Source organism: Ursus maritimus, unplaced genomic scaffold, assembly GCF_017311325.1.
Source record: "Ursus maritimus isolate PB19 unplaced genomic scaffold, ASM1731132v1 scaffold_5, whole genome shotgun sequence".
Classification (NCBI taxonomy): Eukaryota; Metazoa; Chordata; class Mammalia; order Carnivora; family Ursidae; genus Ursus; species Ursus maritimus.
In genome coordinates this window covers 75,265,919-75,338,007 of record NW_024426663.1, presented here as the reverse complement: position 1 = coordinate 75,338,007, position 72,089 = coordinate 75,265,919, and positions in this window count along the sequence as shown.

The following is a 72,089-nucleotide window of genomic DNA, read 5'->3' as shown; positions in this document are numbered from 1 at the left end:
AAATTGTTATTAATTTCCTATTTTCTACAAATTCTGAGTAACCTGCCAAAATCTGTAGGCTTGTGAGGCTGGTCTCAGATGGCACAAAACATATCCTGTACTTTGTCGTTCAAACTGAGTCCCTACAAGAGTGGGATTTCTAGGGGCGCCTGGGTGGCACAGCGGTTAAGCGTCTGCCTTCAGCTCAGGGCGTGATCCCGGCGTTCTGGGATCGAGCCCCACATCAGGCTCCTCTGCTGGGAGCCTGCTTCTTCCTCTCCCACTCCCCCTGCTTGTGTTCCCTCTCTCGCTGGCTGTCTCTATCTCTGTCGAATAAATAAATAAAATCTTTAAAAAAAAAAAAAGAGTGGGATTTCTATAGTCAGGACTAGGAAGATGCATATGGTATATTTCTAGGATGACAGAGTTGGCTGTAAAGGGGAAGGAAAAGTAGGAGTATGATATTTTGCAAGTAATATCATATGTGAACTTTGTTTTTATGGATAAGGAAACAGAGACCTGAGTGGGAAGCCACACCTGAGCAAAGGACTTCCGGTAAGAATAGAAACTCCTTTGTGTTACACGGACATCATATTAGCTGGCCACTAACTCTGGGAAAATAAGTGATTAGAACTTTTATCCCAAAAGGAATATGCGTTTTACATTTAGGTCTAAGATCCATTTTGAGTTAATTTTTGTGAAAGGCATAAGGTCTATGCCTAGATTCATTGTTTTGCATGTGAATGTCCAGTCGTACCAGCATCATGTGTTGAAAAGACTATCTTTGCTCCATTGTCTTGCCCTTGCTCCACCATCAAAGATCAGTCGACTCTATTTACGTGTGTCTATTTCTGGGCTCTCTAAAACCTAGAGGACTTGGGGATGGTGATAACTTTCAGATACCATACCAAAGCCATGATCCATTAAAAAAATTGATGAGCTGGACTTAATTAAAACTAAAAACGGTTCATTGAAAGGTAAGTTCAGAAGAATGAGAAAACAAGCCACAGAATGGGAGCGATTTTTTTTTTTTTTTTGCAAAAAATCTATCTGATATCGGGTGGTTAACAAAACATACAAAGAACTCTGAAAATTCAACAATAAGAAAACAAAGAATTTGCTTTAAAAAAAAAAAAAAAGGGCCAACGTCCTCACGAGATGCTTCACCAATGAAAATATACGGATGGCAAATACGTATATGAAAACATGCTCCACATCTGAAGTCATCAGGGATATGCAAATTAGCACAACAATAAGATACAACTCTATACCTATTAGCATGACCGCATCCTAGAACACTGACAACACCAAATGCTGGCAAAGACGTGCGGCAGTAGGAACTCTCATTCATTGCTGGTGGAAATGCAAAATGGTACAGCCACTGTGGAAGCTGGTTTGATGGTTTCTTATCTTAGAATTCAGTAATCATGCTCCTGGGTATTTAGCAAATGGAACTGAAAACTTACGCCGACACAAAAACTTGCATGTGGATGTTTATGGAAGTTTTATTCCTAACTGCCAAAACTTGGAAGCAACCTGGATGTCCTTCAGTAGATGAATGGATGAATTAACTGTGGTACATCCAGACAACAGAATAATATTCAGTGCTAAAAAGAAATGAGCTATAAAGCCATAAAAAGACATGGACGAAGCTTAAATGCATATTACTAAATGAAATAGACCAACTGAAAATGCTATCTGCCCTATGAATCCAACGATGTAACATTCTGGGAAAGGAAAACTATGGAGAAAGCAACAAGATCAGGTGCTGCCAGAAGCTGGTGTGGGGGGCAAGCCAGAATGTCTTAGGTGGAGCACAGAGGATTTTTAGGGCAGTTAAAATACCGTGTGATACTATAACGATGGGCACATGCCATTATCCTTTTGTCCTAACCCATAAAACATACAACACTAAGAACAAACAGTAAGGTAAACCAGGACTGTGGATATTATGATGCATCAATATAGATTCATCTTTTTTAACAAATGTGGCACTCATACTATTCATTGTAGGGGAGACTATACGGGAGCAAAGGGTACATGGGCATTCTCTGTACTTCCCGCCCATTTTGCTATGAACCCAAAACTACTCAAAATATCAACTCTTTACAAAACAAACCAAAAACACAATAATAAAAGAAAAATAAATCCATTTTGAAAAAGAGAAATATGCATATTGGGCAATTCGGTTCAACTGATGGCACCGTCCACCACTATGTCTATCCAGCAAAATCTTCTGCTCCGATCTCAGAAAAAAGGTCCCTGACTCTACCATAGTACTTCTTCAGTAACAGACACATTTTATGTGTATTTTATCTGGAATGTACATAGCAGATTAAACGAATACCAACAATAATAACGAAAGAAGGAAGGAGAGAAAGAAAGAAAGAGAGAGAGAGAGAGAAAGAAAGAAAGAAAGAAAGAGAAAGAAAATACAAGAGAAAAAAAAAGAAAAAGAAAAAAAAGGAGTATCTCCCTGAACTTTTACCCTTTCGATGGCAATAGAAAAATACCACAGACACTTTCAAGCCCCAAAGAGGCACTGGCATATATTGACCCATATAATTCACAGCAATATTGTGAGGTAGAAACTATCATATTTTTATAGACATGGAAACTGAGGATCCAAGAAGTTAAAGAATATACCCAAGATCACACAGCCAGGAGACAATGGAGCTGGGATTTGAACCCAGGTCTGTAGGACCCCAAATTCTACTCAATTCTTGTGTTGGCAGGCTGTCAGCATTCAGAGCTCCATATCTGGTCTGCAGGATAGTCTAGTTCAATGAGAAGATAGTGAGGACCTCAAAGAATGGATGGGGAACAACCCAGAGTCCAAAAAGATTAAAGACTGAGTGTCAGGAAGAAGAGGTAGTTCTAGCAGCCGAAACGCCAGTAGGAGGAAGTTTCGGTCTTAAAATATATATGACAATATATTTCAAAAGTCCTAAAAAGTTTATATCCTTTTGTTATATATAAACCTAATGGTGACCATACACCAAAAACCTGTAATACGTACACAAAAAATGAAGAGAAAGAGAGCCAAGCATAACACTAAAGAAAGTCACCAATCACAAGGAAAGGGAGCAAAAGAAGAAAGGAACAGAGAAGAACTACAAAAACAACCAGAAAAAAACCACGATGTTAGTAAGTACGTACCTGTCAATAATAACTTTATTTTTTTAAAGATTTATTTATTTGAGAGAGAGAGAGACAGATAGCATGAGCACGGGGGTGGGAGGGGCAATGGGAGGGGAAGAGAAGCTCCAGCAGACTCCTGCTGAGTGAAGAGCCTGATGTGGGGCTCAATCTCAGGACCCTGAGATCAGGACCTGAGCTGAAATAGGGTCGGACACTTAACCAACTGACTGAGCCTCCCAGGTGGCCCTCAATAATTACTTCAAATGTAAATGGTTGAAATGTGCCCATCAAAAAACACAGGGTGATGGACTATATTAAAAAGCAAAACAAAACAAGACTCATCTATATTCTGTTCACAGGAGACTCACTTCAGACCTAGAGACACGAAGACTGGACGTGAATGGATAGAAAAAGATACTATTGCATGCAAATGGGATAAAAAGGAAAACTGAAGTAGCAATACTTCTATCAGACAACACAGGCTTTAAAACAAAGACTGTAACATGAGACAAAGAAGGATATTACATAGTGATAAAGGGATCAATCCAACAAGAGGATATAAGAATTCTAATATTTATGCACCCGGCACTAGAGCACCAGAATACATGGAGCGAATATTAACAGACATAAAGGGAGGCAATGACAGTAAAACGGTAACACTCGGAGACTTAAACACCCCACTTATAACAATGGATAGATGATCCAGACAGAAAATCAATAAAGAAACAGTGTTTTTTGTACAACACAGTAGACCAAATGTACTTAACGGATACATAGAACATTTCACCTAAAAACAAGAAAATACACATTCTTTTCAAGTCTACATGGAACATTCTCCAGGAGAGATCACATGTTAGCCCACAAAACAAGACTCAATAAATTTAATAAGCTTGAAATCCTATCAAGTATCTTTTCTGACAACAGGGTTATGAAACCAGAAATTACAAAAAAAAAAAAACTCAAAAAACAAACAACAAACAAACAAACAAAACCCTAGAAAGCAAACAACAAACCTAGGGGCTAAACAACACATTATTAAACAACCAATAGGGGATTTCCCTGGGTGGCTCAGTCGATTAAGCGTCGGACTCTTGATTTCAGCTCAGGTCATGATCTCAGTGGGATAAGCCCCTGAGAATTCTCTCTCTCCCTCTGCCCCTCTCCCTTCTTGTTCTCTCTCTCTCTCTCAAATAAATAAATCTTTAAAAAACCAATGGGTCAATGAGGAAATAAAAAAATACATGGAGATAAATAAATGAAACACAATGATCCAAACTCTTTGAGATGCAGTGAAAGCAGTTCTAAGAGGGAAATAAGAGGGAAATTTATAGAGATACAAGCCTACCTCAAGAAAAAATAAAAATCTCAAACAATCTAACCTTACATCTAAAGTAACTAGAAAAGGAATAAAGCCCAGAGTTAGAAGAAGGATTTGAGAAAATAAAGATCAGAGCCAAAATGAATAAAAGAGACTAAGACAATAAAAAAATAACAATAAAATAAGGAACAGGTTCCTTGAAAAGGTAAACAGAACTGATAAACCTTTAGCAAGACCCATTAAGAAAAAGAGAAAACTCAAATAATCAAAGGCAGAAGAGAAAGAGAAGTAACAACCAACACCACAGGAACACAAAGGATTACAAGAGACAACTACAAAAATTTATATGCCAACAAACAGGACAACAAAGAAGAAATGGGTAAATTTCTAGAAACATACAATCTCCCAAAACTGATTCAGGAAGAAAGAAAATCTGAGCAGACCAATTACTAGCAATGAAACTAAAAACTCCCAAAAAACCAAAGTCCAGGACCAGATGGCTTCACAGCCAAACAATTCAAGAGTTAATAGCTATTGTCCCAAAGCTATTTCAAAAAAATAGAAGATGAAGGAAAGCTTCCAAATAAGGCCAGTATTACCCTGATACCAAAACCATACAAACACACTACGGAAAAAGAAAACTATAGGTCAATATCCCTGATGAACACAGATGCAAAAATCCTCAACAAAATGTTAGCAAATCAATTTAAAAAATACATTAAAAGGATCATTTACCACGATCAAGTTAGATTATTACAGGAATGCAGGAATGGTTCAATATTCATAAATCGATCAATGTAATACACCAGACTAACAAAAATGAAGGATAAAAATCATATAAACATCTCAATAGATACAGAAAAAAACATTTGACAAAATTCAACATCTGTTCATGATAAAAAACTGTCAACAAAGTAGATTTAGTGGTCATTTATGAAAAACCTGCAGCTAACATCAGACTCAATGGTGAAAAACTAAGAGCTTTTCCTCTAAGATCAAAAACAAGATAGGGATGTCCACTCTTGGCCACTTTTGTTAACATAGTACTGGAAGTCCTAGTGTTAGAAGGTGGGGGAGGGACAATAAAGGATCTCTACACTGAGAAGTCACTTTGAGTCCAGAAAATGAAGCAGAAAACTCCCAACAGTTTAAACAGAGCTGTATTCATGGTAACTAACAAGGAGGATGGTGTGGATGAAAATTCTGGCAGCTGGGCAGCTATTCTCTGCAAAGTCTGGCCTTAGTTCACAGATTATTAGAGGGAGGGGATGTGCAGGAGCACACTGTATGGAGATCAAAGAGTTCCCAGGCACTTCAAAGGGTTCACATGAATTTAACTGACAGCTAACATTTAACAGACCTTGAGGTGGCCTCTGTTGTGTCAGGAGGAGGAAAAACTATTACCTCTAACAGATTCATGGGAGGCCAAAGCAAACCTCCCTATGTTCCAGCCTTGGCAGGCATTTCTAAGGTGCGTATATTCATCTCCAAGGGACCCAGAATATGTAGACCCAAGAGAAGTCATCATGGAGACATAAACAAAATGAAGGGCCAAAAATGGAGTCAGTATTGTCAGCACTCCTACATCTAGCCATAGCAACCAGACAAAAAAAAAAAAAAAAGAAAGAAAAAAAGGAAATAAAAGCCATCCAAATTGGTAAGAAGTAAAACTCCCAATTTGCAGATGACATGATACTATGCACAGAAAACCCTAAATACTACACCAAAAAAACTATTAGAATAAATGAATTCAGGAAAGTTGCAGGATACATTAATACACAGAAATATGTTACATTTCTATACCCTAAAAACAAAGTAACAGCAAGAGAAATTAAGAAAACAATTCCATTAACAATTACACCAATAAGAATAACCAAGGAGGTAAAAAACCTGTACTCTGAAAACTATAAAACATTGTTGAAAGAAATTGAAGATGACACAAACAAATGGAAATACGTACTATGTTCATGGATTGGAAGAATTAATATGTTAAAGGGTCCATACTACCCAGAGCAATCTACAGATTCAATGCAATCCCTATCAATATTTCAGTGGTGTTTTTCACAGAACTAGAACAAATAATCCTAAAATGTGTATAGAATCGCAAGAGACTCCCAATAGCCAAAACAATCTTGAGAAAGAAAAACAAAGCTAGAGGTATCATGCTCCCTGATTTTGAGATATATTAGAAAGCTATAGTAATCAAAATAGTATGTCACTGGTATAAAAATAGACATATAGACCAACAAAACAAAATAGAGGGTCCATATGCGGTTGATTAATCTATGAAAAAGAAGACAAGAATATACGATGAGGAAAAGGACAGTCTCTTCAACAAATGGTGCTGGAAAAACTGGACAGCTACATACACAAGAATGAAACTAGACTACTTTCTCACACCATACACAAAAAACAAATTCAAAATGGGTTAAAGAATGTGAGACCTGAAACCATAAAACTTCTAGAAGAAAACACAGGCAGTAATCTTTGACGTCAGCCTTAGCAATCATTTTCTAGATGTGTCTTCTCAGGCAAGGGAAACAAAAGCTAAAGTAAACTATTGAGACTCCATCAACATAAAAAGCTTTTGTGCTCAAAGGAAAACATCAACAAAATGAAAAGGCAACAATGCGATTTGTGGTAAATACCTGTTTTCCTTCTGGGGGCCTAGAGTTCCAATAACTGTAATTGGTTGTGAAGACACTGCATGCCTATGTGAGTGGCCACCGACAAAAACCCCGGGCACTTGGGCTCAAACTAGTTCCCTGGTACACAACATTTGTCATGTGCTGTCACTATTAGTTGCTGAAGGAATTAAGTATACCCCGTGCAACTTCCCTGAGATAGGAATTATTGATATCTGTGCCTGGTTCCTTACAAACTGCATCCCATGTGCCTTTTCCCTTTGCTGATTTTTCTTTGTATCATTTTGCTGTAAAAACTAACCAGAAGTCGTGTAAGGACTTCTGAGTCTTGTGAGTCTTTCAAATGAATCACCAGACCTTGGGTGGTCTTTGGGACTTCTGATGCAGACCCAAACAATGAGAATAAACTATCTAGCTTATAAAAAACAGTCTTGAAAAAATTCATAAGGAAGTTAGGATCACAAAGAAAGCTAAGGACTTAAAATCCCAGAAACAGGAAGTCTTATTTAGGAAAGACTAGAATGATCACTACTTTTATCGTTGGCACAACCACAGAAGGAGAAGAAAGCTACTACAGGTATGGTGAAAAGAAAACAGCCAATGTTTTAACATGTTTTCAAAGACAAGTATGGATTGGTATGATGGTTTAGTTTGCACTCAACTGTCAACTCTTAACCACGGTTCATTAGCTACTCATGAGAACGATGCTCAGAGCATGAGCACTGAGACAGATTCTCCCTGAGTCCAGGGCATAAAGGGCTTACTGATTGAAGTCAGGACAAGTGAAAGACACCCCGTACACTGAATACCAAACAACTGCCCATGACTAGAGGAAACGCAGGAGAGATCACTGATGCCTTCCCGACAATCGGATCCCAAGTTCCAATGAAAGAAGGTTCTAATACCATACTCAATTAACTTGAAAACTGTGATGAACTGAATCTAGCCAAACCAAACCAAACCCCAAAACAAAAACCTAGCAACAACGAGATCTAGTTTAACTATAGGCTAAAGTAGCTTAATGTCATAGGAGAGACTCAAAGAAGAGGAGGCATGCTCTTTTCTGGGTGTGTATTAGTTTCCTAGGGCTGCTGTAACAATTAATCACAAACTGGGTGACATAAACCACAGAAATTTATTCTGTCCCAGTTCTGCTGGCTAGACGTAGGAAATCAAGGTGTTGGCAAGGCCATACTCCTTCTGAAGACCCCAGGGAACAATCTTTTCTTGCCGTGTTTAACTTCTGGTGATTGTTGGCAATCCTTGGCATTCTTTATTTTGTGGTAGCATAACTCCAGTCTCTGACTCTGTCTTCACATGGACTTCTCTCCTGTGAGTGTCTCTCTTTCTGAGTCTCTCTCCTTATAGGGACACCAGTCATTAGAATTACGGCCCATCCTGATGTCATATGACTTCACCTTAACTTGATGATACCTGCAAAGACCTATTTCCAAATGAGCTTACATTCACAGGTACCAGAAATTTGAACTTCAAAATATCTTTTGGGGGGACGCAATTCAATGAACGACAGGGTATAGATATTACTCACTCATAGTTTCTGTTCTTTTACTGACAGTGTTTTCTATTCACTCAAAATGATTAGACAAAAAGAAAAAAAGAAAATGTGACCAGTCATCGAGAGAGAAAATCGTCAAAAGAACCAGATCCAGAATGACCCACATGCTGGAATTATCAGAGACTTTAAAGTAACTATGAACATGTTATAGAATCTAGTGGAAAATGTGGATAATGTGCATGAGAAGATAGGAAATTTCAACAAATACATAAAAAACTACAAAAAAGAGCCAAAAGGGAATTCTGAGGTAAGAATCATTTTTATGGGCTTATATGTAGAGTGGATACAGAACAAGGAGGAAAAAAAATCAATAAACTTGGAGATAATTCAGTAAAATTATTCAATCCAAAACACAAATGGGGAAAAGGGTGTCAAAAAAATAAAAGAGGGGCGCCTGGGTGGCACAGCGGTTAAGCATCTGCCTTCAGCTCAGAGCGTGATCCTGGCGTTCTGGGATCGAGCCCCACATCAGGCTCCTCCGCTAGGAGCCTGCTTCTTCCTCTCCCACTCCCCCTGCTTGTGTTCCCTCTCTCGATGCCTGTCTCCCTCTCTGTCAAATAAATAAATAAAATCTTTATAAATAAATAAATAAATAAACAAACAAACAAACAAACAAACATCAGAGCTACATAGAACAGCACCTAATATATGTTTTACTGGAGCCACAGAAGAAGAAAGAAAATAGAGCAGAAGATATTTTGAAGAGATAATGTCTAGCAATTTTCCAAAATTGACGAAAGAAGTCAAACACAAAGGTCAAAGAAGTCCAGAAGAGCAAAAAAAGAATAAATATCTTTAAGACCACAATTAGGCATAGCATATTCAATCTTCTGAAAATCAATGCAATCAAATCAATTTTTAAAAGCATTCAGACAAAAAGACACACACACAACGATAAAAATGAAGACTGACTTCTCATCAGCTGTCTAGAAACGTCCCCAAATATTTATAAATTAAACAAAACACTCATAAACCCTTAAAAATTAAACAGAACATTTATAAAGGAGTTAAAGATACCACTTCCCACATCTATCCAGTACTTCCACAGTAATGCTGTCATGGTGTCGAGGAATTGTGACTATAATTTTTCTGCTCAGTAATGTTTCAGTACAAAAAGTGAATTTAAAAAACCAAATAAAATATTTGAAAAAAATTTTAAAAGATGACACCACAATGAAAACATTAAAATGTATTTTGAACTGAATAATAAAAAACAGGTCAAAATTTGTGGCATGCAAATAAAACAGTACTTGAAAGGAAATTTATAAATTGAAGGCCTATGTTAGTAAAGAAGAAAACGTACAATCAATGAGCTATGCTTTTACTTTGAAGAGCTATACAAAGAAGAATAAATTGAACCCAAAACATAAGAACTAGGAAGATCGGTAGGGGAAGAAAGGGATAAAGAAAGGGGGGGGTAATCAGAAGGGGGAAAGAAGCATGAGAGAGTATGGACTATGAGAAACAAACTGAGGGCTTCAGAGGGGAGGGGAGTGGGGGAATGGGATAGACCGGTGATGGGTAGTAAGGAGGGCACGTATTGCATGGTGCACTGGGTGTTATACACAACTAATGAATCATCGAGCCTTACATCGGAAACCGGGGATGTACTGTATGGTAACTAACATAATATAATAAAAAATCATTAAAAAAAAAAAAAGAATCATGCAAAACTTTTAAAGTAAAAATACATTTGTTGGTTAAAAGGATTGCAAAGTGTGAGAAAATGTATGCATATACACAAGATTTGTATAGACATGGAAAAAAGAAAATCAGATTTTCAGGATATTAGGATGATAGAGTTCATTTATAAATTATTCTTTGATGTTATTATAGTTTAGTCACAAATGTGTGTGTGTGTCTATGACTTTCCGAAAGAGAGACTATGAAACTGATATTTATGTCATATTACTTTTAAAATGAAAAATAAATAAATAAACAAACAAAATAAATAAATAAATAAATTGAACCCAAAAAAAGGAGAAGAAAAAAAAACTAACATAACAGCAGAGATCAGTAAAACAGAAAACAGAGAAAATGAATAAAGTCAGAAGTTTTTTCTTTTATGAAAGCGAATAAATAACACATTAAAATTTCTAGCAAGACTGAAAAATAAAGAAAACAAATTTGGAATATCAAGAATTAAAGATAGTCTATTACTACATACGCTGTGGAATTAAAAGGATAACAGATAAATATTATGAACAATTTTATGCCAGCAGATTTGTAAACATATGCTAAATGTATAAATTCCTCAAAAAAACCTTTAAAAAAACTGGCAGGACAAGAAATAGGGAATATAAGCATGTAAGTATTCCTAGAGCCATTAAAGAAATTAAATTAGTAATTTAAAAAATTCCCACAAAGAACACCCCAAAATGGTTTTGAACCACCTGTCAAATGTGAATTCTATCAAATATTTAGGGGAAAAAATACCAAGTTTATATCCACTCTTTTAAAAATGGAGGAGGAGACAATACTCCCCAACTGTGAGGCCTGACTAATGCTGAGACCAAGACCACAAAAGGACAATAAGAAAAGCATATTAGAGGGGAGCCTGGGCCGCTCAGTTGGTTAAGCATCTGACTATTGATTTCGGCTCCGGTCGTGGTCTCAGAGATGTGAGATCGAGCTCCGTGTCAGGCTCACTCAGCACAGTCTGCTTAAGATTCTCTCTCTTCCTCTCCTTCTGTCCCTCCCCCCACTTGCACATGCACACTCACTTTATCTCGAAAGAAAGAAAGAAAGAAAGAAAGAAAGAAGAAAGAAAAGAGAAAGAAAGAGAGAGAAAGAAAGAGAGAAAGAGAGAGAGAAAGAAAGAAAGAAAGAAAGAAAAAGAAAAAGAAAAAGAAAGAAAGAAAAAGAAAGAAAAAGAAAAAAGGATACTAGGGACTGGTATCCCTCATGAACTTAAACTCAATAATATTAGCAAATAGAATACAGAAATTTATTTTTAAAAGGATAGTATGTCATCCACATGTGTGCTTTTATTTCAAGAATACAAGATTAACTTAATTTATGAAACCCGAACCGTGTAATTCACCAGAGTAACAGATCAGAGAAGAACAATCATATAATCATTTAAATAGGTTGTAATGTTAAACAAGTATGTGACACAATTTACCAACCATTCATGATAGAAATACAAGAAAGAGGCATAAAAATGGGACAGAAAAAAGGAAAACTTCCTTTAAATGATGCAAAAATAGACCAACAGCACTAAATATCTAAAAACAAATCATAATTTACGAGAAAGGTGTCACTGGAACACAGTGGGGAAAGGCCAATATCTTCAATACTAAACCAATTGGCTAACACGAAAAAAATTAACTTTGACCCCTTCCTGACATCACACACAAAAGTTAACTTCGCAGGAACTCCAGATACAAATATTGAAGACAAAACAAAGATTCTAGGAGATACTGTAGGAGAATATTTTTGTGACCTTGAGTTAGGCAAAGATTTCCTAAGCAGGAGATGAACATACTATAACCATAAATAAAAGACTTGTAAATTGGAATTCATTAAAAACACACCCTTAAAGTGCATCAAAGCAAGCTCTTAAGGAATGAGAAGTCAAGCCATAGAGAGAAAGAAACCATTAAAATGCATATCCTGCCAAAAAAAAAAAAGACGAGGTGAGAGGTGTTCAGAATATGGAGAATTCTTACGAGTGAACAAGAAATAATAAATAATCCAATGAAAAATGGAAAAAAGACTTAGTCACTTTCGAAGAAAACCTAAATGACCAATAAACGACAACAAAACTCCCTGATGATGTCAAGTGTTGCATAGCGGGGAGTATGTGGCGATTGCATGCACCATTGAATGCAAAATTGGCTTAATCACTTCGGAACACTTTAACAGAACCACTAAAGTCTGATCAGAGCTTCTGATCTCTCACTCTATCCCGAGGGACATACCAACAGGAGTGCATGCACAAAAAGCAGAGGCAAGGTCCTCCTGGCCAGTAACAGGAGGCAGGATGAAGCAAGAGAGATGCTTAGTGCTTAAGATTTAAGGAGGCGGGGGCGCCTGGGTGGCACAGCGGTTAAGCGTCTGCCTTTGGCTCAGGGCGTGATCCCAGTGTTCCGGGATCGAGCCCCACATCAGGCTCCTCTGCTGGGAGCCTGCTTCTTCCTTTCCCACTCCCCCTGCTTGTGTTCCCTCTCTCGCTGGCTGTCTCTATCTCTGTCGAATAAATAAATAAAATATTAAAAAAAAAAAAAAGATTTAAGGAGGCGCCCCCTCTCGGGGGTCAAGAAAGTGCCAGTGTGGTCAAAAGAGTGGGAGCTTCCTTAAACTTTGCAGCACAGGCACCTTTCTTTCCTTACCCTAGTCCCAGCTCCGATCCTGGGCACCCTAGTCCCAGCGGTCGGTATTCACGATAACTAAACACGCAACCATCCATCAACCGTAGAAGGGATAAGTGACCTGTTCCACAGGCAAACTTCATTTTACTGCGCTTCCCCTTATTGGGCTTTGCAGATACTGCATCAGCTTCTAGATACTGCTATGTTGAATAGAAGGAGGATGGGGAGGGGTAGCAGTGGGCTTCTCCTGAACCTATAACGCTTTATTCATTCTAAATTATACTGAAACAAATACGCCAAAATGGTAGAGTCTGATAGAGGCGGGCAATGGGCACACGGTTTACTGTTTTACTCTGTACTTTCTCTTTCAAACGTTTCAGACGCTAAAAAAAACAAAACAAAGCAGCGGGGGTTATCTGGAGCTGAGATGTGATCCACCGAGAGGACAGTTCAACCCACGTAATTATCGACACCTCTTGCAAAATGTTATAAAGCCCTGCCTTCCCCAGGAGACTTTTCATTCTGTTCCCTGCCAAGGCAAAATAGGATACTTGCAACGAGCCCTTCAATTTTGTTCGAGAAACTCATGCAAAATGAGGAGAGCTTGTTTTAACTTTCCTTTAATATTACAGGTTTTGAAATTGAAGCTTCAGAAAGAATGTGCTGCCCCTCTGTGTCTCCATCAAAGTCTGATGTTCCTTGAAAAACAAATTACAAGGGCTTCTGTTCACTTCTCACTGATCCCGGATCATAGAAAAGATAATAAATAAGATTAACTTGCCACTTTCGAGGACTTCTGTGTGACAGACCTTCAAATGCAGACACCAAGCTGGAGTTTACTTTCCCTTTTCCTTTCACCTTTTAAGCTTCGTTTTATAAGAAACTACCGGAAATACTGGAACTTTCCATTATGCTTGTTAGCCTTCTGCTCAGCTCCATTTAAGAAATGCCTTCCTTTTTTATACTGAAGACAGACTGGCTGGAAATACTGAGCCCTCCCCCATGTCATCGCCCAGAGTGGAAGATTCCCCCATGACACAGGACAGAACCTACTGAACAGCTTCCAACAGATACGGACCAGCCCAAGGTCACAGCCAACCTGTGCCGGTTTCCACAACAACACTCTCCTTAAACCGGTTCCTGACCTCCACCGGTTCCAGTCCTCTCCTAGCTCTAGGCTTCAATAAACATAGGGAGTCAGGGAAGACCTCCAAGACGCATTCAAGGGGACATGGTGGCAAATGGAACATATGGAAAGACAGAGGCAGGTATGATAGAGTGTAAAGAGCAATGAGCTTACGAGTCAGAAGCTTTGCATTCAAATTCTGACTTGGTGGACTCAGCGACTTTGAACAAGTCATTTTAACCTTCCTGAGTCCCTTTTCCCTCTGCACGATGAGCAAGGTAATGCTTCTCTCTCACATAACCGTATGTGGTTTGCATGCTGCGAAATGTTGGGAATATTACATGGGCATAAGGCAGTGGAAGACAATGCCAGCGAGACTTGGCTCACCTGCTAGTCCAAAGCCTGGAACACACTAATTTGTCTTTAAGTCAGATTTATTCTTTTCCCTCTGTGCTCATTAGTCATTGCATGCTCGTTTCATCTCTTCCACTTCTTTTCCCATTTTCTCAACGGGCTGTGAATATCCTCATGATACACTAGGATATGTCAATTTCTTTGAACCTTTGCACCTCCGGACTTTTCAGTCTGGGTGTGTCTGAAATGCTGTCTTTTGGTTGAAATGAATCCATGCCCTTTATAAGCAGATCACCAGCTGACAGACACCTTTCAAAAGACAAGTTAACAATGAGTCACACCACTCATCGGGATGGTGTCAGAAAGTGTCAAGGTTTTGAACAGAAGCGAACGTCAGCCCTAAGTAAGGAAATATTTCCAAGCCTTAAGGCTGTACCACAGCCTATGCCAGATTGCACGCTTTGGAACAACGTCGCAGTAAAATTGACAAACGTTATTGGCTTCTCCTTCCATGACAGCACAGCATTTGTAATCAGCACGTTGATATTTCCTGCTTCATCTAATTTGGAGGGATTTACATTTTTAAAAATGTGCGTGTATGTTCAAAAGGGTCCCCATCTTATCTTTCTACGGGTTTTCAGCTCAAGCTCCTTCTCCTACAAGGTAAGAATGTTGGGGTCCCCCTTGCTTTATTCTCTTTCCACTCTTTTACTCACTCCTTACCAAGGGAAGAGGAATATCATATTCATGAATATTTCAGAGCATCGTATCTGACATCTGGCAGGCATGGTCACTACTTTGGCCATTCCATCATCTTCTGTCCTCCTTTATGAAGCAGGCATATGGTTCTAACCAGTGAACGTGGAGGAACAACTCAGTTCAAGGCAACACTGCAGGCTAGGCTGTTGTCAATTCAGCAGAGGAGGAAATAGGATACTTGACTTTGACCTCTATCCGTTGCCTTGTCTCCAGTCCGGTTTTACCAGACATCCTTGCATTTAGAGTTATAGGGTACGTGTTCCATTAGTCTCGAGACTTTGTATATATTCTCATCAGACAGACCTCTAAAAGGGCAGCTTTACAGCCTTAATTTAGGGTCATGAGTTTGAGTATGTGCCCTGAGAGAAAAAGGCAAGCTTACGCAGAATACACTACTCGATCAATCCCAACTTGCACTGGGGAATATTCTTGGATAATGCAACAATGGGATTTCACCAAATTTAGATGTCCTCTAGAAGCATCATGTGCATAAAAATCAAGGCCAAAGTTCACTTAGCATGAGCAGACTCTCCTTCCGGTTGCCCCAGCCTGTAGCTGGATATGATCGACCTTCCCTAGCAGCCTACAAAATCCCCTTTTGAGGAAATGTGGGAATGTGATGAGGCTGTTAACAGTTTGGGTCAGAACCCAGAATCACCACAAGACGGAATTCGACATCAGTCATAAGTCAGGCAACAGTCATGATCTGCCAGTTAAGGGCTAACCGGTGATCTACCACCAGGGGTTAAAGAGTTTGTCAATGTCCAACACTCAGGGTGACAGAAACAAGTACTCAGGGAGCATGGCGGCAGGGCCAGGGGACCACAGTCCTGTCTCTCTGCCTCTTGCCCTGGAAAAAAGTCTGAAAGAGGACTCCTGGCCCTGAGGTCAGTATGATTACCGCTATCGAGTGCCACCCAAACATTCTAGGTGGCAAGATAGACGGTGAAAACATGTTCTTGACATTTTGCTATAGAGCAGGATATCCAAAAAAGAGAATGAGAAATAAACATGTGTTAAAGGATCCTTTACTCTCCCCCTCTCCATATGGAAAGAGAACTGATTTCCATAAAAGGTGTTCATCTGATACTCTGATGGGATCTCACTTCTACTGTTGTCTTAGTTCGAGAGATAATTGATCATAACATCTGCACGTCCTTCATGCAAATGTGTGACTGAATTTCCAGCAGCGTGTCTTCACATGCCATCAACAGTCTCCTGTTACAAACGAGCAGTGCCTGCAGAATCTTCTATGCAATACTGGTCCCTAGAGATGTTTGGTTTTTTTTTCCCCCTCTTTTGGAGGTGAAGGGAGCGCTCGCAATGGCCAAACATAATTTAAAAAAAGCAAAATAACACACCCCGCCTGGAGATTCACAAGACATGTTAATATATCAAAGACTCTGAAAAACCCAGCAGAACAAACCAAACCAAAACAAAGACTTCTGATTAACGTTTTTAAACATAATAGTTGCCCAAACCTAAATGCCCATACATCTTTTCCATATAAGAGCTATTAGCATCCCATATCACAGAAGTGACATTCAGAGGGACAGCTCTGTCCTATAGCTTTACAGGGACCGGGAATTTGGAGCGAAGTGTAGGTGACCTGACTCTCACACTTCTTATCCGAATGCTAATGGGAAGGGAAGGGGAGGGAAGGGAACAGAAGGGAAGGGAAGGGGGGTGAAGTACTCTCCTACACGCACGTTGGAGTGGTTCAATTTCTTGCTACCATGTATGAATTACTGCAGTTATGGCCAAGTAGCCCAACATGGCAGAAGCCAGTAGGCTGTAGCATTATTATACGTAGCTGAAGCAAGCTGCACTGATTTATAATCAGACAGTTTGTGTTCTGAAGCCCAGCCACACAAGAGAGCAAATCCTTTTGCACCTCCCTCAGCCCCAAAGGAAAGCCTCTGCTAGGAGATGCTTGAAGCAGACACTGGCAGCAGCCCTTTCCTGGAGGATCACTGGCGCAGATTCCCTTCAGCTGAACCCCTCCTGCCCCTGGCTCTGAAAAACCCGTGTTTCCATCCCTTAGGTGAAGTGTCTAAGAGAAGAAGCGAAAACGGTAAGGAAGGTCAGGGAAGATCGACCCCTGTGTTAGTGAGCTATCGCGGCATTAAAAACCACCCCAGCACTCAGAGAGTAAGCCAACGATTTAGTATTGCTCACGGTTTTGTGAGTGGACTGATCTCAGCTGTGGAATTCTTTTGTGTAGCTGAAGCCATTCATGGGGCTGTATTCAACTGGGGGCTCACCTGGGGCGGGAATATTTAAGGTACGCTCTCATCTTCCAGGGTCTCTCACACCACTCCACGGTCTAGCCTGGCCTTAACTCACTGCAGGGCAAGTGGGCCCCAAGAGAAGGGGAGTGGGAGCTTCCAGTTCTCCTGCAGCTTCAGCTCAGAAATCCCAGAGCATCGCTTGTGATGCGTTCTAGTGGTTAAGGCAGGTTCCAAGGCCGGCCCACATTCAGAGGTCCAAACCTCACCTCTTGATACGAGAGACATAGGAAGGTCGCACATGGCTATTTCTGGAGACCACCTACCACGTTATCCAACACTACACATTGAAGAGCTTTAATTGGTGATAAACAGAAAAAAAAGTCAACGTCATTCCTGACAAAGATGGGTCCTAGGAGAACAAATTCAAAACTTGGTCCTTTTTATCTAGACCTATATCATCCTTTAGAAAGACAAAAGCAAAACATTACAGACTCCTCCAGGACTCCAGTCAGCACAAGTAAATAATCGCCTAACTGGTTCTACTCTCTAAAAGTCTAAGGTTAACTCTCTTTAGGAGACAATTGGAATAATTCGTTGTGGGTCAGCATTAACTTCTTTTATAGACAAATTGTATTCCCGGGCTACTCATTAAATTATAAATTAAATTCTAATTTGGTTCATGTTTTCATTCCTCACTTGCCCTCCTTCTCAAGGAATAAGCAAGTTTTCTCCTTATCAACAGTCCAACTTACCTCTGAGGCTGGATGTAGCCATATCCAGAGGAGAAGAGCTAACTATTTATTTAGCACCATTATCACCTTCCCTTAAAGGAGCCAGCTCTTCTTTTTGTCTCATTCACCATTTGAAGCATAAGGCAGAGATGAGTGGGCTGGGCAGCTGCCTACATTGTGCATTCTGAGGGATGCTAAGAAGGGGCCCTGCCCAAAAATAATCTTCACAGCTGCCATGACATGATGTCTGAAATTCCATCACCGAGATTCATTTCATTCATTTATGGTATGGTACTGACTGTCCTGGGACTCAAGGACAGCATGCAAAGACCCCAGGATATGGGGGAACACATGGGGTCCACCATTATCCATTAGCTTCCCAACCTGGGGTCAATGACTGGGCCAGAGATTGTGAACAGTGAGGAAAAACCAAACAGGTCCGGGGATCTGTGAGAGCCTGAAAGGTGAGTACGTCTCCCGTAGACAGCCTGTCTGCTCCGGGAGTTGGGGACACTCCAAGGGTAGAGATGGACGAAGAAATAAGAAACATCTCTCCAATTCCATCACGTTCTGAAGGTGGTTTGTGGGCACAGACAAGATGGAGAGAAAGGCAAAAGGATACATTTGGAGTACCTTCATCTCCAAGGTAACATTTTTTTTAATATGATGGTGAAGACAATGATGAAAAGACATTAAGGAATCACTGTATATAACAAAAAGAACTGAACCCAGTCTGACCACTGGAACCACTAGAATCACTACACTGTCATGCCAACCAGGGACCACCATACACCCAAGTGCTTATGCACAGAACATAATAAAAGGATAAGGAATTGTTTCAGTCCTGGTCTCTAAGAAAGGAAATTTTGAATCTGATGTGAGTTATTTTTTTTTATTGAAGTACTACTAGTGTTAGAGTTTTTATTGTATGGGCTTTAGATTTTTTTTTTTTTAAAGATTTTTTATTTATTTATTTGACAGAGATAGAGACAGCCAGTGAGAGAGGGAACACAAGCAGGGGAAGTGGGAGAGGAAGAAGCAGGCTCATAGAGGAGGAGCCTGACGTGGGGCTTGAACCCGGAACGCCGGGATCACGCCCTGAGCCGAAGGCAGACGCTTTAACCGCTGTGCCACCCAGGCGCCCCTTAGATTTTTTTAAAGATTTATATATTTATTTATTTTAGAGGGAGCGAGAACGCAGTGGGGAGGGGCGTCGTGAGAAGGACAGAGCCAGTCTCAAGCAGACTCCCCATGACTCACAACCCTGAGATCACAACCTGAGCCAAAGCCAAGTCAGACGCTTCGCTGATCGCACCACGCAGGTGCCCCGGTGTTTTACATTTAAAAATAAAGCATGGTATTAAAATAAGAGGTTTCCTTCCAAAATAACATATGGAAACGATTTTTCTAGCATTTATTCAGAGTGACTCAAAATGTATGGTCCGTCAGGCAGTAATGAAAAACTGCTAGAAAAACAAATCTCTGAGAAGCATTCATTTCTGTATTTTCTTAACCCAAACCTTGTGGCACAAGTGAAGCTGCCTGATGCCTGAGCATACCGAAAACAGCCCAGGGCCCCTCAGGAGGTGGGATTCTGACTGGTATGACCCTGCTCAACGAGGCAAGGGGCTTCTCTGCACCGCTGTTAGGATCTGAGGGCCAGCTCTGAGAACATACCTATCCCGATTTCTTTTATTTTTTTTTAATTTTTTTATGATGTTCAATTGGCCAACATATATCATTAGTTTTTGATGTAGTGTTCAATGATTCATTAGTTGCGTGTAACACCCAGTGCTTATCACATGTGCCTTCCTTAATACCCATCCCCCAGTCACCGCATCCCCCCACTCTCCTCCCTTCTGTAACCCTCAGTTTGGTTCCCAGAGTCCAGAGTCTCTCATGGTTTGTCTCCCTCTCTGATCTCTTCCCATTTAGTTTTCCCTCCCTTCCCCTGTGGTCCTCCCTAGTTCTTGGTTAGATATCTGGTCAACCATAAATGCTGGAGATGATGTGACTCTTCTATCCATGTTCCCTACTTCTCTTCTTCCTTTCTCCCCTTGACCAACCTCAAACACACACACACCCTCTTCTTCACGTGGTGAAGGCGTTGAGGGAGCCATTTTGCTAAGGGGGGGGGTGCTCAAAACCGCAAGTGAAGTCCCTTTCGTAGATTGCCACCATTACGGATCTAGCCACTTAGACTAATTTAATAGAAATCCAAGTTAGAAGATAGCCAGAGAAGACAAGAGTATGGCAAATGTACTAGCATCAATCTCTCTCAGTAAATTGTTAAATGCCTGAAAGCACTAAATCAGAAAATGAGGAGGCTTTGCTTACTCAGAGGGAACTGGAGTATTCAGTATTTAAAATCCAGTGAGAGAACTTCCTGCCCTACAATATGGCTTTGAGTTCACTGAAGTGAATCACACATTAGCAATGAGAAATGTACTTTCCAAATGGTAATGCTAAAGAGACGATTCTTCCAGAGGAAGCAAAAGCATCTCCATTTCCTGGAGAGTCTCCCCCTGGTGGTTCTCAACCCAGCATAATACCATGTTCCTCCCACTAAGAGGCAATTGGAATTACAGGAGAAACTTTCATTAGGGGTCGCAATGATTGAGAGATGCTGGTGGCATTTAATAAATGTCAGCCAGGGATGCTAAATGTCCTGCAATGTGCCATTAAAGCGTGCTGCAAGGGGAGGATTTCCTCGCTGAAGTCGCACCAAGAGCACCCCTACTGAATACTATTACATCAGACATCTGCCATGTGCTCTCTTTAAACATGTCAGTCTCCAGACCTGCTGTCTACTTACTTAGAACGTACTAACTCTCCATGTTGGAAAGTCACGGTCTCCTCATTTTTTTAATTATGAGGAAAGACTGTAAGTCAACACTACCCCATCCCACTGAAAGGGATCAAACGGATTACTTAAATAATATGTGTATCTGATGGATAGAGACTACTAGGAGAAAATCCCTCTTTAAGTACAAGTAAGATCTATGGAATTCTGTGACACAGAGGGACATTGAGTGACTGGATTTGAAAGAGAGGTCATGAATTAATGGTAGCAAAGATTTGACCCAAAGTAGGCTCTCACATGTCTTTCCTTCCCTCCTCCCCTTTCTCCCCAAGAGTTATTGAGTGACCACTGTCTGTAGGCATTACATGAGGCACTGTGGAACAATGGTGAGCAAAAAGTGACACAGTTTTTACTCTCCCGGAGCATACATTCCATTAGGGGGTGGACATAAAACTAACATTAATAAAATAATCACACAAATAAACTAATGAGTAAGGACCAATATGATCATCCCTGATTGCCAGTTGCATTACCCCTAGATACAAAGAACATCAAGGACTATTACCTGTGTCAGAGAGCTCCTGGGTTCCATTATCAGCAAGTTCGGTAGACCAGCCACACAACTTTGATAGACCCATGTTTTCCTAAGCATGCAAATGCACGTTGCTTTGGCTAGCAATATGGACTCTGAGTAGCTAGGAAAGAATCTGGTAGATTTTTCAGTACAATCAGGGCATGTAAAGATGACTCATTTCAGCTCAGGCTGAGTCATCAGGGATGAGGGACCCTACTTCCAGATATAGTCTTGATGATTCCCTCCCACAGAGAGGCCACGCGCTATCAACAACCCAGGTGGTCCTCATATCCCTCATGAAACTTTCAAGAGCAGGGATTATCATTCAACTAATTCCGCAAATGCTTATGGAATGCAAACTCTGGGCCTTGTGCCCCATAAAGCCTGAATACATAAAGGGGACTCAGAAGCAGCTCCTGCCCTCAAGGGTCTCCGACTAGAAAAGAAAACATAATCTTACAATGTGCTAAGTGTCACGTGAACACAAGCGCCAAGTGTCATGGGGCCACGGAGGAAGAGACTGTTTACTCCTGCAGTGTGTTCTGAGAGAATTCTGGCTCCAAAGGAGAATGGCTGGAGAGAGAGAACTTGAGTCTCAGCCTCTCCTGATAGAGATCATTAATGTTCATTGCTTTGGACAGGTTATCTTATCCCAAGACCAAGAAGTCTGGCATTTTTATTGACTATGGATTCCCCATGATATTTTTTTTGTCCTAATTGGCGTGTCAAGTGCTATTTCATAAGGAGGATGATTTAACTCTAGTTAGCTGAATGAGGCGATGGGCGAATTCCCCACGTGTACCTATGGGCAGCTGTGACTTTCTCTTTACGGAACTTATGAACACTCGCCTGTCTCACCCCAACTGACAGTCTTCAGTGTAGCTGCAGCAACAGAGAATGGGGACGGTTCCCACCTTTCTCCCCCTCCACCCTGACTTTGCCCAGACAGGAGTAAGGGCTAACGGCCAAGCCCCCAGAACTCAATCTGCTGACTCTGTTCCTTGAGGTCAAACTAACTTGAGCTCGTTGCCCCCCAAGGCTAGAGAAGCTGCCTGGTTTACTTTTCAGGATGGGTCTCCATCTGGAAGCAGTAGGAAGTCAAAGCAAAAACCTCATTTACTTGCTGGGGAAATGTAAACAACTAAAGAGTCCACCGGGACAAGAGCAGAAAGAATTCCAGAGCGTAAGCCCCCTCCCAGGAAGCAAAAATCCAGGTAGTAAAAATAAGAAAGAGTAAAAAAAAAAAAAAAAAAAAAAAAAAGACTTTTTTTCAGGACTTCTAGACTTTTCCCTCACTCCTCCCACCATCTTAATATCTGCCATTCCTCTTTAGGGAGGCAAACTCAGGTCTGGGTCTACTAGGATAGACGAGTCTAGAAGGATACAGTGAGCATCCCTTAGGTAAGTCACAGTGAATTTCTCACTACCACACCAAGCTGAATCAAATCATCTGTTTCAGTCAAAGTTTTCCACAATATCCTTTGAGGCTGAAAATGCCTCTGTCTTAAGTTCGGTCCAGTTTTCATGAAAGCTATCAAACATGGGAGATAGAATAATCATTCTTTTTTCAAAAAACCAATACAGCAGATCGTGTCAGTGGATTTAGTGTTATTTGCACACAATATCCACGAAGATTTTGAGGGTGAAAATACTTAGGTATGAAGCTCAGTCCACAAACTTCTAAGAGAGCATGAGGCAACTTTTAATAAAAGACACATATAGAATAAGGCAGCTGAATTAGGAAATCACATAGTGGCAGTAATATTTCTTGAAAGTCAGGCTAGAGGCGAGATTAACCACGTATCTGAGATCAAGAAGGCAGCACTCGGAGTTCAGTGATACCCACTCCACCATGACTTCCACCCACTCTGCATTCCCAGCTGATAGCCTGTCTGGGGACTCGTGGCTGGTGAAGGTCCCCACCAGCTCTCCAGGAGGAACACAGAATGACTGACCGAGATGAAATGACATCTGGTGGGATATGGGACAACTTCTCCAAAATCTGGAAGGTACGATTTACCACTATGATGCCAATACTTCAAAGGCCATGGGACCATAGACCAATGTAGATCTGATTATCACCCAGGCATAAGGGACTAACTTGGCCTCTGCCTGTTGTTACTCAGAGGAAATGATCTTTGATGAAGATGTGTGTCCCATTCAGAGGGTGAAGAGTAAGTTATTATCAACAGTTTCAGATCAGATGGTGTAAGGTTCATTGTGCTCGGATTATGACTTAGGGGCTTATGAAAGGTATACTCCAAGAACTCACTTCTACATGCTGTGAGGACAACCCTGCCACAGTCAGAGAGCTGGCACCACAAAACAGAAACCCACAAGGCTGCCATCCCAGCACTGTATGAATCCAAAGGGGCTCCTCCTCGTCCCCAGATCTTCAAGACCCTGGGAGCCTCATCCTGGAGTTGCCACCTTCTAAACACCTCCCCAGCCCCCTGCTGCCCTTCCTTCCCCATGGCCACCCAGGTACTCATGAACTAGACTGTTCTGAGAGCTTCCTGCCTTGACCCTTTCGATCTTGCCTCCATGTATCACCCCCAGTTATGTTTCACAAAATCAAATGTAATCATGAATTCCACTGCCATCAATCATTTAATGACTTTCTCTCTATAGGTGGTAAAATTGAAACACCTTAGGTTGCCATCTGAAGACTTTAACAACAGACTATCATCTCTTTATTCCCACACAACATTACCACAGCCTTTTCTCCATCCCAACACGTCCCATGCTCTAAGTGCCCCTAAACTCTCTGTGCACCTGTTCTTTCTACATGATGAGGAAGCGATTTAGTGCCCGCTATGTGCCAAGAATATGAGAGTGAGTGGAAAAAGGAGAAACCCAGTTCCAACCATCATGGAATTTCCATGGAGGCTACAAAGGTTATAAGAATTGTTCAACGTGCTATGGGAGAAAGGCACGTGGGCTAGGAGAATAAATAATAGGTGGGAGTGACATAGGGGGCTCAGGAGAGGCTTTCCTAAATGAGACCTTTCTGGGCTGCAATCTGATGAGTGCACCAGGCAAAGGAAGACAAGAGTTCTATGCACACCTGAGTCTTCAGACCCATTCCTGTCCTTGGACGGTTATGGTTCTGCGACAACGTTCGTACAGTAATTGAGGAGAGGCATTTAGAAGTTTTTAGAGCAATTTGACAGAGTAATTTTCTATCTCTTGGATCTAATAAAATGCAAAGCTTGTATTTTGTGTCTTTTTTATTCATTTTATTTTTCTTGTATTTCATTTTTATTATCCTTATAAAAGCATCAGTCTGTGATGGATTAGAAAATTAAAGAACAACTATTCTTTCATCACAGATAGTATGAGGAGCACTGGCCCAGCCAGAAGGAAAATGTGAATTGCCCCCAGGGAGTTGGGCGGGGCACGGGAGAAAAATGAGGCTGGCGATGTGGATTCTGGGAGTATCAAGCTCATGCGTGATGACTAAAGTGGTGATTACTGTTGTCACCAGCTGGGGAGAGAGGATGGAATTGGAGAGACAGCCCCTAAGAGCTTCAGTGTGCAATGGCTGATTGAGAAAGATAAGCCTCTAAGGGAGGCAAGGGAGGAAAAGCCAGACAGGCTGAGTGACAAGACATGTGGAGTCTTCGAAGCCAAGAGGAGAGAGGGTTTCAAGTGGGGGGAGTGGTCGGCAGTGTTGAATCCCACTGAGAGAACAATGGACTGAAAACTGTCCCCTGAGTAGAGAGACATCAGGGTCACTGCTAGCTTTAGCAGAAGCAATGTGGTGGAGAGGTGGGAAGATCCGGAAAGAACAAAGCAAGGAAGTCAAGGGAAAAGATGAAGCCAGTTGCACAGCAGTGAAAAGGGAAGTGATTGGGTAGCTGGCAGTGGACATGGGCGCAAGTGTTGCTTTGGCTGGGGTCATTGTATTTTCATTTTAAGGAGAGAAATTTGAGCCTTTTTCAAAGATGATGGACTCCTGTTGAGAGGGAAGGGATGAATTTGGAAAACAGAGAAAACATAATCACTAATTAATGTTTTTGGAGAAAGTGGATGAAGTTGGTATCTAAAGTACAAGTAAGGAAAGGGAAGTCAATCCGCAGAAAATGATGGTCTTGTTGGAACCATGGGCTGTGAAATCTGCCTGAAATGGAAGGAAAGGAAGGAAGTGGGCACATCCATGCACTGAGGTGTTTGTGCGTCTGAAGAACAGTGATTACGGAAAAGAGGAACAAGACAACTAGAAGGAAAGAACGTTCTAGTGAGAGACGCGAATCCCTGATGTAGCAAATTTTGAAGAGAACACATAGCCCCACCTCTTTCCCATGTTATTGCATTTCTCTTTGATGTTTTATATTTCTTCCTCAAGCTCTGTTTTGAAGACTATTTCTTGTCTTTCGTGTCTTTGAAACTACAGAACGGAATCATTCTGAATTCTTCCACATTTTCTGGGAGGAGTCCTGATCTAAGGGATGCCCTTAGCATTGTCCACAGTAGCTAAATTCTGGAAGGAGCCGAGATGCCCTTCAACAGATGACTGGATTAAGAAGATGTGGTCCATATATACAATGGAATATTACTCAGCCATCAAAAAGAACGATTACCCAACATTTGCAGCAACGTGGACGGGACTGGAAGAGATTATGCTAAGTGAAATACGTCAAGCAGAGAAAGACAATTATCATATGGTTTCTCTCATTTATGGAACATAAGAAGTAGGAAGATCGGTAGGAGAAGAAAGGGAAGAAGGAAGGGGGGGTAAACAGAAGGGGGAATGAACCATGAGAGACTGTGGACTCTGGGAAACAAACTGAGGGTTTCAGAGGGGAGGGGGGTGGGGGATTGAGATAGACTGGTGATGGGTATTAAGGAGGGCACGTACTGCATGGAGCACTGGGTGTTACATGCAAATAATGAATGGTGGAACATTGCATCAAAAACCGGGGATGTACCGTATGGTGACTAATATAACAAAATAAAAATTATTTAAAAAAATAAGGGATGCTCTTCCTCCCTTTGCTTCCACTGCTTTATTTCAAGGTTGGCGTAAATGTGTGCTGGTTGACTTGCGCACATTTGCTCTCTGCTCTGATGCTGTGCTCTTGTCTCTTGGTTATTAATCTTCTCTGCAGCATTTCCATCCAGACCAACTATTGCTAAAGAACAGGGAGGGGAAGGGTGAGGCCAAGGACCTAAGGCAGTTCTAGTATGGGTCTGGATTTGTTTCCAACACTCGACTAAATTAGACGTGTCTTCTGCCATGAGCCAGTGTTCACACTTGGGGGAGTCAGGGAAGCTCACATTGGGCCCTTAGAGTCCCAAAACTCTGTCCATCAACGCCATGGCTCCCCTCACCCTGCTCACCTAATGCAATCCCTTGCCTGGAAACCCAGCCATAAGCAACTCTACCTCCCCTTCTTGTCGTAATGGAACAGGAGCTATCCCTGGGGACTCTTCTCTTCCACTCATATGTCTCATCCATCTAATCAAAGAATCATTACATGGGCCTTTGAGAATTATGCCACTTACTTTTTGAGCAGGGATCACAGATTGGCAGCCCACAGATGGAATCCAGCTGGCAGATAATTTTGTTTGGCCCACACAGTGTTTGAAAGATAGGAACATTTCATATAAAAATCCATCTTTCCAGCTTCTTTAAAAAAAAAAATCAGATATCTGGCAATCCTCAATCGCAATTTTTCTGCGTGGCAAAAACTGGCTAGGTCTGAGCTGTGGCTGTCCTCTTCAGATGGGAATGCTATTTACTTTCACCCTCCCTACTCCCGATTGCCTTGCATTCAGCCCCCTTCAGACTTTGGGGCTCCCCCGCCCCTGGGTTTAGACGAGCTACATGGCATTGCTCACATCCTCTTTCCCTGAGTCCACATTATACTCTGGCAGATCATTCTTACACTTTATGTTTGGGGTTTATGGCTGTGTTCTATTTTTTTTTTCCCTTCTCTCTCAAGGTGGATTTTCTTCTCTACTTTTTGTTATCTGAACTTTTTGGAGTTACTTCTTCTGTTTGTCACTCCTTTTATTATTTAGTATATGTTGGGGAGGGATAGAGTAAAAATGCTTTTTCATTTCGTCATAAAAACCTGACGTCTTCCTGACTTTTCGATATTTCCTACTCCTACAATGGGCAGTAATAAAACAGACTGCAAAATGTCTGAGTGTCAGAAATGATGCAACTGTTGATAAAGGGCTTGAAGCCCTACGGAATGAACTTGCTGTAATATCACACACAATAACTTAGGAGTGATTTATGCATTAACGAAAGAATCGAGCGACAGAACAGAAAGAACTCTGAACAAATCTGTTATCCTTTATGCTTCATTTTCCTTTGGTTCTCATGGTAATCTAAATATGCAAAAAGATGCAAATAGCTTCTTTTAGAAAATATTTAAACACTGTATCAGAAGATAAAGGCAACTTCTACTGTCCGTTCTTAGCTGGAGGCAACCCCAGGATGCCCTGAGAATGATTAAAGGTAGGCAAGGGGATTTGAGCCTTTTTTGAAGAGAGAAGATCTATACCTTCAAAGATAATGAAATGTTGAGCAGAGTTTGACCCCATCGCCTCCCAGTGGGAAGAGGTTCAAGCCTCCTCAGCAGCCTCCCTGCCTCCATTCTTGCCCCTCTGTAGCCCATTCCCCCCCAGAGCAGGCGGGGTTCTATAAAAACAATTGTGCTAATATTCATTGTTCAAAACCTTCCCTGGCTTCTCGTGCACTTAAAAGAACCTCTTTCTCATGGCCCCCAAAGACCTACAGAATCAGTCACTGCCCCACCCTGGCCTCTGAGGCTTCTCCCCATCTTGCCCCCTTCCTCCTCATGCACCATGTACACTGACCTCCTTTCTGTTCCAGAACAAAACACATGTGCTCTGGCCATGGGGCTTTCTCGCTTGCCATTCCGCATACCTCTCCCCGAGGTAACTCTTTCATGGCTTGGCTCCTCCTTGTCATTTGGGACTCAGTTCTCATGTCACTGTGCCACAGGGCTGTCCTCTGATCACCCAGACTAGCAGTATCTCAGTTACTAACCCAGCCCACTCCTCTCACGATCTTCACAGTACTCACCATCTGAAATCACCTTGGTCATTCATTCGTCTGTATCAGCCTCCATCAAGACTGTCTCCCTGAGAACAGGGACCATGTCCCCCTTCTTCACTACTATTGCCCCAGCTCACTGGCTGAATGACTGAATTTTATAGGTGACAAAACGGGATTTACAGAAGAACATGGCTCATGCAAAGTTCCACAGCTCGTCAGAGCTCATCATGTAATCCATACCTCCAGAACCTTCTCCGTCATCCCTTAGGTCAGTAAAAGAGAAACCTCACTGGGAATGCTTAGAAGATATGGAAGGGTAGGGGCGCCTGGGTGGCACAGCGGTTAAGCGTCTGCCTTCGGCTCAGGGCGTGATCCCAGCGTGATGGGATCGAGCCCCACATCAGGCTCCTCTGCTAGGAGCCTGCTTCTTCCTCTCCCACTCCCCCTGCTTGTGTTCCCTCTCTCGCTGGCTGTCTCTATCTCTCTGCCGAATAAATAAATAAAATCTTTAAAAAAAAAAAAAAAAGAAGAAGATATGGAAGGGTAAAGATGGTGAGCCATATTTTTATTTTGTCGATCTCAGTCAATATTTTTATTTTGTAAGACTGTACCACCACCACCACAAATATACGTATTTTAATATGTGCTTAATTAAATATATATTAATGTAGAAATATATATTTACATGCTATGCATTATATATATAATGTGTGTTTGTTCGTATCTGGCGATAAAGTCTCTTCAAAGAAAATGCTCTGATAAATCCTAAAGGCTGCCCACTGAGTTCATTAAATTTACTAAGAATTATTTAGGATCCTTCTCATCAACAGAGATTTACTTGATTGCACTACATTTACCATTATAACTGAATGCGGTCTTTATCAGCTGTTTGTATTAATATTTATTTTCAAAGAAATGGCAGGCAATGATCCTAGTTAGCATTGCTCATGGGGCTTCACCCACTTATAGCGATAAGATTCATAATATAGCAATAATAATGCCATTCAAGTTAAATGTATATAATTTCTTTGTCCTCCTAAGACGTCAAATTGCCAGTGAGCTTAAATTTTCTTTTTCAGACTCCCATGAATAAGCAATTAACCGCCAGGATTGCTAATTGAGTAAATTACTCCTGAGTGACTCTAGGGCCAGAAGAATCCCTGTAAACTGATGGTATGAATCTTCCCTTTGACAAAAACTCAGAGCTATATTCAAAGCCAAGAACTGTGGCATAGCAGCTTACTAGGATACAGGGGAAAAAACAACCAAATAAAGTTAAAAAAAAAAAAAAAAGAGTTGTCTCAGGGAAACAAACATGAAAGTTTCTTCTAATAAGAGCTACAGAAGAGTCTACTAGAAAGGAAATGTTCCCCTCTCCGGGACATCAATCTTTAAAAAGGGGGTTTGGGGGAAGGGCATGGATTGCATCCAGTGTGGGACAATTCATTCCTAAGAGCGACAGCCTCTTTAAACACTCACAGGACTGGAAAGGGTTTGCAATCTCCAACTCCAGCAGGAAAACAGGGGTCTTTAACCCATGGTGTCAAGTCTCCCGGGAAGGGGGCTGTCAGCCTCTTCACTGCCTACCAAGCTTCCAACACAGTGGGAGCTCAGAAGGGAGGTTGGCTAACCAAGCACTTTGACAGTACAGAAATGGTCCCCGGTGCCTCACCGAAATTTCCAGTGTCGCACTCAACTCAAATGCACATTCTCTATCTACAGTTCAAGCGGAAAATGGAGCAAGGTATGCAGATTTAGAAGAGGGTCCAGACAGAAGGGTCAGGAGACCATGGTCTTCCTGAAGCCTTGACTCCCAATGAAGCTACTCCGGGAGTCAGGGCAAGAGAGGCAGGAGCTCTGAATTCAAGGCAAAACTTGAGAAGTACGCTTTAAGGAACATCAATCACTCTGTGTTCTTGCTTTGGAATCAGGGGACAACATGATCTTTAGGACTTGAAAAATCTGCTTTCTTTTTGGACCATAAATGAACCAAGTCAACGAGGCCATTAGCCTGAGAAATCGGCACTGACATTCCTAAATATTTTATTTACAAAAAGAAAAAAAGTAAAGTCCTCTAGTCTCAGCTCCAGAAAAAAAATGTACATCAAGCATTCTGCATGCAGCCCATTCACCACTTTACCGGGTCAGCGAACTGAAACCTACTTCTTCCTGTGTGATAATTCCAGGTGGATATGGAGAAGTGTCTCAACACAGCTAGAGTGAGTTTGAAAGTGTCTTCCAGAGTGTTTTGGTGAAGGGATTATATAAACCCAGGGATGTACTGACTCTTCCAATGTACGCATGTTTTAAGTAGCAGCAGAGACTATGGGTGATCCCTAGCGCTAGAATTATTAATAATTATTAATTATTAAGTAGAGTACATTGAGTGTGAGAAAGGGAAAAGAGGACTTCCCCATCAATTCAAGTCACTTGTCTTTCTGTTCAAAAACCTCCAATGACATCAACATCCTATCACGGTCAAATCTATCTTTCAAGACCCCTGTGAATCTGATGTTCCCTCCAACCCTACGTCACCCTCTGCTCCTGGAGACATGCCTTCTACCCAAGGGTGGCTGGCTGTCTGGTCTCGCAAGCTCTCCAGTAATATTTCTTCACCCCATACTCTTTTTCTTCATCCCCAAGATCTTTTTTTCCAAATCCAGATCAGCTCAAACCCCCCTTCCTTGACAATCCCAGCCTTCGCTGATACTTTTCTAATGGGACCACCTCCAGATCAGACACTATGTGCTTTACATTTCACATTCTCCTCTCTAACTAAAAATGAAAATTTCATGAACATAGGATCGAATATCTCCTATTTCTTCATGAAGGAAAAAGTCTTGGCAAAATTGCGAGGACTTAGCAGGTCACAAATAAATTCTGGTTATTTGTCGTCCTAATCGCTGACTATTATTACACATACTAAATCCCATGGCAATAAATACAATTCATCAGGAATATTTTTGACTAATTTGCCAAAGCGCAATTAATGGTTCACTTATTTATAATATTAAAGTAACACAGTCAAAAACTAAGCTAGTTCATGAACTATATCTAGAACCATCATTGTTACGATGATGATTCTTGTACTCATTCACTCCCATGGAATTTGAATTTAAACTTTCCTACTTGGTAACATGTCGTACATAAGTATAAGAAAATCTGGGAAATCTCCTAAGAAAAGCCTACAAGAACTCTCTTCTCCAAATTATAAGTCAGCCAGCAGGATTCCCCAGGCAGAAGGCAAGAATGGAAGTGCATTTTCTCTCCCTCTCTCAGAACCTAAAAGTCCTTGTTGTTTTTCTTCCTTCACTCTCTGGTTCCAAAATTCATCTCTTGAAAGCAGTTGGGTCTAACAGAGAGCATCTTAAAAAATTGTATATCAACTTCCTTACCTCTTCCTCCAGGGAGTCCTGTGCGGAGGGAGGAGAAATGTGAATTTCTTCATTATTGCAGAAGTAGCATTTTCAAGAGCTCCAAGAAGGTGCAGTTAGCTGTGGCTGGTGCTGCTGCTGGTTGATCACTTTCCCTGCAGCAGGAGAGAGGGGGAAGAGAAGGGGATACCTGATCAGATAGTTTTTCTCTTACTTGTGAAGGATCTGCTCTGGGAAGGCAGAGGTTCAAAGGTCATACCCTTCGTGCAACACAGGAAGAGGAGAGGGCTGTCCTACCAGTTTCTTACAGAGATAACATTACCAAAGAACACAAAATCCCCCAGGAGCAAAGTTCACCTGAGGGTCCAGTTCAAGTACTTTACTTTAGGTTGGTCTTAATGAGTGGAAAACTCATGTTCAGTATGCTGATGTGAGCCAAGTTTTGAACAGACGAGTTTTCAAAAGCTTGCTTGCCCCCAACCTGAAATTCTCAACTCTTTAGTTATTCTTTTGTTTGGTAGGTTATTTCCGGGAAACCATGTTTAAAACACACCTGCAGGGGCAGCTCAGTCAGTTGAGTGTAGGACTTTGGGGTTGAGCTCAAGTCATGATCTCAGGGTCCTGGGATTGAGCCCCGCATCAGCCCCGCGCTCAGCAGGGAGTCTGCTAGCCATTCCCTCTCCCTCCCCCTACTTGCACACACTCTCTCTCTTACTCTCTAAAATAAATAAATCTTTAAAAATAAATAAATAAAAAGAAAATGCAACTGTGGTCCAGATGGTAGATGAGAATCCTTCCCATTCCAGCCCTCCTCAAACCTGAGTAGGATTGGCTCTAATGCAGCCAGGAGAAAGGTAATGCTCTCCTGACGATTTCTACTAATTCTCAAAGGCTTACGTCCTTCTGGCTGAATCTCCCCTCCTCCTCCTCCAGCATCCATTGTCATGTGACCCTCTACGACGATTTACCAACGTACACATACACAATCCATTCACCAAGCACTTCGGGAGTTCAGTCAACTTTTACTTGAAGATTTGGGTGACCTCAGAGCATAGAGTCTTCTATTACCTTCTCTCCAACCCTACTTGTCTGCCCCACAGCCTCCACTTGTCTCCTTCCTTGCCCTCATTCCATTTCCATCCCCCTCCCATCTCTCTTTCTCTTCTCCCTCCCTCCCTTTCCCTCACTCTCTAGAACAAAATGAATGGCTCTTCTCTTCTTAGCCGTAGCTGAACCTGAGTCCTCTGGTACGTTAACATCCTTGTGGTTATGCCATTTTCCTGCAGGACATCCAAGTATTTCTTCCAAAGTCAAGGCTTTCTCTTACAGGAATTCTGATCAATATTTTGTTCACCTCTTCACCTTCACAGCCCAATGTGATAAAGTAAGCCACTGATACTGATACCCAGGTTGATAAAATCAGTAAAGAAGAGGAGAGTTGAAGGGAATGGGAACCTGAGCTTTCGTAGAAGAGAAAGCCAAGTGAAACCACCCACCCAGAGCCTAGGGAAGCCATAAAAGGATCCTGAAAATACTGATGGCAAAGTACTTGAAGTCAAATCGCACCTCCTTCTCAGTTGTACCATCAAGGTCTCAATTAAGAACCTTAACTTTCTAACTACCATTTTGTCATGTTTGCACCTTGGCTTTTTATAAGGGAAAACTCTGACTCAATTGAAAGCCATTACCTCTAAAGAAATCCCCAGCACCCAAGTGAAATAATGGAAATATTTTTTTCCAGTTACTTGGGTTCATTTGCGGAGCCTGAAAGCTGCTTGTAACCTAGCCCTTACCTACCACACTTCCAGCCACAGATGCTACAGGGCTTCATGACCCAGCAACTCCGCGCTCAGGTTGGTCCCTCCAACACTGCGTGCTGTGACTCCCTGCCTTCGCTGTGCTGGCCCTTTGCTCGGACTATCCTTTGCTCCTGTCCAGCCTCCAAAACTAGAACCAGGTGTCTCTTTTCCTGGGAAGGCTTTCCCGATCTGCCTTTTTGTGGTGGTTTTGGCTCCTCTAGGTACCCATGTAAATATTTATCTTCTAGCTTTGTGCCTTTTACATTGCATTTTAATGATCTGTTCACATGTGCTTCTCCTCTGCTGGAGGGTGATATCCTGGAAAGCGTGGCTAGCATCTTATTTAGTCCCACATCCCCGATGCTTACTAACAAAGCCTTTTCCATACAAAGTATCTGATAAATGTTAACTGCAAGAAAATAAACCACTGAGCCTCCATCAAAATAAAAAGCTTCTGCACAGCAATGGAAACAATCAACAAAACTAAAAGGTGGCCTACAGAATGGGAGAAGGTATTTGCAAATGAGCTCTTATAAAAGTTTACTACGCAAAACACAGAAAGAACTTCTACAACTCAACACGCAAAAAACAAATAATCCAGTAAAGAAAGGAACAGAAGACATGAACAGACATTTCTCCAAAGAAGACATCCACATGGCAGACACATGAAAAGATGTCAGCATCACTCATCATCAGGGAAATGCAAATCAAAACTACAGTGAGCTATCGCCTCGCCTCTGTCTGAATGGCTAAAATCAACAACGCAAGAAACAACAAGTGTTGACAAGCACATGGAAAAGAAGGAACCCTCTTTCACTGCTGGTGGGGATGCAAACTGGTGCAGTCACTGTGGAAAACGGAACCGAGGTTCCTCGAAAAGTTAAAAATACAGCTACCCTACGATCCAGGAATCACACTACTGGGTGTTTACCTAAAGAATACAAAAACACCAGTTCAAAGGGATACATGCACCTTTATATCTACTGGCAATTTATGGAGGCAGCCCAAGTATCCATTAATAGATGAATGTATAAAGATGTGGGTGTGTGTGTGTGTGTGTGTGTGTATTTTTTCAGCCATAAAAAAGAACGAAATCTTGTCATTTGCAACAACATGGATAGAGCTAGAGAGTATAATGCTAAGCAAAATAAGTCAGAGAAAGAAAATTCCATAATGATTTCATTCATATGTGGAATTTAAGAAACAAGTGAGGAAAGGAAGAAGAAAAAGAGAGGCAAACCAAGAAACAGACTCTTAACTATAGAGAACAAACAAATGGTTACCAGAGGGGAGTGGGAGTGGGGATGGGGGAAATAAGTGATGCGGATTAAGAAGGACACTTGCGGGGGCACCTGGGTGGCTCAGCCATTAAGCGTCAGCCTTCGGCTCAGGTCATGATCCCAGGGTCCTGGGATCGAGCCCCGCCTCAGGCTCCCTGCTCAGCGGGAAGACTGCTTCTCCCTCTGCCACTCCCCCTGCTTGTGTTCCCTCTCTCACTGCGGCTCTCTGTGTCAAATAAATAAAATCTTAAAAAATAAAAAAATAAAATAAAACCCAAGAATCTTAATAATTTCATCCTGATCAGATTCTGTAAGATCAGAGATTTTAGAGTTTGGCATCTTACATTATAAAGATGAAATTTAACTACTATGAGAAAACACAATATAAGTTATATTCAGGCTCCTGTATTAGTCCATTGATCCCAAAATCTCACTTGCTTACAGGGCTGTGTAGATGTGCCTAAGTTCGGATTAGGACTCTACTACTTATTAGATTTAGAGGCATTTGTTAGATCTCCTTTATCTGCCATTTCATCAATAAAATTAGAATTTTAAAAAATTTTAACTTCATGTTATTTCCCTCTATTTTCATAAGCCATTTGAGAAATAACCATTTCCATTTTTTGCAACTTGCAACCCACCCAGTTACAGTGTTTGTAAATCACCCTTAAACTATTATAGTATTACATAAGTTAAAGCAACCCTCCAAAAAACACAGAGCTGCCCTCACTGCAGATACATTACTCCAGCAGGGGACAGCTATTTAATCTGAGAGTCAGCTTTCCTTCCCTGTCTTGGTCAACATCAGAGGCTCCCCTCCAAAGCTCAAGCAATTTCAGTATTATATTTATTGGTGAAAAGAGTGATATTAAGACTTGCGCACTGCGACGCCTGGGTGGTCAGTTGGTTAAGCATCTGCCTTCAGCTCAGGTCGTGATCCCAGGGTTCTGGGATCGAGCCCTGCATTGGGCTCCCTGCTCAGTGGAGACCTGCTTTTCCCTCTGCCTGCTGCTCCCCCTCCTTGGGCACTCCTTCTCACATCAAGAAATAAAATCTTTAAAAAAAAATGCACTAATGTCACCAAAATGGCAGAATACATGTTTTCTACTATCTCCTACAAAGAACGCCAATTTTAACAACTACCAAGAGAGTGCCTCTGTGAAAATCAGGGAGTCTAGTGGAGAAGTTCCAGCACACCACTGGAGCAAAAAATATCTAATATTAGATGTAATGAAGAGGGTAAAAAAAACAACAGTTCCATTTTACTTCTGTCATTCTTCTCCCAAGGCAGTACAGTGCCAAGAGAGAACTTTCTGGCTCCTGGTTTCGCCTGTAGGAGAAATGAGGGTACGTGAGTGAAGAACACCCAGCTTCTCCAGCCGTTCAGGATGCTTCCAAAGAGTCCCATTTCTTTCTCACCCCATCCAGAATTCTGAGGTGTGCCAAGTGACTGGGGGACAGAGAGTGGCTAGGTCTCACGGAGGGCATCAAAGGGACACAGATCCTACTAACCGTTTCGTGGACTCCATTAGGAAGCCCATCCCTAAACCGCTGGGGTGCCTCGCCTACAATCCTACCAACTGGCTTGCAGGCAGTTACACATTCATTCAACAAATAATCTCTGACTTCCTCCTAAGTGCCAGAGCTCTGCTAGGTGTCAATCAAACTGGACACCATCTTTGCTCTCGTGGGTTTTCAATCGATTGGGAAGGTAAATTGAATTAACTAACTAATTATAATCAGAACCTGTGAGAAGTGCTTCTAAAATAATGTATAGGCAACTCTGGGAGGATTTTCAGGCAGAATTATATTAGGGATTAAGGAATTCATACTTAAATTGAGACCAGAGGAATTACTAGAAATTTACTATTTGGGGGCTGGAGAGATATTGTGGACAATGGGGAGAATTCATGAAAAAAGCCATGAAGCAGAAAACAGGTTGGCAAGGCAAGCAAACATCAGGAAAGCACTGATTTTCCTTATGTACTTATGTGAGGGGGACAAGGGCATAAGAGGATACCAGAGAGAGAAACAGGACCCAGAGAGACCCATGGCCTTATATACATATTAAAGATTTTATATTATCTGTGCATTGAGCACTCTTAAAAGGTTTTATTTTTTTTTTTTAAGATTTTATTTATTCAGAGAGAGACAGCAAGAGCATAGGCTTGGGGAAGAGGAGAAGGAGAGAGGAAATCTCAAGCAGACTTTGTGCCGAGGGCAGAGTCCAACATGGGGCTCAATCCCGACTCGGGGCTTGATCCCAAGACCCTGAGATCATGACCTGTGCCAAAATCAAGAGTTAGAGCTTAACTGACTGAGTCAACCAGGCACCCTCCTCTTAAAAGGTTTTAAGTCAGGGACACAATTTTGTCTCATTTATTTATATTATCAGAGCATTGCTCCAACTTTTCTCTAAAGAACGTAGATAATGGGAATACAAGAGGGGGAGACTAGTTACAAATCCATCGCAGAAATTGACGTGAGAGGGGAGTGCAGCTCAGACTAGTGTCGGCAGTAAAGAGGAGATAAGATATACATTTGGTAGGGAAAAGAAGCTTACTAGGTGTTCAAAACCCAAAACTATAAATGTTGATACCATTCATTCATATTAATAAATATCTTCTTTCCAGAAGACAACTTGGGAATATATTGAAACCCTTAAAATGTTACGTTCCCTTTAACCCAGCAATTCCGCCTCTAGAACATTGATCATAAGGAGCCATGATGGGTCCACTCAAGAGATATTAAGAGCAACAATGTTGTAACTGAGCTTGGAAATTGTCGTAAGGTGTGGATTGCCCAGATCTTGGTTTCTAAATATGATTTTCTTATAAAAGAAAATAGAGAACCTCAGAAAAATGGCTGATTGGGGGTCCGGGGCAGAGAAAAAACAAGATGAACACGGAACGCAAAGTAAGCAAGTACTCAAAAACCCAAAGGATGAGGAAAGCTCTCCCAATGGCCAAAATAGGAACATTTTGACTAAAAATAAACAATGTATTAATAGATTATAAGCCAAAGTACAAGATAAAAATGTGTGAGTCCCCACTGATAAAACCCTTCTTACAAAAAAATCCAAGTAATTTATGCAGAGAGCCCGCTCAAGGGGATGGACCTTACTGTTGGTAACCTGTCTACTCCATCCCACCATTACCCCCCGCACCGGATTCAATGTGTATTGGATTTAGCGACTAACTTGTGACAAAGAGAGACTGGAAAGAGGGAGGACGGGTAACTTCATAGCGGAGAACCTGATGAACTCTACCTTGGCTGGGCCATCAAAGGGAACATGGCTGGTGATAAGGCATGTTGGTACCATGTATTCTGAATATCGAATGAGAGGACGAGCCCTGCTCTCTGGTGGCATTCTTCCCCAGACCCGTCATCCCCGTCTATTCTTAAGAAACAAAAATCCAGACAAACCCAAAATGAGACACATTCTACCAGACATAGGATTGGTACTTCCCCCATTTGTCAAGCTCATGAAAAACCAAAAGAGATACTAAGGAGATGACCCAACACCATGTGGCCTCCAGGACTGGACCCTAGAATAGTAAAAGGGTGTGAGTGGAAGTGCTATGGAAATCCTAATGAAGTCTGGAGTTCATTCAATTGTAACGTACCAATGTTCATTTCTGAGTGTTGCCAAATATACCCCGGTTATGTAAGCTGTTAACAATAGGGGAAGCTGGGTGTGGGTAAACGGGAACTCCCTATACTATTTTTATAACTTTTCTGTAAATCTAAAATAATTCCAAAATTAAAATTTTATTTTAAAAAATAAGCTTACAGTATGGGTGGAACAACAGGAATAAGACCCCTGCAACAATCACAGAACCATAAAAGGAGGAGCAGAGTTCCCCCTGGCTGGTGATTTCCCACCCACATTGGCTCGCTGCCAACGTCTTTATGCTGCTTTCTTATACACGGTTGCTTGGTGCTTATAATTTTCTTTTGAGACCCTGGGAATTCCTGTAATTAAAAAGAATGCTTCTGTGGAATTCAATTTATAAAAAGGCTACTGGTTCAACAGAATATGGCATAATCATAAAATGGAATACAGTTGCAAACCTTAAAAATAAAGTCATAAAATAACACATACTGATATTATAAAAGTTTTACAGCGTATTATTAACATGAGATTCCCTTGTAGCATGTTCTCATTTTTTTCCAAACTTCTCTGTCCTGCGGATTACTGGAATTGGAATTAACTATTTTTGCTCTTGACTCTGTAATACATTTCCTTTCGGTCGATCATTATCATTGGATAACGATCTTTGTCATTTGAGACCTCTGCACTTGCTCTGTTTTCATTTGTTGGAATGAGCGTCTCTAAGATTTTCACACGGTCAGCCTCTTCTGACAAGTCTCAACGCCAATGTCACCTTTTTACCCAGATTTTCATGACCACCTTATCAACACAGTATGTGCTACCCCTACTTCTCGTCCTCAGATACTCTGCTTTATTAATCTTCCCAAACATTTGCCACCATCTTAAATTATAGGCTTATTTGATCGCTTGGCTGTGGTCTGTCTAGTCCTTCCAGAACATAACCTCCATGACAAGAAGACACACTGCCTATCTCCTAGCCACACACGGTGCCTGATCCAGAGCTTCACATGAGGCGATGCCTGGTAAGTGTCAGTGGCAAAGAGGCAGGGGTGGGTTAAAACCAATGGGTCTTGTCTGGCCACATACATTTAGAACTCACCACACGAGGGTGATGGTTGAAGCAGAAAGAACGGATGGTTGTCATCCAGACGAAGCAGGCAGGAAGCAGAGGGCTAGAATCTGAGCCTAGGAAGGAACCTCAATAAACAGAAAGTGGAGGTAGAAGAGTAAGCGGGGATGGAGAAGGAGAACAAGGTCCAGGGTAGTATCCTGGGCCCAAGAGAAGAGAGGAAACATGCAGTTTACCTATGGCGACACCAAACATAAGGATCAGGAAAAGTCATTGGTTTTACCAATTCAAATCTAGTCTCTAGCGAGCACGGTGTGCTTGTTTGTAGAGCAGACCTCTGCTCTAAAACCCGCTACCTCTTTGCCTTTCCTTGGAATAAAGCATTGGCCGTATCCGATGCTACTCGGAAGTCAGCAGGGGCCAGACTGCCGCCATGTTGTTACACCTCCTTGTAGTAAGTAACTGAATACATGCATGAAGAAAGGCCAGAACAGGGTTACGAATGTCTGTAATACGTTTTAAATGCTTCACACTGAACAAATGAATGGTGTCCCTGTGGTGTAGGCTTGTGATTAATGGCTTTCCTGTTTTATATATTCTGCATGTTGTGAGTTGTCCAAAAATGGACGTATATTACTCTTACAAGACCTTTACGTATTTGTCGTGCTTGTTCAATTAGTAAAAATAGGTAACTAAAAGTCAGCTACATCGTGCCAGACTGTCACCTTCTCATTCTTCAACCTTAAACCCAGTGATACTAACATTACCTGGAGAAGTTTTGTGACAGAATGAAGCATCCTGCCTTCTCTAATCTTCGCAGAACCAACTTCACTCTGGTCTAGATCTTTTTTTCCAACAGAATTGCTTTTAACCCACCCAGGCATTATGGAAGATGACCATTCAAAGTGTTGATTTTTGCAGGACTGCCAGGTATTAGACAAGGAGGCTTTCGCTATAATTCACTTAGATACACAGTAGCTAAAACCCAGGGAAATAAAGCTTTTAGAAGACGCCATGAAATGAGAAAAGTCCTTACAAATTAAGAAATGTTAATAACCAAAAAGTAGGACAGAGGAGGTTATTTTTAGTTGAGAAGTAAAGCAGCAGGGTTTTGGCAAGAGGGCCTAGAGAGAAGGCAACAGCGTTAACTCCCCGGAGCTGTATGGAATCATCCCAGTTAACTTATTCGATTTGATTACAAGCTCCTACTTTCCTACACACTTCACAAGGCAGTAGCAAGTGCCAGCCCTCACGTCTCCTCTGCGGCTTAGACCAGGGCCTCGCAGCTTTTCAATTTAGGTTTTAAAATATAAAAGAAATCTAGGAAACCTGAAGGATTTTCCCAGGTTCTAGAATACTACTATTTTTTTTAGAGTGACATATTTTATTTATTTTTTTCCTAATAATATTTTTTATTATATTATGTTAGTCACCATACGGTACATCCTTAGTTTTTGATGTAAAGTTCCATGATTCATTGTTTGCATATAACACCCAGTGCACCATGCAATACGTGCCCTCCTTACTACCCATCCCCAGTCTATCCCATTCCCCCACCCCCTCCCCTCTGAAGCCCTCAGTTTGTTGCCCAGAGTCCATAGTCTCTCATTAAAAAAACCCTTCAGAGAAATTCTTTCACATACGAAACTACACCAAGAGGAAAGAGAAAAGGCATATTATACTGGGAGGCAGTTCTCAGAAACAAGCAACATTATGTCCCAACAAACTCCAACAGCCACAGACTCTACATTTTCTTTCTTTCTTTCTTTCTTTCTTTCTTTCTTTCTTTCTTTCTTTCTTTCTTTCTTTTTCTTTTCTTTTCTTTTCTTTTCTTTTCTTTTCTTTCTTTTTTTTCTTTTTTTTCCTGTCCTTGAGACATCACCTATGGTTACTCTTAATGTTCACCATGACCAACCCCTAGCTCTCTCTTCACTTCTCAGCATATTCTGACATAACCCTGCCCACCTCTATCCTCACCTGTGTCTCTGGAAGGTTCAACCTGACCCTTCAGGTCTCCTTTCCCTGAAGGGGTATCTCCTTCACAAGAGAACTGGTAACATTTCAAGTTGACACGGTCAAGGTTCTTCAATATGTATGAGCTTTGACACCAATGATCAGATTCTACCGTCACGCCTGATACCTGATCCATCACTCAGACGGCAGATGTAAAAGTTCATCAGAACACAGATTCAGCTTTTAATATTGCCACACGTAACTACAGAAATCACCAAGTTCCCGAGTGTACTTATCCTAGACAGTAACAGCCCATCTATGCAAACAGTGCAGTCATTTGTTCATTCGAGTTACATGTGGACTGAGAAATGTATTTGTCCTATTTGGTAGAAATCCAAAAGACCAAAACTATACAGGTGAGTTCCAAACATATTGGGACTTCTCTATCATTTGGTACCAGACTACTTCATACGACTAAAAAGTTAGACTCCGAATTTTTCCAGTACCCGGTAAGTTACGAATATCAAGGGTAATCAGTTGGTAGAAGTGTGCCTGGGTCCACCTGCAGGCACAGTGTTGGCCAACTTTGAGAGAAAGAACTCCCTGATTGCCTCAAAAAAAAAAAAAAAAAATCCCAACTCATCATCACACGTGTCCCTTTCCATCTCCTGAGTCTCGGATCCTCCAATTAGAATCACTTAAGTCTCAAGAAATCACAAAAATAGGACATAGCCTCGGATGTGGTAAAGACTGCCCTGGAATCCTGATCTAAGGCTTCTGAGTAAAGTGTTACTCTTGTATAGATAAGGGCCTAACAGAGCTCCTGCCACAGGGCTTCTGTCCAGGGCCCCGACCAACATAGATTGTTCCCAATATACACATTACCATATGTCACTGTTTCACAAAGTGTGTCCCCAGAACCACGGGATCAGCATCACCTGGGAACTGGCTAGAAATGCAAATTCTCAGGCTTCCCCCAGATACAAGCCAGGAAATCTGAGGTTGGGGCCCAGGAATTTATGTTTCAACAAGCCTTCCAGATTCTCTTGCACCCTAAGTTTGGAGAGCCACTGCTCCCTGAGAAGTTTCTCCAGCCCTCATCTATGGGCAGGATCATTTCTTTTGGTCTTGACCAGAAGCCTGACACAGGACGCCATTTATTTTTACTCACACTTGGTATGGAATAGATCTGTTTTTCTCATTCCTTGGGGCTCTTGCTAAAAGGCCGACTCTGATTCAGCGGGTCTGGGATAGAGTCTAAGAGTCTTCTTATCTAGTAAGCTCCCAGGTGAGTGACCAGTCAACCACTGGTCAGTGGACCACCCTCTAAGGATCAAGAGAATATAATTACTTCAACTGACACCAAAATTTGGGGCTAAGTATCTTGGACTGTGATACCCCACTACTTATGGGCCCTTTCATGTGTCAATATCACGGATACCCTGGAATCCTCTGTTTAAAAAAAAAACAAATTAATCAATAACCTGTATCGCAAACATTTCAGCAAATATTAGGTAGGCTTATAATTGCAGTAGTGCTTTTAGCACAAGGTATGGGAGGGAGGGAAGTTGGGGCTGCAGTGAAGGAATCAGCCCCAAGGAGAATGTTCTGATGAGTGCTGTGATGAGGGGGTCAGAAAGACAGACACTGTGCTCAAAAAGGGAAGCTGGAAGGCACGGAAAACATGCATGGCTGACCTCACAATTTTGAGAAAAGTTAGCCCAGGGCAGTGGTGTCAAGGAATGTCAATTAACTCTACACAATTGAGTCTGAAGGAGAGGACTCATCACGTGCTATGGGATGCCTTCATCTGAAGTGTCTGAACTCTTATCATAAAACCACTCCCTTGTCTTGATATGCAGTGATCTTAGATCTTTCTTTCTTTCTTTCTTTCTTTCTTTCTTTCTTTCTTTCTAAGATTCTATTTATTTATTTGACAGAGATCGAGAGAGACACAGCTATCGAGAGAGGGAACACAAGCAGGGGGAGTGGGAGAGGAAGAAGCAGGCTCCCAGAGGAACAGGGAGCCTGATGCCAGGCTCAATCCCAGGACCCTGGGGTTACATCCTGAGCTGAAGGCAGATGCTTAATGACTGAGCCACCCAGGCACCCCTAGACCTGTCTTTCTTATTTTCCTTTTTTCCTTCTTGCTTTGTTATATGGGAACTTTCCGCAGAAAAATATTTTCTCACCAGTTGCCAATAAAGAAGACACCGGATGCCCAATGTAAAAAGATGCTGTTGGACTCTACACAAGGAAACATAGGACTACCATGAATTATCCTGACTGATGTCCCAGTGACGGATAGGTGTGCGCTGGGGTAGAATGCTCAGCACCAGCCCGACAACAGGGCAAGAGAAGGTTCTGCTGCCTGAGAGCTATTGAAATAAGGAACTTCTCACTTCTGACTTACAGGCCTGCATTCCATAATCAGTTTTCACACTCTTCCTTGCTTCTGAATTGGACAAGTGGACAGTTCCTGGCAGTTGCGCCGTCCGAAGGTCAAGTGGACACGATGACTGAAACCACATACGTGGAGGATAATGGCAGGGCAGGCCCATGACTCATCTTCATGGTCCAAATGGAAGGCCAGACACTCTGTGGTGCACTCAGAGAAGATTCGATGTCACCCAGGCTGCTGCCCTGGCTAACCCCATATAATGGATCTTGATTCAGTGATATCCCAAGGCATATTAAAAAGCATAGCCCCTATCATCCAATGGAATCAGACTTCTAGGGCCCACTTGTCTCTGCTATAGGTCCGGAAGGAAGGAAATAATTACCTATCTTACCCTCCAAGTGACTTTGAAAACAATTTGTTGGCACATTACACTTAGTTGAACTTCACTATTCCTGTTGCTACAGAATCGACACGGGAGATGAAGCAGCCCAGAATATTTCCCTTCTTAGTTTTATATTATAGTTAGCTGGTGACTAGAAATTTATTTCCAACAAGCCTTGAACCCTGAAGTCATTCTCCTCAGTGATGGTTCACCAGCTGACATTTATGTCTACTCTCTCCTGAGCCAAAAAAGCCTCTTTGCTTTTCCAAATATCCTGCCAGGCTCCACCAGGGAATTCTGGACGGGGTGGAAGATTCAGGAAGTCAACGGAGGCTGCCAGGAATCTTCATCCAGGTTAATCATCGCTGTAGACTCTAGGAGAAAAGAAGCAGGCTGGCTGGCTGAGCGATGCAGATAAGCAGATGGCGTGGGCACAAGTTAAATGAACTGCAGATTGGCTTCCAAATTCTCCTGCATCTAAAGCCATCAAAGCAACGTGATGTTGCTACAGTTTCATTATCAACTCGATGAACATTTACCATGATGGGAGAGAGGGGACAATAAATTCAACACTTCGTTACCTTGTAAATGTGAAATTCCCTTTGACATGGCACACTAAAAATAGTTCAGGAGATGAACTGTTAAAGGGATTTGAGTATTTACTTAAATTTTTTAGATGGTTCCAATTTTTTTTTTTTTACAATGATGGTGAGGAGTCCAAGTAAAATGGAAGAATTTGAAAAACTGCAGAACAATTATTCACAGCCAATAGGCCCCAAGCTTTATATGAAATATTTTATGATAGATTTACAATAAAAAAAGATTGCATCCAGTTGCATCAAGATTTCATTAGTTTAGGAAATGAAAGAAAAACATACATTTGTGCTTACTGATGAAACGCACTGTTTCCTCCTAGAGAGTCCCAAGATTTTAAGTTATCTGAATGAATCCACGTATAAAGAATGAATTTAGGGCTGTAATATTTTATTAGAGAAAACTGAGGTGAGGTCTGCCTTATCGGGTAGCAGGGAGTTATAATTATCAGTCTACGGTGAGTTACACACAAGCTTAGGAAACGATGATGATGAGAGCTTTATGGTCATTTTTATGACAGAAAAAAATACCATTCTATTTGTTGGAATAAAAAAGAATCACGTGATGATCAAAGTTGAAACAAAAACAGTTTTCTTTGGCTTAGTCTTCATATATCTGTCTCTCACGGTGAAGCAAAAAAAAAGTGTCCAGGGACCATGACCAACAGAACAGGACCCAGCTCTTGAATACATGTTGAAACATGTTGAGGTTTGTAGGTTCTGAGAGCCCACTGTTTTTAGTACTAGAGAAATTAACTATGTCATTACAAAGGCTTCAACTTGAGAATTTAACGTTACCTTTGAGAATTTGTGAGGGTTGGAACAGAGTGTTTTTCAAAGAAAAATAAAAACATACAAGTTTAAGTATTATGTTTTGAGGATCCAAGAACCCAAAGAGCAAATAGAAGTCAGCATGGCTCTATGGAATATGTTGTGTCAAAATAGATTCCTTCTACAATCCTAATGTATTACATGAAAGCAGTCGTCTTCCTCGAGTCCCACTGATCCTTCTACAAAATTTTGAAAGCATCTGCTATATGCAAATACTTTTTTGGATGCTGCAGATTTATTCTTCTCATCTGCAATGGTGGATCCCATCACTGTTCTCTTCTCTCCTTTATGCAGAGATGGACGGTTGACCCCAAGTAGGCCAATCAGAGCACCCACTTCCCCTGGAGACAGTAATTGGGCTAAAGGTGAGCACATGTCTCAGAACAGGCCAGAGTCTTTTTTTTTCTTATTAATGATTTTGTATTGTATTATGTTAGTCACCATACAGTACATCCCCGGTTTCCGATGTAAAGTTCGATGATTCATTAGCTGCGTATAACACCCAGTGCACCATGCAATACGTGCCCTCCTTACTACCCATCACCAGCCTATCCCATTCCCTGAGCCCCCTCCCCTCTAAAGCCCTCAGTTTGTTTCTCAGAGTCCATAGTCTGTCATGCTTCATTCCGCCTTCTGATTACCCCCCCTTTCTTTATCCCTTTCTTCTCCTACTGATCTTCCTACTTCTTATATTTCATAAATGAGTGAAACCATATGATAATTGTCTTTCTCTGCTTGACTTATTTCACTTAGCATTATCTCCTCCAGTGCCGTCCATGTTGCAGCAAATCTTGAGAATTCGTTCCTTCTGATAGCTGAGTAATATTCCATTGTATATATGGACCACAACTTCTTAATCCAGTCATCTGTTGAAGGGCATCTCGGCTCCTTCCACGATTTAGCTATTGTGGACAATGCTGCTATGAACATTGGGGTGCATATGGACCTTCTCTTCACTACATCTGTATCTTTGGGGTAAACACCCAGTAGTGCAATGGCTGGGTCATAGGGTAGCTCAATTTTTAACTTTTTAAGGGACCTCCACACTGTTTTCCACAGTGGCTGTACCAACTTGCAGAGTCTTGGTGTTAAAAAAACAGTCTCTTCAAAAACTGGTGTTGGGAAAATTGGATAGCTACAGGTAGAATCATGAAACTGGACCATTTTCTTACACTATACACAAAGATAAACTCAAAATGGAAGAAAGACCTCAATGTGAGACAGGAATCCATCAAAATCCTAGAGGAGAACACAGGCAGCAACCCTTCAACCTCAGCTGTAGCAACTTCTTGCTAGACATGTCTCCAAAGGCAAGGGAAACAAAAGCAAAAATGGACTATTGGGACTTCATCAAGATAAAAATCTTTTGCAAAGCAAAAGAAACAGTAGACAAAACTAAAAGGCAACCTACGGAATGGGAGAAGATATTTGCAAATGACATATCAGATAAAGGGACAGTACCCAAGATATATAAAGAACTTATCAAACTCAACACCCAAAAAATGAATAATCCAATCAAGAAACGGGCAGAAGACATGAACAGACCTTTCTCCAAAGAAGACACACAAATGGCCAACAGACACACGAAAAAATGCTCAACATCACTTGGCATCAGGGAAATACAAATCAAAACCACAATGAGATACCACCTCACACCAGTCAGAATGGCTAAGATCAACAAGTCAGGGAACAACAAATGTTGGCAAGGTTGTGAAGAAAGGGGAACCCTCTTACACTGCTGGTGAGAATGCAAGCTGGTACAGCCACTCGGGAAAACAGTATGGAGGGTCCTCAAGAAGTTAAAAATAAAGCTACCCTATGACCCAGCAATTGCATTACTAGGTATTTACCCCAAAGATACATATATGGCAATCTGAAGAGGCACCTGCACCCCAAAATTTATAGCAGCTATGTCCACAATAGCCAATCTATGGAAAGAGCACAGATGTCCATCAACAGATGAATGGATAAAGAAGATGTGGTTCATATCTACAATGGAGTATTACTCAGCAATCAAAAAGACAGAAATCTTATCATTTACAATGTCATGGATAGAAATGGAGGGTATTATGCTGAGCCAAATAAGTCAATCGGAGAAAGACAATTATCAAAAGGTTTTGCTCATATGTGGAATTTAAGAAACAAAACAGAGTAGTGTAGGGAAAGTGAGGGAAAAATAAAACAAGACGAAATCAGAGAGGGAGACAAACTATAAGAGACTCTCAACCATTGGAAACAAACTGAGGGTTGCTGGAGGGGAGGGGGGTTGGGGGGATGGGGTGGGCATTAAGAAGGGCACGTGATGTACTGAGCATTGGGTATTAAATGCAATGGATGAATAACTGAAATCTACATCTGAAACTAATGATACATTGTATGTTCACTAACTGAATTTAAATAAAGTAAGTTAATAAAAAAAAAACCCACTCCTTGTGTGGCTGGTTGCCATGGCCACCACAAATGGAAGTGTTCAAGAGACCAGAGCTGTCAATCACAGGTAAGAAGAAAAGACAGACAGTGTTAAAGACATTGAAGCCCAACTGAAGTCCTTGAAATCCCTAGAGCAGCTAAACATTCTGTAATGTGCCCTTCAGTCCTAAGAGCTACCCCCATAGCCTTTCCAACAAATTGTCCTTGTGTTACATATAGTTTGAGTTGAGTTTTTATCTCTTAAAAACAAACAGGTTCTGGCTACTTAAACTGGGAGGCCAGACAGACCCAGTCTGTTTTCTGACATTACCATTGGTGGGAAAGAATATCAATCAAATGAGAAGTAAATCTGTGGTTTCAAGCTGTGGATGTAGAAAGGATGTGACACTTCACGTGGCATGGTCAGCATGCTATGAAAACACACCTTAAATCAGTGGCTTAACAATCGGCAAACGTTTTCAATTTTGCAATCTGATCTGGAGTATAATTTCGGAAACCTTTCCAGAGGGGGCTGCTCCCAATCTGTAAGTCTCAGGAACCCCATGGCAATGTTCTAATCAAGCGTTCTCTGGCTGGGTCTAGCAGACACAGGGAGATCGGTCAGTTACTTTGCCTGACAGCCAGCTGCAGGTCCTGCAGGGAAATTGTTAGGAGCAAACTGGCCATCAGGCTAAAGGAGCAGTTAAAAAAAAAATTATTTATTCCACCTTTCTGGAATAAATTCATGTTAGGGTAATCCTATAGACTGTTGAACAAGGGAAAAGTTATTCTTTACCAAAGAATTTAAGCTAACTGGTGTGGAAGGAAAAATAGTACTAGGAAATGACCATTTTGCCATCCCATGCAACAGTCACCAACAGATAAGGGCATGTAGATAAGAGGATGAGAGAGAGCATTATGGTGAAGGGACCAGTGATCAACCTTAGCATCCTGAGAAGTGAGAAAACCAGACACTGTGTGCCTCACAAGGGTCTACATGAAGGACACAGCCCCTCCTGTTAAGTGGTCTTACCCAAAATGGGTGAACCAGAAAAAAAAAAATCAAGCTTGAACGCATCTCTCATTTACTGGAAAGAGACAAACAGGGGAGCAAGTCAAACACCACCACGAAGAAGCAAACAGACAGATCCAAAGGGGAAACATTCTGAAGAGCAAACTTAGTTTTTGCAAAGAGCTGCCTGGAGAAAGGAAAAAGGAAAAAGAAAGCGAGTTACTCCAGATTAAATGAGATTTAGGAAAAGCAACAACCAAATTACTACGTGGATCTTGTTCGGGTCCTGATCCAATCAAACCAACTATAAAATGACCTTTAGCAGCGACTGGAAGAATTCTGACTATGAAAGAGATATCACACGGTAACAAGAAATGATAGGCGTCATAATGACACTGAGGCTATATTATGGCTCATGGTTTTTAGAGAAGGATACCAAGATGTACAGGAGTGAAACAACATAATGTGTGAAGTTTGCTTTTAAATACTTCAGCAAAGAGGGGAACGTGGGTGGCTCAGTCAGTTAAGGTCCAACTCTTGGTCTTGGCTCAGGTCGTGATCCCAGAGTCGTGAGATCGAGCCCCGCGTTGGACTCCACACTCAGTGGGGAGTCTGCTTGAGATTCTCTCTCTCCCTCTCCTCTGCCACTCCTGCTCATGCTCTCTCTAAAATAAATAAATAAATAAATCTTGAAAAAAAATTTTTTTTAAATGTCAGCAAAGGAAGACAGAGGATGGGGAAAGACCGCCAATAGGGCAAAGTCTTGCAAAGTGATGAATCCAAGTATTAAGCAAATGGAGATTCATTGTTCCATTCTCTCTAGTTCGCGTACATTTGGACATTTCCAAATGTGTATTTTAAAGTTTTGCTCTTTGCAGAGAAAAAGTAGCTCGTTTTTAAAAGAGCATGCTACTGAGAATCGCTGTGAGACAAAACACATATTGCAATTAAGAACTTAAAAGTCAGGAGAAAACAAGAGAAGCCAGCTTTCAAAAATATCTTGCTCAATAACAAAATGTGTTTAAGAGCAGAACATTACAAGATACTGTACTGAATGATAGTTATTAGTTTTTAACATTTTAGCCAGGAAAAAAGAAACTCTTTAGTACCAGATAAAAAAATAAAAGAATTATTTAGAACAGTCAGAGATCACGCATTCCGGGATTTCTAAAAATTGGTTTTTTAATGAAAACGTTTTCCCTTTGCATATTGATTTCTACAGCTTTATTCACCATTTCTTTCCTTCTTTCTCTCTTTTTTTTTTTTTTAAGTAAACTCCACGCCCAACGTGGAGCCCATTGCAGGGCTTGAACTCATGACCCAGCAACCAGGACCTGAGCTGAGATCAAGAGTCTGACGCTTAACTGACTAAACCCCCCAGGCACCCTTCACCACTTCTTTAGATCAACCAATCCAGGTTTAGGTATTTCTTTACAAGTGACATTTTCAAAATTTCAAAGACAGGATTTAATAGAAATTCATGATCAATTCATAGTCATATTTACCACTTAGAGTCTTAAAAAGCAAAATAAAATAGAAAATACCTAGAAAAATGTTGACAAAAGGAATGGATATCAACAAAGGGGACTCTCGGGGGAGACAAATACAGAATTTAAAGTAGAAAGAATCCATGGTCTTCCCATACAAACCACATTAGTTTTGAAATAAGAGAGGTGGGGATTACAACAGAACCCAAGATAAACACTAGGGTCATTGTAGTTATAAAGAGCAAATCCAGGAGATTTTTCCCCACCATTTTTCCTTGAAATAAAATTTGAAAATCATAAAGAGATATTTATTTAGAAAGAAAGAAAATTTTTTTGGGTCTACAATGTTATGTAACACTGAAATTCACAATTAAAGAAATAAACACTGCTCTCTTCTTGGGGGGGAAAAAAGGTGGATGACCTCTTCCATGATGTGCTTATAGGTCAGAGCGATCTGAAACCCTCTGGGTGTCCCCCGCTCCTGCTTTTCTATAACCTCCTTAGATCATCTTGTATCACAGACACATCTGTCCGACTCTCAAAGAAATCAAAAGGCTCCTTAAAATCCTCTCCTCTTTGAGGTAGAAGGTAAAAAAAAAAAAAAAGTTTCAAGCAATACTGCATTACAGGACACCAAAACTGACCAGAAATAAATTTGACCAGAATCCTATCACTGTTAGGAAAATAAGGGGAAAATAATAGCTGATGTTCAGGGCAGACATTGAAGAAAATGCAAATGAGTCTACCATTTGGCCCTGAAATGCTTTCTTCTGACAAAAGAAGCATTTTTAGTTTGGCACCAAACTGCTTATATAATGAAAATGACAAATTATTCCAGAAGCCTACAGCGCAATGATTTTGTTCCAGTGGATATTGTGTTTCAAAAATAAATAAATAAAGCCTGCTTTTCTTTTAAAAAGTCAAAATAAAACCATTATTTAGTAAAGCTAAGCCTCCGAATAAGACCCTCTGTTATGTTTTTCCTTACCTGCTACAACTACGCCATGAGGGGCTAACTATCTGCAAGAGACTGGGTGGGTTTTCTTGGACAAGGTATAATCACAAACTTTAATATTTCCTATAATCTCCAGGAGTCAGTAGAACTGGAAAACCTTGCAAACCTTCTCTCATTAGCTCCATCCAACTGGAGAAAGGGACGCTTATCTACTTTTTGAGACTATAGACTAAAGCTGATGTGACCCCTAGTAGAGTGCGGTAACTGGTGGGGGAGGGGCGGGTGGCAAGGCAAAGGCTCCTACTGGAACCACTCAATGCTCTCATTTGCCATGAAGCTTTTCCAAAGAACTGCCAGTAGTTACGTCTCCGCCTCCTCCTCCATCATTCTCTATTCAATCCTTCCTGGTCATGCTTCTACCATCCACCATGGCACCTAAGACAGCACAACACTAATTGCCTTCATGTGGCCAAACCCAGTGATCATTTCCACCCTTTGTTCCCTCAAATCTCTACAGTCTTTGACCTTTGCTCACTCTTTCCTCCATGAATCATCTTCTCTGGGCATCCATGAGGCCACACTCTCCTGGCTCTTGTCCCACCTCTCTAGCCAATCCTGCTCAGCCCCTGTACAGGCTCCTTCTCCTAAGCTCCACCTTGACATACCAATGTATTCCTTTTGGAAGCAAGACATGAAGAAATTGCAGGATGTCTGAGAAATTACTTTCCTCCTGCGTAGTCAGCATGTCTTCTTTTTTCCTCTCTTTCCATGACTCTTGTTCTAACTGTAGGGGCTAAAGAAGTTTTAGAATTTCTTTCAGTTTCATTGATTTTAGATCATTGAGATCACCTGTGGTCTTTAGATTAGAGAAAACAAAAGGGGTGATGTCACTATACAGTGGGACAACTTCTTGGGGAAAAAAACCTCTGAAATTATTAGAAGCCCAAAGGATAATGAGATTAAATAGGTTGTGCCTGGCAAGATTTCTATGAATTACCTTTGTTCAGAGACTCAGAGAAAAATGGAACCTTAAGTGGATCATTAAATGGGACAGTAAAAGGATCACACATCGTGATCAAGTGGGATTTATGCCTTGGATGCAAGGATGGTTCAACATATGCAAATCAGTAATCGTGATACACCACACAACAGAATGAGGGATAAAAATGGTACGATGAGGGATAAAAATGGTACGATTATCTCAATAGAGGCAGAGAAAGCATTTGACAAAATCTGACCTCATTTCATGAAAAGAAACTCTCAACAGGTTTAGAAGGGATATACCTCACCATAATCAAAGCCGTATATGGTGACATCATACATAATGGTGAAGAGTTGAAAGCTCTATAAGACCAGCAAAAAGACCAGGATGCCTACTCTCACCACTTGTTTTCAACATAGTGGAAGTCCTATTAGGCAAGAGAAAGAAAACTTAGGTATCCAAATCAGAAAGTAAAAAGCAAAACTGTCTCTATTTGCAGATGACATAATCATATATGGAGAGAAAAACTAAATTCTCCACCAAAAATGATAGAACTGATAAATGAATTCAATACATTTGCATGATATAAAATCAACCTACAAAAATCAATTGTCTTTTTATATACTAACCACTAACCATTCTGAGGAAGAAATTAACAAAACCACTCATAATAGCATCAAAAAAGAAAATATTGAGAAATCAATTTAACCAAGGAAGTGAAAGATCTGTACACTGATCCTATAAGACCTTGATGAAAGAAATTGAAGGAAACACCAATACGTGAAAAGATAGTCTATTCATGGATTAGAATGATGGTGTGAAAAAGTCCATTACTACCCAAAGTGATCTATAAATTCAATGCAATCTCTATCAAAATTCAGCTGACATTTTTCACAGAAACAGGAAAAACAATCCTAAAATTCTTACAGACCACAAAAGACCCTGAATAGCTTAGGGAAGCATAGGCAAAAAAAAAAAAAAAAAAAAAAAAAAAAAGGCAAAACTGGAGGCCTCACACTGCCTGATTTCAGACTATATTACAGAGCAAGCGTAATCAAAATAATAGGGTAGTGGCATGATTCGACAGGAGGGCCCAAACATTAACTCATACATATATGGTTGGTTTATTAACAGCAATCTGCTGAGAACACACAAGGAGGAAAAGATAGTCTCTTTAATAAATGATGTTAGGAATACTGGACAACCACATGCAAAAGAACAACACTGGACCCCTATCTCACACCATACACAAAAATCAATTTGAAATAGATTGAATAAAATGTAAAACTTGGAAACCTAAAACTCCTAGAGGAAAACACAGGAAGTAAGCTCCTTGACGTTGACTTTGGCAATGGTTTTTGGATTTGACACAAAAGGCAATAAAAGCACAAACAAGTAGGACTCCATCAAACTACAAAGGGTTTGTACAGTAAAGGAAACAATTGACAAACTAAAAATACAACCTACAGAATGGGAGAAAATATTTGCAAGCTATGTATCTGATAAGGGGTCCATATCCAAAATATATAGGGAAATCGTACAGCTCAGTAGCAAGACAAAACAAAAAACAAAACCAAAAACCCAAAACCAATAACCTAACTGAAAAATGAGCAAAGGAACCGAACAGGTATTTTTCCAAAAAAGACATACGTATGACTAATAGATATATAAAAATGTATTTAGCATCACTAATCGTCAAGGAAATGCAAAAGCATTAACTTCACAGCAGTTAAGATGTCTACTAACAAAGACAAGAGGGTAACAAATGCTAGTAAGGTAATGGAGAAATGAGAATCCTTGTACACTGTGGGTGGGAATATAAATTGATGCAGCCACTCTGGAAAACACGATGGAGGTTCGTCAAAAAATTTAAAAATAGAACTACCATATGATTGAGCAATCCCATTTCTGCATATATCTCCAAAGGAAACGAAATCACCATCTTGAAGAAATATCTTTACTCCCATTTTCATTGCAGCATTAGTCACAGTAGCCAAGATACAGAAACACCGTAAGGAGCTATCAAGAGATGAACGGAGAAAGGAAATATGGTCTGTGTACGCAATGAAATATTACTCAGCCTTAAAAAGGAAGGAAATCCTGCCATTTGACAATGTGAATAAAACTGGAGGAAATCATGCCACATGAAATAAATCAAATGGAGAAAGACAAATACTGCCTAATATCTCTTATATGTGGAATCTTTTTTTTTTTTAAAGATTTTATTTATTTATTTGACGGAGATAGAGACAGCCAGCGAGAGAGGGAACACAAGCAAGGGGAGCGGGAGAGGAAGAAGCAGGCTCATAGCGGAGGAGCCTGATGTGGGGCTCGATCCCATAACGCTGGGATCATGCCCTGAGCCGAAGGCAGACGCTTAACCGCTGTGCCACCCAGGCGCCCCTTATATGTGGAATCTTAAAAAAAAAAAAAAAAAAAAAAAAAAAAAAGCTGAACCCCTACAAACAGAGCAGAAATGTGGTTGCCAGGGGCCGGGGGTGGGAGAAATGGTTAGAGGTTGGTAAAATGGTACAAACTTTCAGTTCCAAAATGAACAGGTTCTGAGAATCGAATGTACAGCATGGTGATTATAGTAATAATACTGTATTGTGTACTTTAAATTTCCTGAGATCTTAAGTGTTTTCGCAAAGGAAAAAAAAAAGGTAACTATGAGAGATGTCGGATGCGTTAATAACTTGATTGTGGAAATTCTTCTGAAACATATGCATATATCGTATCATCGCATTATACACTTTAAATATACTACGACTTTGTCTATGTTATCTCAATAAAACGAGAAAAAAGGCTTGTGCGTGAATACTCGTAACGGTTTCATCTGAAATAGCAAAAAAAAAAAAAACCAGTAAACAATGTCTATGTCCTTCAATAAGTAAATGGATAAGCCAGCTGTGATATATTCACAGAATGGTCAAATTTTAGCAATAGGAAAGAGCTACTCTTACACAAAACAGCACGGGTGAAGCTCAATAATCATTCTGGGTATGGGCAAAAGAAGTCAGAAAAAGGAATTAATATAGTATGATTCCATTTATAAAATACTCTAGAATACAGAATCCAATCTGAAGATAAAAAGCAGATCAGTGTTGTTCAGGAATGGGGTTAAGTACTGGGATCAAGGCTGTATGGCAATTCTGTGAGATATGATATTTTCATTTTCTTGGATTACCGTGATAGCTTCATGGGTCTATGCATATGTCTAAATGTATCAGAACGCATAATTTAAATATAACCAGTTCGGTGTATAAGTAATACATAGTAAAACCCCATAAAAAATTATAGGGCTAGGCTTCGAAGCAAAGATGTCGAAAATGCCATACTAAAGGGAATTCAGGCAAGGTAATTTTGGTGTCTTGCCCTGAGTCAAATGTTAGATTTGAGAAGAAAACATCATGGCATGGCACTCTCCATCAAGTATAATGGGAACAATTTATTTAAATAAGGGATCGTCCTTACAAACCCAAAACTCAATGGGAGGCTGAATTAGTAGTTATAAGGTGTCCCAGGACAACAGATAAGAGAACTCCATCATTATACCCTTCCAGTGACTCGTCTAGGTAGATCTCGGTGACTAAGACAGCCTCAACATTTCCTCCAGCTTGATTATAAATCCCCGCTCAGCCATGTGCCAGCCAAGTGAGCATGGGGATAAGTGCCAATGATCTGTGCCTTAGTTTCCTCATCTGGGACATAGAGATAATGATAGTACCCACCTCACAGAGTTGGAACATTCATACATGTCAGGGCTAAGATCATCTATTACTATCCTTCTCATTCCCATCAATTACCATTATCATTCCTCAAAGAGGTTATACATGTAAGAATGTATATGTGAGAACGGAGGGCAATAGTCAGGTCCCTCCCTGCTAGCTCAGTGTTCTTTCCCATCCAACACACAGATTCCCTGAAGACAAACCGTATTTGCCATCTGCAGGAGTTCACGCTGCTGATCAAACCAACGCAGGCAAAACCACTCACCACGTAGCCAGCTGGGCAAACCAAAACCTGGCAAATGTCATCTCCATGCATATGTGAGAAGGCTCACAGAGACCTTGTCTAAGCACGATCAGAGACCTTAACTAGATGGCAAGTCAGAAGGGAGAAAAATAAAAGATTGGTGATTACGAACTATCGAGATGAGCCCTGAGCAGAGGTGAAGATGGTCCTCCAAAGCTGATGAAAAAGGAGAGGTCAGAAGTTGATTTCAGTGTATTGTTTTTCCTGGAAAGCAGAAGAGGCTTCCCTTCAATTTAGTCCCCGATTCAAGTAATGAAACTCGCAGGCTGGCTGCCTCTGTGCTGAGCCTTCCCAGGAGGCTACGTCACCAGAGCCCACGATGTGACCCGATACATTCATCACCAGAACAACTAAAGCCCACCACTTTTTACCCCTCAAATTAATTTTGTGTCCATCTATTTAAGAACTCGAAAGAATCTGAGCCTCTGACTTGCATTTTCATTTCCTATGTATGTACCAGCCTTTGCAAAGAAACTCGGCCTGCCATTCGGAGTTCTAATGCTCTTTGAGGTCCAAGAGAAGAGACTGTAGATGCATATAACATGTAACTCAGTTCTCTCACCCTGAAATAGTTAGCTTTGGAAGAACACCACCTAGCTTACTCCCTACACTAGGAACAAAGTCGTTTTCTTTATTTTTGTCTTGGGTGTGCCCTTCCGGCTCAGTTACTCTCCAACTGGACATCCTTGAGCCGTCCTCTTCCTCTATCCCCTGTCTGGGTCCTCAACCTCCCGCTCTTCTGTTCCTTTCAGAGAGAAGGGATCATCTCCGTTCACCAAAGAGGCCTTAGACCAACTTCGCAGCACAGGCTCTCACAACAATGCTAAGTAGAGGACTCCTGCATACATGTCAGGACCGTACAGCTTAACCTCTGAGGATTCCTCTGTGGGAAAGTCTCTGGAATCCAGAATGTACTCCACTGGCTAAAAGCTCGTGTCTAATTTGATTAAGGGCAACAGTTCGTGGAAAATACTCAAGCCTTCTTGAACGTTTAGTTCACAAAAAGAATGATCAAGGTTCTTTTCCCTCCAAATGTTGGGACAGTTTGAGAAGTCATGTGATGGTTAAGCTCAGAACATCTGCTTTTCAGTTTCATCAGCCACGTCCAATTAGCCAATACTATAAAGCCTACATCTCAAAAGAAAAAAGGATAAGAAATGAGGTGCATAGAAAGAAGACAGTGAAAGAAAGCCCATCAGAAATGGTTCCCATGAAAAGAGGAGTCACTCTCAAGAGCACAAATTAATGAATCCCACTTGGTAAAGCCATTTTTTAAGGCGCTTTCACAAATACCTCATTTTTTCCTCATAAAGTAGGTAGAACAGCATTGTAAAGTCATTTGTCATATAAAAGCCATAGCAGCAGGGAGGTTCATTAAGGTGCCTGAGCTCCCGCAGAAACACAACTAGAACCTAGGGTCTCTTAGCTCATAGGACCATGACCTAAGCAAGCTAAGAGACCTTTGTTTCTTCAATTAAATTCTCCTTGCTTACATACTAGAGCACAACAGATTGGAATTCTGCCCATCTTGGACTTGAATTTCATCCAAGGCAAGTTTCAAAACTGAGCGCTGAGACTCGGACATTCCCATGAGACTCGGGCATTTTAGTCCATGTGGCTGAGCCTCAGGGTACATTCAGAGAAAGGAGAAAGATCACGGGACAGAAACATCTTTAGAATTCTTCTCAATTATGCAACTGACTCATTCAAAGGTATATTAAAGAGTCAGGGGTAGGTCTCTCTCCTTCCTTGAGAAATACCTAGAACAAATATGTTACTTTCTCATCAATTAAACCAAGGCAGAACCCACCTTTCCCCTCCTCATAAGCTGCTTCTTTTTTAATTAGGAAAATAATACTTTAAGACATTTATACCAAGTTTAGAGGCTTCCTCATCTACCCTGGTGAAACTGAGGGTTAATGGGAACATTTCAAATCCACTCATGATGCGAATTAGTGACCTAATTGAGAGAAGACAACGACTTTAATGAAATCCAAATATGGAAATAGGAGTTTTAAATCAGTGCATTTATTCCTGTCACCTTCCAAACGTGATTTAATTGGTATTATAAAAATATATATGATAAGCAAAGAGATGGGAGATGCAAGCAAAAGCTGAAACAGAAATTGTCATTGTCTGTACCAAGGACTGGACCGTTGCTGTTTAAAAAGTGGGAGATAGGGGTGCTTGGCTAGCTCCATTGGTAGAGAACACAACTCGTGATCTTGGGGTTGTGAGTTCAAGCCCCATATTGCGTGTGGAGATTCCTTAAAAATAAAATCTTAAAAAAAATTTTTATTATGTTCAATTAGCCTACATATAATACATCATTAGTTTCTGATTTCAATGATTCATTAGTTGTGTATAAAAATTTTATAAAATTTAAAAAAATAGAAGTGGAGGGGTTATAGGGCACTATAGTGGGTGTGCAGGGAAGCTCTCTGCTGTGAAAAATTTCTCGGACTTTTCTATTAAGTAAAAAAGATTTGAAGAGAGGGGGAGTCAGAGGGGGAGACGAACCATCAGAGATTATGGACTCTGGGAAACAAACTGAGGGTTTCAGAGGGGATGTGGGTGGGGGGATGGGCTAGCCCGGTGATGGGTATTAAGGAGGGCACGTATTTCGAGGAGCATTGGGTGTTAGATGCAAAAAATGAATCACGGAACACTACATCAAAAACTAACATAACATAATAATTAATTAATTAATTAATAAGATTTGAAAAGTGAGATAAAACAAAGTTTCTCCCTTTTGCCTCCTCTTCATTTCTGCTTCTAAACCTGAAGAAGGAATCTTCTTTCCCTTGACTGTCTGCTTATTTACGTTTCCAAGCAAGGCAGCACTTTTTAATACTATACTCAAGGCAATTTTTTGTTGCCTTTCCCAATGGGGCTTTTCCTGGCAGAAGCAAAGCGTGGAGAGATGGAAGGGTGCTGGACTAGAACCTAGTCGAGTTGGGTTCCGGCCCAGAACGTGTCCTCAAACTCACATTTGATCTTGGAGAAGTCCCTTCACCTGCCCTGGCTTCCAGCTGGAAGCTTCCAGCTCCTTTATGGCACTGGCATTCTGTGCTTGCTAGAGCAAACTTCTAAAACTGTTCGTTTCTGAAAAACTACAGCAAATGGTTGCTATTGCAGTCATGAAAAATGTCCCCAGTGTCCTGGGATTTGCTGCAGCTTTCCCGAGGGCCGCTACATAGGTCAGGCTAGTGTTGGCACATCCGTCCATTACACTGGGTGAACTGCTCCTGAGGCCTGAAGTAGTCTCAATACTATCACCGCGTTGCTTAAAGGAGACACTTCTTGTTGCTCATCTCTTTTCCACCAACGACTACTGATCCTGATCCTGGATGAAGCAAGGCTAGAGAAGACACACACACAACACCATGGAACCAGATAACTGGGGGAGTCAGCATGGCTAGAAAGAGAAGAGTCACTGGAGATGTCTGGGAGGCAGCTGAGTGTGACCTCTGTCATACACTCTGGACGGTGCCACACGGCATGTGACAATGCTAATGGTTTCCAGATTTCCAGCACCCTTAGAATATGTCCTATGTGGATTAACAAGAGATACTAGCATTTATTTCTTCAAACCACACCCATCCGAGTTTTTTTTAACATGTCAAATTTTCATACTCTGTGTATCATTAAGGTTCATTTCTAATTCCAAGACAACTGTCCCATCCTATATTTCCCCCTTATTCCTTTCAGAAGAAATAAATTTTCCTTCTAATGAACCTATTTCTCCACAAAATAAACAATCTAAATTTAATTGCTTCGAACCACCACGTATTGAAGAGACTTACGAATTTTTGTTAGCTATCCCACATGTGACATGTGACACTCGGTGTCATGGGACCAAGTTCAGAATAAAATGCCTGCTGCCTACACGTGTCTTCGGTGGGCTTCACCAGGTCCCAGTTGAATGTGCGGTGGTTTCAACCCAAAACAGAGGGACATAGTTACTGGTGAAACACGATATACACTATGTGAAAAGGAAGGAAAATTGAGACTTAATTTAAAAGGCAATTAAAAGAATCTGGTTTCCTTCCTTCATCCATGTATTAAAATATTCACTGGAGCCTGAGTGATACAAAGTAGAACAGTGCAGCTAATACTGAACACCTGTTTGCAATACACCTGGAGGAATTCTAAGAAAAGGGAGAAAACACATTCGAAATAGAAGAGCCAGAAAAAGACAACATGGGAACTTTCTACACCACAGCAATGGAAACCCTTACTTCAGAGATAAAAGATTCTCTCTGATCTAAAATAAGGTGTTCCCTAAGAAATCCTCAGATCAGCTTAAGTCAAAGGCATGGCTTGTCCCCACTGTCCTCATCAGTGCCTGTTTTAATGCACCTGGTTGATAAATACGTAGAGTGACTATCTACGAATGTGACATATTGGTTGTGGACACAAAGCCAGCAAAACCCCACATCTTTTCCCTTTAATTTTTTTTAAATTTTTTATTATGTTATGTTATTCACCATACAGTACATTCTTAGTTTTTGATGTCGTGTTCCACGATTCATTGTTTGCCTATAACACCCAGTGCTCCATGCAATACGTACCCTCCTTAATACCCATCGCCGGGCTAGCCCATCCCCCAGCCCCCTCCCCTCTGAAACCCTCAGTTTGAAGGGAATAATGAAGGGGGGGGAACAGAAGGGGGAATGAACCACGAGAGACTATGGACTCTGGGAAACAAAACCCCATATCTTGAGTAAGAGCTTGATAATAAGCAAGGGCAGAAGTAAGAGATCCCGGAGCATTGCTTTCTGGGAGGTTGGTCTTCACTGGTGCTGACGAGCAGAGAACCATCAACCATGTTCTCTTATGAACAGCCTGATAGTAAAAGACAAGTAGAAAGCAGGTGGAAGAGAAGATCCCTCTTGGTCCAGCCAAACCACACCCAGAAAATTACCAAGAAATGGGCATGGAGTTGTGAACATCTATCTGTCTGTCCCTCAGGATAACATCTTAGATGGACGGAATTAATTCATGGAAGAAAAGGCAGAAGGGATAATGGAAAACTAACCATTTAGTCTGTTAACAAATATTACCTCTGTACAAGCCTGTCCCTTCTTGCAAACCATCAACATGAGGTTAAGGAGAAATTCTACAACATAAACGAGGACACAACACTCAAAGAGAAGAACAACTTTTTTTCTGAAAATATACACCAGAGAGAAAAATAAGCACATTTTGGGAGAACTTACATTACAGAAAAGCTCACTAGAACCAACATAGAGGTAGAACCAAATAAGGAAGTTGGCTAGGATTACAAATGACTGTAAAATTTAAATGCAACATTAGAATTAAGATCAGCAGGGGAAGCATTAAAAAAAAGTGTATTTTAGGTTGCTGAAAATATCATCAATTATGTGGAAGACCAACTTCGAACCACTCAGAATGCAGACAAAATAACATTATGAGAGAAGAATAACAGGACATAAATGAAGAGAGATAATGAAGAGTCAGCCTAGAGATTACTGGCATTTTTAAAAATGTGTACCTGAAAAGCGTTCCATGCTTCATATTCCATTTGTTAATAATTGAATTTTGACTTCTCTCGCTTCACGTTAGTTTTTAGTTCCTCAGAGAGGTTTCTTTTCCTACCAATGAGAAAAGAATATCCACACTTACTCTAAGACTGTGTGTTCTTCTATTATGAAAGAAGGTATCTGCAGATAATATATCCTCTACTTTGGCCACAGAAAGACGTATTCTACCTTGTAACATCTCGCAAAAAAAAAAAAAAAGGTTTAGGAAACAGTTAGAATTCAGTTATAATTGCTATGATAGAGAGAACTACTTTTCCAAACTTCTGAAATGTCTGTAATGATGACTAATCATAGTATTTACCAATACGCTGTGTCTGGGTAACAATATTAGCAACTCTGCTATTTCAAGTGTAAATTAGGAAGGTATTACACAAAAGACAATAAAACACACCAACTCTGGTATTTCTTAAAAGTTGGAGTGTTGGGGCGCCTGGGTAGCGCAGTCGTTAAGCATCTGCCTTCGGCTCAGGGTGTGATCCTGGTGTTCTGGGATCGAGTCCCACATCGGGCTCCTCCGCTGGGAGCCTGCTTCTTCCTCTCTCACTCCCCCTGCTCTGTTCCCTCTGTCGCTGGCTGTCTCTCTGTCACATAAATAAATAAAATCTTAAAAAAAAAAAAAGTTGGAGTGATATGTTGGAATCTGGTAACAGACAATGTTAGCAGAAAAAAGCAAAAGAGGAAGGAGGAGGAGTTAAGATGGCGGAGGAGTAGGGGACCCCTTTTTCAGCCGGTCCCCCTGAGTCGAGCTGGATAGGTACCAGACCAGCCTAAATAACCACGGAATCAGCCTGAGACGCAGGAAGATGCATCTGGATCTCTACAAATGAACATCTCCAGCGCTGAGTATTGAGGTACAAAGCGGTGAAACTGTGCACAGATATCGGAAGATAAACGGAAGGGGGAGGGAGCCGCCGCGTTCGGGCGCCGGGAAGCGGTAGCCACTTACACGGGGGAGCGGTCGGACTCACCAACGGCACCCGCGAAACAGCAGACTGAGACCGTGAGCCGGGTGCGCGCGCCACCAGGCATCTCGCGGAACACCGGAATCCCGGTGCGCTGACCGGAAATAGACTGAGACCGGGAGATCCGGGAGCGCGCGGGGGCGGCTGGTGGCTGGCGGCGTTAGAAACACAAAGGACAGAGACGCGCCGGCCCTGGAAGTGAGGGCTGGGACGCCGGGTGTGGGGCGCACATCCCGGGACGCTGCAGGGTTGAGCAGCACCAACAGAAACAGAGTTAAAGTGGCCAGAACATCAGTAGAGAACGGGCCGCAATCCTTCTGTTCCGTGACAGAGGCTGAAATTTGGCCGCTGCTGCTCTGACCCTCAGAAGAGGCACAGCAAACCGCCAGGGAAAGCCGCCAGAGAACAAAAGCCTGGAAATACCGGCCCAGGGAGTGCCCATCCCCATCCCCCCTCGCAGGGGACACGGAGACTCTACCCAAACAGGGCTGCCTGAGTATCGGCGCGGCAGGCCCCTCCCCCAGAACACAGAAGGCAGGCTGAAAAATCAAGAAGCCCACAACCCGGGCGCCGGGGTGGCGCAGTCATTGAGCGCCTGCCTTCGGCTTAGGGCGTGATCCCGGCGTTCCGGAAAGGAGTCCCGCATCGGGCTCCTCCGCTGGGAGCCTGCTTCTTCCTCTCCCACTCCCCTGCTTCTGTTCCCTCTCTCGCTGGTTGGCTGCCACATAAATAAATAAATAAAATCTTTAAAGAAGAAGCCCACATCCCTAAGATCCCTATAAAACAAGGGGCACGGCCTGGGACCCAGTCAATAATTTGGGCTCTGGAAACCCCGCAACCTCTCTTCATCAGAATGACAAGAAGGAGAAGCCCCCCCCAGCAAAGAAAAGACAGTGATTCTGTGGCCTCTGCCACAGAAATAATGGATATGGATGTAACCAAATTATCAGAAATGGAATTCAGAGTAACGATGGTCAAAATGATGAGTAGAATTGAAAAAAGTATTAATGAAAAGGTTACTGAGAATATAGAATCCCTAACGACAGAAATGAGAGCGAATCTGACAGAAATTAAAAATTCTATGAGCCAAATGCAGGCAAAACTAGAGGCTCTGACGGCCAGGGTCACAGAAGCAGAGGAACAGGTTAGTGAATTGGAGGATGGGTTAATAGAGGAAAAAATGAAAACAGAAGATGGTCTTAAAAAAATCCACGCCCACGAAAGTAGGTTACGGGAGATTACTGACTCGATGAAACGATCCAATGTTAGAATCATCGGCATCCCCGAAGGGGTTGAGAAAAACAGAGGTCTAGAAGAGATATTTGAACAAATTGTAGCTGAAAACTTCCCTAATCTAGCGAGGGAAACAAACATTCGTGTCCAAGAGGCAGAGAGGACCCCTCCCAAGCTCAACCACGACAAACCTACACCATGTCACGTCATAGTGCATTTCACAAATATTAGATCCAAGGATACAGTATTGAAAGCGGCCAGGGCAAAGAAATTTCTCACGTACCAAGGCAAAAGCATCAGAATTACGTCAGACCTGTCTACACAGACCTGGAATGAGAGAAAGGGTTGGGGGAGCATATTTAAAGCTCTTTCAGAGAAAAACATGCAGCCAAGGATCCTTTATCCAGCAAGGCTGTCATTCAGAATTGATGGAGAAATAAAGACATTTCAGAATCGCCAGTCACTAACCAATTTTGTAACCACGAAACCAGCCCTACAGGAGATATTACGGGGGGTTCTATAAAAGTAAAAAGGCCCCAAGAGTGATACAGAACAGAAAGTCACAGCCAATACAAACAAAGACTTTACTGGCAACATGGCAACATTAAAATCATATCTCTCAGTAATCAGTCTTAATGTAAATGGTTTGAACCATCCCATAAAACGCCACAGGGTTGCAGATTGGATAAAAAGAAATGACCCATCCATTTGCTGTCTACAAGAGACTCATTTCGAACCCAAAGATGCATTCAGACTGAGAGTAAGGGGATGGAGTACCATCTTTCACGCAAATGGACCTCAAAAGAAAGCTGGGGTAGCAATTCTCATATCAGATAAATTGGATTTTAAACTACAGACTATAGTTAGAGATGCAGAAGGGCACTATATTATTCTTAAGGGAAGTATTCAACAAGTGGATATGACAATTATAAATATATATGCCCCCAACAGGGGAGCAGCAAGATACACAAGCCAACTCTTAACCAGAATAAAGAGACATATAAATAAAAATACATTAATAGTAGGGGACCTCAACACTCCACTCTCAGAAATAGACAGAACACCCTGGCAAAAACTAAGCAAAGAATCAAAGGCTTTGAATGCCATACTCGACGAGTTGGACCTCATAGATATATATAGAACACTACACCCCAGAACCAAAGAATACTCATTCTATTCTAATGCCCATGGAACATTCTCAAGAATAGACCATGTTCTGGGACACAAAACAGGTCTCAACCGATACCAAAAGATTGAAATTATCCCCTGCATATTCTCAGACCACAACGCTCTGAAATTGGAACTCAACCACAAGGAAAAATTTGGAAGAAACTCAAACACTTGGAGACTAAGAACCATCCTGCTCAGGAATGACTCGATAAACCAGGAAATCAAAAATCAAATTAAACAATTTATGGAGACCAATGAGAATGAAAATACAACAGTCCAAAACCTATGGGATACTGCAAAGGCAGTCCTAAGGGGGAAATACATAGCCATCCAAGCCTCACTCAAAAGAATAGAAAAATCTAAAATGCAGTTTTTATATTCTCACCTCAAGAAGCTGGAACAGCAACAGAGGGACAGGCCTAATCCACGCACGAGGAAGCAGTTGACCAAAATTAGAGCTGAAATCAATCAAGCAGAAACCAGAAGTACAGTAGAGCAGATCAACAGGACTAGAAGCTGGTTCTTTGAGAGAATCAATAAAATTGACAGACCACTGGCAAGACTTATCCAAAAGAAAAGAGAAAGGACCCAGATTATTAAAATTATGAATGAAAAAGGAGAGGTCACGACGAACACCATTGAAATTGGAAGGATTATTAGAAATTTTTATCAACAGCTATATGCCAATAAACTAAGCAATCTGGAAGAGATGGAATCCTTCCTGGAAACCTATAAACTACCAAGATTGAAACCGGAAGAAATTGATTCCTTAAACAGGCCAATTAATTATGAAGAAATTGAGTCAGTGATAAACAACCTTCCAAATAACAAAACTCCAGGCCCGGACGGTTTTCCTGGGGAATTCTACCAAACATTCAAAGAAGAAATAATACCTATTCTCCTAAAGCTATTTCAAAAAATAGAAACAGAAGGAAAGCTACCAAACTCATTCTATGAGGCCAATATTACCTTGATCCCCAAACCAGGCAAAGACCCCCTCAAAAAGGAGAATTACAGACCGATTTCCCTAATGAATATGGACGCCAAAATCCTCAACAAGATACTTGCTAATAGAATCCAACAGTACATTAAAAGGATTATCCATCACGATCAAGTGGGATTCATACCTGGGATGCAAGCGTGGTTCAATATTCGCAAATCAATCAGCGTGATACATCATATCAACAAGAAAAGACTCAGGAACCATATGATCCTCTCAATCGATGCCGAAAAAGCATTTGACAAAATACAGCATCCTTTCCTGATTAAAACCCTTCAGAGTGTAGGAATAGAAGGTACATTTCTCAATCTCATAAAAGCCATCTATGAAAAGCCTACTGCAAATATTATTCTCAATGGGGAAAAGCTGGAAGCCTTTCCCTTAAGATCAGGAACTCGACAAGGATGCCCACTCTCGCCACTATTATTCAACATAGTACTAGAAGTCCTTGCAACAGCAATCAGACGACAAAAAGGGATCAAAGGTATTCAAATTGGCAAAGAAGAAGTCAAAATGTCTCTCTTTGCAGATGACATGATACTCTATATGGAAAACCCAAAAGAAGCCACTCCCAAACTATTAGAAGTTATAGAGCAATTCAGTAACGTGGCGGGATACAAAATCAATGCTCAGAAATCAGTTGCATTTCTATACACGAATAACGAGACCGAAGAAAGAGAAATTAGGGAATCCATCCCATTTACAATAGCACCAAAAACCATACGTTACCTTGGAATTAACTTAACCAGAGACGTAAAGGACCTATATTCTAGAAACTATAAATCACTCTTGAAAGACATTGAGGAAGACATAAAAAGATGGAAAGATATTCCATGCTCATGGATTGGAAGAATTAACATAGTTAAAATGTCCATGCTACCCAGAGCAATCTACACTTTCAATGCTATCCCGATCAAAATACCGAGGACATTTTTCAAAGAACTGGAACAAATAGTCCTTAAATTTGTATGGAAACAGAAAAGGCCCCGAATCTCCAAGGAACTGTTGAAAAGGAAAAACAAAGCTGGGGGCATCACAATGCCGGATTTCGAGCTGTACTACAAAGCTGTGATCACAAAGACAGCATGGTACTGGCACAAAAACAGACACATAGACCAATGGAACAGAATAGAGAGCCCAGAAATGGACCCTCGGCTCTTTGGGCAACTAATATTTGATAAAGCAGGAAAAAACATCCGGTGGGAAAAAGACAGTCTCTTCAATAAATGGTGCTGGGAAAATTGGACAGCTACATGCAAAAGAATGAAACTTGACCACTCTCTCACACTATACACAAAGATAAACTCCAAATGGATGAAAGACCTCGATGTGAGACAGGAATCCATCAAAATCCTAGAGGAGAACATAGGCAGCAACCTCTACGACATCGGCCAAAGCAACCTTTTTCATGACACATCCCCAAAGGCAAGAGAAACAAAAGATAAAATGAATTTATGGGACTTCATCAAGATTAAAAGTTTCTGCACAGCCAAGGAAACAGTCAGAAAAACTAAGAGGCAGCCCACGGAATGGGAGAATATATTTGCAAATGACACTACAGATAAAGGACTGGTATCCAAGATCTACAAAGAACTTCTCAAACTCAATACACGAGAAACAAATAAACAAATCAAAAAATGGGCAGAAGATATGAACAGACACTTTTCCAATGAAGACATACAAATGGCTAACAGACACATGAAAAAATGTTCAAAATCATTAGCCATCAAGGAAATTCAAATCAAAACCACACTGAGATACCACCTTACGCCAGTTAGAATGGCAAAAATAGACAAGGCAAGAAACAACAATTGTTGGAGAGGATGTGGAGAAAGGGGATCCCTCCTACATTGTTGGTGGGAATGCAAGTTGGTACAGCCACTCTGGAAAACAGTGTGGAAGTCCCTTAAAAAGTTAAAAATTGAGCTACCCTATGATCCAGCCATTGCACTACTGGGTATTTACCCCAAAGATACAGACGTAGTGAAGAGAAGGGCCATATGCACCCCAATGTTCATAGCAGCAATGTCCACAATAGCTAAATCGTGGAAGGAGCCGAGATGCCCTTCAACAGATGACTGGATTAAGAAGTTGTGGTCCATATATACAATGGAATATTACTCAGCTATCAGAAAGAACGAGTTCTCAACATTTGCTACAACATGGACGGCACTGGAGGAGATAATGCTAAGTGAAATAAGTCAAGCAGAGAAAGACAACTATCATATGATTTCTCTCATCTATGGAACATAAGAACTAGGATGATCAGTAGGGGAAGAAAGGGATAAAGAAAGGGGGGGGAATGAAACATGAGAGACTATGGACTATGAGAAACAAACTGAGGACTTCAGAGGGGAGGGGGGTGGGGGAATGGGATAGACCGGTGATGGGTAGTAAGGAGGGCACGTATTGCATGGTGCACTGGGTGTTATACACAACAATGAATCATCGAGCCTTACATCGGAAACCGGGGATGTACTGTATGGTGACTAACATAATATAATAAAAAATCATTAAAAAAAAAAAAAAAGAAGCAAAGAGAAAAAAGAAAAGAAAAAAGCAAAAGAAAACAATGGAAGGTTAGAACGTTTGCTTGAGCTAAAAGAATAATTTTGAAGAGTTCTATTATTACCATATAATAATGTTTATTAAAATTAACCAAGATATACCTATGTATAATGTCTAAACGTCAAGCACCAAGAAAAAAAATGCAGGAAAGCTTGAAAAAAAGTATTTTTTTATAATAATATTTTTTTTATTATGCTAGTCACCATACAGTACATCGCTGGTTTCTGATGTAAGGTTTGATGATTCATAACACCCAGTGCACCAAAAAAGTATTTTTGATGGAAGAAATTTCTCAAGAAATTGGGGTTTTTTGCACTACAGAAGACAATAAACACGTCTTACCTAAAGAAGTTTGCAACCTAATAATTCCTAATAATTCTGAGTTTTTAGCTATAATATGAGAAAACAATCGATCGTCTTCCTCAGATAATCAAATACTCAAAAGTTTACACTAATTTATCCACACACACAGACACACACGCACGGATATCCAATTACATGCGGTGAGAAAAATTTTAAATGAAAACATGAGGTAATATTATAAACACCATTTTATAAACAACATCGAACACAGGTATTTAGTTATAGTAACAAAATGTGCATAAAATAACAGAAAGATATGTATAATAAAAAAATTTTAAAAAAACTCTAAGTCTACAAGTATAGTTTAAGAAAAAAGGAGTTACATAGTATGTATTTGGAAGCTTTCCTTCCTCTTCTATTTTTTAGCATAGTTTGAGAAGAATAGATATTAACTCTTATTTAAATGTGTGGTAGAATTCACCTGTGTATCCATGTGGTCCTGGACTCTTATTTTTTAGTAGTTTTTTAATTACTAATTCAATTGCATTACTAGTAATCCATCTTTTCAGATTTTCTATTTCTTCTTGATTCAGTTTTAGAAAATTGTATGTTTCCAGGAATTTATCCATTTCTTCCAGGTTGTCCACGTTGCTGACATACAATTTTTCATAGTATTCTCTTATAACCCTTTATATTTCTGTGGTGTCGTTTGTTAGTTCTCCTCTTTCATTTCTGATTTTATCTGAGCCTTTACTCTTTTTTTTTGGAGAGTCTAGCTAAATGTTTTATCAATTTTTTTTTTCTTTTCAAAGAACCAGCTCTTGGTTTCACTGATCTTTTCTATTATTTTTTCTTAGTCTCTGTCATTTATTTCTACTCTGATCTTTATTATTTCCTTCCTTCTACTCATCTTGGGCTTTGTTTGTTCTTATTTTTCTAAATCCTTTAGGTGTAAGTTCAGATTATTTAAGCTTTTTCCTTTTTCTTGCAGTAGCCTTTATCACTATATATTTCCCTCTTAGAACTGCTTTCTTTGTGTCCCAAAGATTTTAGGCCACTGTATTTTCATTTTCATTTGCCTCCATATATTTTTTAATTTCTTCAATGACCCATTTTACCAAAACCAAAGACACTATAAGGAAAGACAACTGCAGACCAATATCTCCAGTGAACACAGATGCAAAAATCCTCAACAAAGTATCAGAGAACATAACTTGACAATACTTTAAAAGAATCATTCACCACAATCAAGTGGGATTTATTTTGAGGATGCAAGAGTGGTTCAATATTTGCAAATCAATCAACGTGATACATCGCGTTACAAGAAAAAGGATAAAAACCATATGATCATCTACATGGATGCAGGAAAAGCATTTGACAAAATTCAACATCTGTTCATGATAAAAGGTCTCAGTAAAGTGGGTTGAGAGGGGGGGCGCCTGGGTGGCACAGCGGTTAAGCATCTGCCTTCGGCTCAGGGCGTGATCCCGGTGTTATGGGATCGAGCCCCACATCGGGCTCCTCCGCTGGGAGCCTGCTTCTTCCTCTCCCACTCTCCCTGCTTGTGTTCCCTCTCTCACTGGCTGTCTCTCTCTCTGTCACATAAATAAATAAAAAATCTTTAAAAAAAAAAAGTGGGTTGAGAGGGAACATACCTCAATATAATAAAGGCCTTATATGAAAAACCCATAGCGAACATCAAACTCTGGTGAAAAAGTGAGAATTTCTCCTCAAGGATCAGGAAAAAGACAAGGATGTCCAATCTCAATACTTTTACTCAACATAGTACTGGAAGTCCTAGCCACAGCAATCTGACAACAAAAAGAAATGAGGCATCTATGCTGGTTAGGAAAAAAGTTAACTGTCACTATTTATATATGACAGGATACCAAACATAGAAAACCGTGAAGACTCCACCAAAAAACTACGAGAAGTAATAGATGACTTCAGGAAAGTTACAGAAAGCAAAATTAATATCCAGAAATCAGCAGTGTTTCTAGACACTTATAATAAAATAGCAGAGAGACTAAGGAAAGAATTCCACTTACTCTTGCACCAAAAAGAATAAAATACCTAGGAACAAACTTAACCAAGGAGGTGAGGAACCTGTACTCTGAAAACTATAAAACACTGACGAGAGTGAAAATGACACAAACAAATGGAAAGATGTTCCATGTTCATGGATTGGAAGAATATTGGTGGGTTTTTTTTTTTTTTTAAGATTTTATTTATTTATTCGACAGAGAGAGAGACAGCCAGCGAGAGAGGGAACACAAGCAGGGGGAGTGGGAGAGGAAGAAGCAGGCTCATAGTGGAAGAGCCTGATGTGGGGCTCGATCCCATAACGCCGGGATCACGCCCTGAGCCGAAGGCAGACGCTTAACCGCTGTGCCACCCAGGTGCCCCAGGAAGAATATTGTTAAAATATCCACACTACCCAAAGCAATCAACAGGTTTAATGCAATTCCGATCAAAAATACTAACAGCATTTTTCACAGAACTGGAACAGATAAACCTAAAAT